Genomic DNA, 72,089 nt, shown 5'->3' on the forward strand with positions numbered 1-72,089 from the left:
TAAGGTCATTGCTAAGCGAGAAAAGGTTTTAAGGAACCATGCTGTGCAAGAATGCCTTATTAAATGGCATGGCCTATCAATGGAAGATTCTACTTGGAAACCATCCTCATACCTTAACTCTTTTCCATGGATCATGTAGGAAGATGATTGAATTCACTATGCAAAACAACTTGATGTATTAAAATTCCATAGTGAATTAAAATAAAATGCCTCCATCAAGATCATATATTTATGCTTTTGGAAGATGTTTAATGATGTCTACTTTACAAGAACACTTCAATTCTAAATTTGGAGCTATCCATGAAAAGTTATGGGCATTTTAGTACAACCAAGCCCATTCCTTACTATTCATAGGAAATTCATAGTTTGGCCTTTTAATTGTGCTATTTTCTTGACTATCTTGATTACACATCTATGGATGCTTCTTTGACAAGGACCTACAAGTTGTGGGACTTTTATTGAATTGCCATGACTTGCACATTGAATTGAGATATGGTTATGGTCTCTTGAGCATTTCTTGTACTTTCTTAAATTGATGAATAAATTTCTTTCAATTACAAATCCTCCATTTCAATTGGTATGACCACCTTTTTTTGTGAAAACAACACTTGCATTATATGCTTCAAAGCATTGGCCACAAATGGTAGGTATGGTCATATGAGCACCAAGTATAGCTTTTTTATTTCAATCCTCTAACTCATATGAGAAGATTATAGCATACATCCAATTCCAATAACACAACTAATCAAGGATGCATGCTAGGTTAATGGGTAAGGTTCATATTTAGTGAGACACTTAAAATGGATATAAGGTCAAGGGTCTACTTATGGCTATCATGGACATGGAATGGCCCAAAACAAGTTTCTTGCCAAGTGCCCATTGCCACTAAGAAGACATGTTGCCACATTGTGTGTTTCTTTTGGGGTGTCACTAACCCCCCTTTCTCACTTCTAATGATTTCTTAGAAATCAACCCATTTGACCTTAATCAGCACCCAACTTCAATAAATCATCATTTTTCCCAAAGTCCTAGGATAAATGTGCACATTATCAATCATTAACAATTAGCAAAAGGGCCCCTCCAAATATTCTAAATCAAAATTTTAATATTATTCTTTGGCCTTGTTAATTTCCAACCTACACTCTGAACTTGAGCATTAACTAGATAATCTATGACATATGTAAGAAAAATAGTAAGCATGCTACTTAAGGTGATCTAATTGGTAGTATATCATGTTTGAGCATGACTTAAGTCTGATTCTAACATATTAGATGTATTAATGGAAATGGTGGGATGGCAATCACATAATTCAATATGCTTTTGAATTTTCAAACAAAGTTTGAATTGCACAATGATGTCATTTTATTGAGGCATACGAAGTTATTAATTGTTACAATTGTTAATGTTGGAAAAATGAAAAGAATTGCTCACCTTGCTTAGTCTAAATGGCAAGTCCAAAAATAATTGCTACTAAAATTGTTCAAATTCTTGTATGTGAACATAAGCTATATATTCTAGATTTCGTGAAAGATATGAGGAATTTTTACTCAAAGATGCATTTATATGTTTGAGGCTAAATACATTAATGAGTATATTGTGGCCAAACTCTAAAAATTAACACACTATTTATTTGAAATATCTAATGGTTCAAAATGAAATAGGTCCCTAAATTGCATGTCATTAGTGATAATAAGCATAAAGGTTTGCTCAAAACTTGATTAACCTTATATGAGCTCTATTATAATGATCTTTCAATTTCAAGATACTAGGCCTCCTTGCCTCCTTTATAGAGGAACATTACAAGTTGGGTACCTATCAAAATCGAGACTTGTATGTGATTAAATTTTGACAATCTTAAAGTGAGCTTCTTTCATTCTATATCCGTAAGGTAGTTAAAGGTATGAGAAAGCACAAATGAGTAGGTGTACAAAGAGGATCAATATGTGAAATAAAGAAATCAATACTTTATGCTAGAGGTCAACTCAATGTGCCCTTTGTGGATACTTGGTGGTGTGCACCATTTTGATGAACAAGAGGTACATGAATTGATTACATAGAATCTTCTTGTTGGTGTCCATTGAGTTTGTATGTCTAGATCTAAAAGGAAAAGCAGAATAAGCTATTTTTGTAAAGAAAGCAAAATAAGAAACTTGAGTGGGCTTAGTACCTGGAGGTACAATATAAAGCCTTTTGTGGATGGGCCACAAAATGTAGCATCCTTTTTGTTTGGATTGGTGAGTAGGATGTAGATTTTGATGTTTCATACTATAACAAAGACTAATATAACGTTGCTGTCAAGAAATTCTGATTTCTAACTACAAGTGAATCACAACTTTTTCTTTTATAGGAGTTATCATATGCTTACTTTGAGGTGAGCTCAAAGTAAGTAGGTTCTAAGTATGAGTTAATGAAGTTTTTAGGATTTTTTGTTTTGAGTTCAAATGCATGTTCCAAGGTAGAATAAAAGGATAGCCTAACTATCTTGTGAGTTCACAACAAAGAAAGGGATTTACCAATGTACTTGATTTCAAAAACATTTGAATGCCTATCCTTTTCATGCAACACTAGCTTAAGCTTATATGAGGCACAAGGATTGAATGACTCAGTTCAGAAAGATTTATGATGCACACATGTCATACTTTCTTATACAAAATGGTAGGGAGTCCATTACTCAACAAAAGAACAACATCCACTATTTCCTTCTCTTCGACATTGTACACTAACTCTTGAAAGAAGTGGACTTTTCCTGTATGTTTATACTTCTCTAGTTGCAAACATTTTTGTTACTTTCCAAACAAGTAAACCAACTTAGTAGAAATTTTAACAACTTGTGCTATGTTGTTTATTGAAAACTAGACAAGTTGCAGACAAGTGTTTGTAAACCTAATTGCCCCCTTAGACTTCATTGAAGTTGCCCCATCACTATTATTATGATATCCAATTTATTATGACTTCATGTAAGTTGAAGCTTTATGGAATCCAATTTGGTGTTAGGCATGTCCTTCTCTAACCTCTCGCACCATGTACAACTTGTCTATTATTGCAACTGTCCTCAAGTTTGTTTGGTCTACAACAATTTTTTTACAAATGTTCTGCCTTTCCAAGTATTATAGTAACAAACTTGTGGAAAGAGGAGAAAGGCTTATATATATATACATATATATATATATATATATATATATATATATATATATATCGAGACTAGCTAGCTTGGTAGGGATTGCAAGACATACTACCTACAATTTGCACAACTTTGTGAAGCTTATGAGGTTGCATCTTGCTTTCTTCATGCTTTCGTGAGCAAGCATAAGCCACACAAAGATTACAAGGGTAAGGGCAAGTATTTCAAGTTATACTGAACATATATTTATTGGAGATTGATTATGCCGCACATGTTCTCTTTTCATGACTTACAAATAACAAGGAATTAGAAGCTATTTAGCATATGGTCACTTTGAGTTTTATATATTAGCGATTTGAGGATGTTATTATTGTCTAACATTTGTCTTCTAGGTGACAAATTTTTGGAAAATAAGACTTGGGGAGAGAAAGTAATCATCTTCAAAAAACTTGGAGGGAAAGTTGTTTATTCTCAACTTAGAAAATTGTATCAAATTAGTAGGCTTATTATGCCAAAATTCTATTGTAGCCATTTTCAATGTAATATGCTAATAGTCCCCAAACTATACTCAAATGCTAGTTGTATGCTGCCAAAATACCCACTAGATTTGGAACTAATAACGTTTGACATTCAAGTAAGACTTCAAACACCCAATGCCATTTTAACCTCAACATGTGAAAAGCACATTCTGCTACTTTGTGTACAATAGGTCAAAGGATGACATGTAAATGATAAAAGGGTGAAAGTTGTATTTGACTTTAACCTCTTCTATGGTGGTATCTCTGACCATACTAAAATTTGATTTCACTAATCTAGTGACACACAAGTCCAAGGATACTCATACTATCAAGATATCACTCAAGAATACTACCATGTGTGATTGTGTAAACAAATTTGTGGTGTTTCATAAGTGTAAATGCTCACCTACCAACTGGCAAGGTTTTAGTTATAACAACCGAGACTTAACAAAGTGACTAATCATCTTGAAATTACTCAAAAACTGGAAATAATAGGCCTAACCTTCTTGGGAGACGTCTTCAAAAATGACAATTTGACTTATAACTTTTTGAATTTTTTCTAGAAGATTTGAAAAGTAAAATTACATAACCTTCAATTTTCTTTGCTAGCCCATATCTTCCATTTTCAACTAGTTCTTGATCTTCATTTAGATATCCCTAGCAAAGGGATATTCTTGGAATACACTAAAGTTTACCAAACCATTTAGTCTATCTCTAGTGGCAAACATGCATTGAAGTGTATATCAAAGCTAAATATGAAATTTGCATGTGAGTTTCTTTCAAATAACATCAATTTCTTTCATTTAGGAGTAAACATCCCCTATTACCAAGTTATGACCCCCCTTATGTTGCATACTTTGCTATTTTCCTAAAAGAGTTTGATTTTTGGACATTTACCACTTTCTTTAAGCAAGCACAGTTTCTCCTATTCATCCCATACCTTTTTGGATGCTTTTGATGGTGGGTAAGCCAGTGTCATAATCTCTAAATGCATCATTTGCAACTAAATGGAGAGACAAAGAACCATCATGTATGACACTTCCTTTGCATTTAACATGCTCCATGAAACGTTTCATAGAGGTAACCAATGGATAAACATCCTTTGTGCATTCAACGATCTTTATCTTTGGAGTTCTTGCCTTTTACAATGCACAATAGTGGCTAATCCAATGCCTCATGTGGCAACAAGGTGTTGAGTCTTCCAACTTGAAAGCATGTAAGCTACAAATCACTAGCATTTTGTTAAGCAAAGCTAATATCTAGTCATTCTTAGTATATACTAGAAAAAAGTTATTGCCACCACAAAGGCTTTTTAGTAATGCAATAAAAACAATCTATAAGCAACTTCTCACATTTTCATTGGCACCCCAAAGTCTCATCCTTGTGCAACAACTCATTGTCTAATTCAAGGTTGATTCTGAGTGCCAAGTCTTCGGCCATAAGCTTGTAAGAAACATTTAACATAGTCAACGGGCACCATTAGAATAACTTTAGCATGTTAGTTGACTTGGGAATCAACTTGATCAATCTAAGATTGATTTATGAGGGTATATAACCCATTTGAAATAGAACTTAAGAAAATTGTAGCCATCATCATCACATAGTTGCTCATGTATCTCCCCTCTATGTGTTTTGCAAAAGGAAAGAGGAAACAATCAAGCATGTTTTTTGGGATTGCCAGGATGTACAAGCCTTGTGGTAGCTAGTTAGAAGGAGCCTAGAGAAGATCAACCTGCATCACACTATTGATTGGAAATAGGTTTTGTTGGGTGAATGAGGCAACCTCAACGAAGTCTCAAAAAAGTTATGGGGGGTGATTTGTGGGGTTGCCCTATTTAATATCTGGAAGCATAGGAATGCCCTAGCCTTTGGCCATTTAAAGTCCCAATATGTCTCTGTTGTCTCCCTTAGCTATGTAATTTTTGTTGAAGCTACCTATATGTTTAAGAAGTTAGCCAATAAGCATGCTCCTTTCAAGCCTACATTTAGGCTTTTTTAGTACCTTGATGTAGCTATTTTACCCATTGTGGTGATGTAAACACTCTTACTTTCTAATACAAGTCGCACATTATTAAAAAAAAAAACTTAGTCCCAATAGATAGAGAGAAGGATTTGCTATAGACTTTTAAAGGTGATGACAAAGAGAATAGGAAGATCCTAATGGATCTTTAGACTTTTTGCAAAGACACTGGCTTTTGCTTGATGCGCTGGTAAATAGCACTTGTAAGTATTTTACTTTTTGATAATACATATATCTCCACATCAAATTCAAAAGGCAAGAAGTAGGCATTGCTTACCTTTGCATATCTGTGGTTAAATGTTAACTGTGTTTTAGATTTAAATATAAACTTTGGTAAAATGTTTAAATATAAAGTGTGTTTTAAAGACTTACATAAACTCGTTAGTCGTTACCCTCTTTTACTCAACCTGCAGATCTGGTTGTTACATCTTGCCTTCTTAAAAAGAGAGCGTCAATGAGATAATAAACACTCTCTCCTCCCTTTGACTCGAGCTGGTCGTCTCCCTTTTTAATCTTTTCCTTCTTGGAAGTTGGCATTGTCCATTCACTTTTTAAGCTCTTCCCGTGCGTGTCAACGTCTCTTTCTCTCTCTTTTAACAGACAAATAAAGCAGCACCTCCAGCTAGGCGCTCTCTCTCTCTCTTTCTCTCTCTCTCCCCCCGCCCCCCAAGCATATGCTCGCTTCTCAGAGAACAAGGCAGGTATGTCCACCTACCTACACTGTCTGTGCTGCCATCATTGTGCTAGCTGGTACTCCGCTCCTGCGTAATCTGTTGCTCGTAGGTTTGTTAACAGACACATTGTTAATCGGCTCCTACACAGATTATCTTTCTCTTGCTATACCTCTCAAATTGCTGTGGTGCTAGCTTCTCTTCAATCGCACGCAGAATTCTTGCGATACATCGATCTTTCGGACTCTCAATACTCAGCATTCAGTTGTCAAGGTACTTTTACTGTCTATAGTTTCTTGCATACACCTCGTATTCTCCATTCCTGCTTCCTTGCGCAAGCGTTTTCAGTTTCCGTAATGGACATACGGTCAAGATTGGCTCCAACTGTGACTAAGACTGACTAGCTCGCAATTGTGAGAATCAAAGAGAATGAAGGTTCTGGCCTGTGCGGCTTCCAGAAAGACACTAATGCTTTCAATTGAATGGATATATAGTTTGATGCTTCCTTCTATTCTTATGTGGATTGTAAGGATAGTGAACCACCATTTGGCATTCAAGAGCTCACAAGGCTCTTCCAAGCCTCGCTTCCATGATTGATGCCCCCATTCTGAAATAGTTATTTGATTGTTACAGATATCAACGCTCATTATTCATGTCAAAGTCAGTATAATGTAGCAAAGTTTTGATGACATTATTTGATGAGTATAGTCAATAATTGCCATATGCTTCCTAAGTTTACCTGTTAATTCTCAATTAGTTTTCAGAATCATTTAATGATGTGCAACTGGAGCTACCTTTTATCTGAATGACCCCCTTCATTGCCTGATTTTCTTGGTGCTCAATACTAGACAACCTCAATACTCATAGAGACTGCAGTACTGTCCATCCTACCACGAGTACTCTTGTTGACATTATTTATTCAAGAATCTGTGCTTCTTCCTTTGGATGAAGGACGACAGCTACAATGTTCTGCCACTAATTGCAGCTATACACCCACAGCTCTAATGAGCAGGTGCTTGGTTCTCCAAATATGTAAAGTGGAATGACTCTCCTCATTGCCTGATTTGCTTGTGGTTCTTAACACCGGCAACCAAAACTGCAGTATTGTCCATTCTAGCACCAGTAATTATGTGGATGTGTTCAAGGAGATTTTGCTTCTTTCCTTGGATTAGGGGTGGGCTGCAACAGTGCACCACTACAATGCAGCTGTACTGCCACAGTTCCAGTGAGTAGCACTTCGAGTTCTTCAAATCTGGAAGGCTTTGAGAGTTGAACCTTGCTTTCTCACTGTGTTAGTGGGTCTTTTGCTTCATCTTTAAAACATCCTGTCAGGTGATAATAGAGGTCTCTTGCCAACGTATTCTTGCTCAATTGTTTAGTTCATTGAGGAACATGATGTAAGATCTATTAGCTATTCAGTGGTATCCACTTCTTGCAGTTTTATAAACCAATAGCACTCACTTGTTGAAGTTTTCTATCCCAGTAGCATCTAGTTTGTAGAAGGTATAGAGTAGATTCTAACTGCCTTTTATGATAACTTGGTCCTGTCAGGCTATCCATGGATCTGTAGTCCCAAAAGTCTAAAGCAGTGGTTCTTGTATAATACTCCTCGTTTTGTCCTTGTGCCTTGGTTGGGCTTTGCTTCTTTGAAAGATTAGAATCATAGTTTTAAGTAAAAATGTTTGATGCTTTATACAAGGAAGGAATTGATTGACAGTTTGTTGCTAGATTTCATTGTAAATAAGATGGCCATACTATAAATTCTGCTCTTCAATCTTTCTGAAACAGTTGGATCATGTGCAAACTTTTGTTGCAGCTTGTGTCCTTAGTGGTGCCTTTGTTAATGCTACATGCTTATGCAAATTTAAGTAAGTTCTGTTTTATGACTATACAGACTTCTCTGTTTTGTCATGGAAAGTCTTATTACTCTAGGGATGTCACAGATTGTCATGAATGAATAATGAAGTATATATTTTCTTTGAGGATCCACTGCTGTTTCCAGAATTATTGCACTAAAATTATATTGAAAGGGAGATATAAAGGCCTGCACGATGTTTAAATATCAAGACATTACAAGAAAGTGTTAATGTGCATTGTGAACCTTCATGTTGTTCACATATGATTTGTTTCTTTAGCCAATTCAACTACATATTGGTGTCCAAGTTTTGTGCAACTTCAACTTTCGTAACCAAGGATAATTGTGAAATTGTAAGTAGGGCAATCATTAATTGAGTTGTGCAGTCTTTGTCCCTGCACCAAGCTATGCATATGGACCAATGCATGAGGTCCAAAAGGGGAATACTACATAGCATTAGAGATATGCAGTGTTATATCTATATTAAACTTAATTATGATACACAAAAACTTCATTATGATGTGATGCAAAATCAATGTGAAGTTTGCATCCTAGCTGCTCTAGCTTTGTCACTCTTAATTTACTTGGAGTGTCTAGAATCTCCTCTTTGTTTAGGACTCCTGGAATTGTGATCTTTCTCCAAACAAATGAAGCAAAGTGTTTCTTTCTGAACTCCAACAAAGTATTAGTTCTATGATGTCTTGTTTGGGGTTCTACAAACCAAGAGTACTTGATAACAATGCAACTTTACGTTGCAAGAGTTAGCAGACAAAGAGGCAAGATATGCGTCACGTCTTGTGATTTGTCCATGATCTTTTTGCTTGCTAGGTTGTTGGGCCTCACAACTTAGAAGAAGGTTTTCATTGGGATTCATGGCTTTTTGGAAGATTTCTTGCTTTCTTGACATAGAGATGATATTTAACTCCTCTTTGCCTAGACTATAATCTAGACCATTTGGACAGCAAGGAAACATGCTCTCTTTGCCAACTCTATCTCTCAACTTCCATTGATTTTGCTACACTTTCTTTGTAGTTGTACTTTCCTCGAGGACATGGATCCCTCAATTGTCTTTGTGTTGTCCCAATGTCTTTGATACACTCTTCTTGAGGGTAAGATAATTGCGCTATAAAAAAAGGGACCATCAAGCTATAGATGAAAAGGCTAAACGAGTAATAGGGACTTGCCAATATGCCTAAAGAATAAGGAGGGGTTCTAAATGGTAGCATCCCATATAAAGGATCAGGGTGAGGAGCCACATTGGTGGCTTGCATAACCACTTAATCTCACCTCTTCTATCTCGAAGGCTCCAAAACTCTCAAAAAGGTCTCTCATCATCACCTTATCTATTTTGAAAATCCCTAGGTTTTTTCCGAGTAGCCTCTCAAGAAATAATATCAAGCCAAATGTCTATGATTCTCTTTCTCTAAGAATTCCTTTGCTACTAAATCCTTATCTGTGTATAGCCTTCCCTCTATGTCACACCAATATGTTGATGATGGTCTCCCATCTTTGATGTGCTTGCCTTATGAGAGAAGTTGATTTGCTAATGAGAAAGTGTCTCCATAAATATGGATGATTGCCTTTTTCATACATGAGTGACTTAATGGATATTGGTTTCAATTAGAGCACAAAGTGTGTGTCCAAAAAGCACACTTTGAACCATTGCTCTTTATATATCAATTTTACAATATTCTTGAAGGCAAGGAGTCCAACTAAATTGAAAGAAGAAAAAAAGTGTTTCAATGCATTTGTAAAATTACATAAATATCACCAGCATAGCAGCCATCTAATGGTTAGGAGATGGCTTCATTGACTGATTGTGAGAGTGACCAAGGCGGACGAAGTGGGTGATGACCGAGGTAAAGGCAAAGGTTATGAGGTAACAAATAATATGATAGCATGCAACAAGGGGAGAGAAGAAAAGGGGAGGGAAAGCGAAGGTGGTGATGATAACGACAATGATAGGCTTGTGACAAGTGCTGAGCAACCAAAATTAAGGCTAGCATTAATATTAATTTACATGCATTAGTCCCTAATTAGTGCTTCTTAAGTCATGCCCCAAAGAGCTTCTTTATGATTATTAGACTTTTATTTGCACAATAGGAAAAATGCACTAAAATCCCCTACAAAAGGTCATGTTGTGGGCATCCCATGGTCTCTAAGACCACTGCCATTCATCCTAGAGTTATCGTCATTTTAGATTGGCTGCCAGCTAGCAGCTGCTTGTCATTGGTGACTTGGAGGCCACTTGCATTTTTGGTGCTACAGGTCCTTCCATCAGTAGAAAATTCCATTTTTGCTGCTGCTACCCTTGGATATCTTCCCAGAGGCTTTTACCAGCCAACAGACATTTGCAGACAAATTCGTTTTTGTGGCTGTTGTTGCTGCCCCTCAAGATCATCCCCATCATCACTCATAGCTATAGAGGATTGTGTTGTGCTCCCTTCACTTCTATCCAGCTTTATTTGGTGTCTTCTTAGACAACCTCCTTCTCAGATATCACCCCCTTCTTGGAGGACCACGTTTCGCTCCCTCCAAAGCGCAACCTTATTACAAATGTGCCATGTGATCAACCAAGGCAATGCAATCATCTTGGGTCACTCCATCAATGCAGACTTTGTGACTCATGCCTCAATCTTGGTCCTAGAGACATAGGGGCCAAGGGCCTCCCCATTGTATCATTATATATTTGATTCACTTTCATTCTATGTTTCTAGTTTATTCACTATTAATTGTTATTCTATAATTTGTTGCCTACACTGCAAATGGTACGATTTCTTTACATTGTGTCAGAGCAATCATATGGGTTTTGTTGTGCTTTCTTTCTATGGTATTAGAGTAGAGGTGCCCCAAGAGTTAAAGATCAATGCAATCATCTTGGGTCACTCCATCAATGCAGACTTTGTGACTCATGCCTCAATCTTGGTCCTAGAGACATAGGGGCCAAGGGCCTCCCCATTGTATCATTATATATTTGATTCACTTTCATTCTATGTTTCTAGTTTATTCACTATTAATTGTTATTCTATAATTTGTTGCCTCCACTGTAAATGGTACGATTTCTTTACATTGTGTCAGAGCAATCATATGGGTTTTGTTGTGCTTTCTTTCTATGGTATTAGAGTAGAGGTGCCCCAAGAGTTAAAGATCCTTGTCATTCCCTTGGTCTTTTGTTGGGGCATTGAGTTGGAATGTGTTTTTCTCCCTCTCAGCCTTGCATTATAGGTTTGATACACTAGTAAACTAGCAGAGTAAACAAGGTAAATCAAGCATTTATACCTTCATTGTCTTTCCAAATACCGATTGGTGGTTGCTTTTATTTCTAATTTCTTGTTATATATAATTAGGTGCGAGTACATCTTCAAGAGCCACTAACTGAGGTGCATTTTTTTCCAAATGTGACCTTAGAAAAGCAAAGGGAGCTTTGTGTTTTTGTGGCACTATAAGCTTATCTTGCATCTAGACCATGGGTTGTTGTAGTTGACCTTGCAACTTTTGTGATACCACTTGTATATGAGGTGTCTAGAGCGTGATTAATTTTAGGAAGTACAATTGACACATTACTTGGGGTCTTTGCCACAACCATTCCATCAGCAATACCTAGTGATGCACACAATTAAGAGTACACTTGATGCTAGTTGGGATCCAAAGAAGAAGAAAAGGGTGGATGCATAAGTAGCTCATTTTTTCTCTAATGATCACATTTAGTTTTGTGTTGAAGTTGACCTCCAAAAATAATGTAGAGGGTAGTGGACATAAACTAACTTGTAAACATGGAATAAATTAGCAAATAAACAAAGGACTCACTAAACAGGAGAGCTAGAATGCTCTCGCACATTAGAAGACACATGATAGGCCCCAAAGGTGGTTACGATATTTCTTTATCATTATTCAAAGCTTTGCATGAAAGGGATTTGCTATCACAAGCCAACACTCTCTCAATGCAAGTGATTCTCATTAACCTTGCTCTTGAATTAACTTGAATCAGTGTAGACTTGTGTCTAGCGTGGTGCCTCAATTGGTCTCACCAACCTTGACCAAATGTGCGATAAGTTTGTCCATTCACAATCTAACGAGTGTAATGCATATGGATGCATGCTGTTCTTGGTCTAGTTGACTTGCAAAAGTGACATCAAGCTCACTCTTGAATCAGCCTACACTTGTGTCTTGTGTGGTTGTTCGAGATTTGGTCATCCCCAAGGCAAGGCAGACATGTGCTATGTGGCAGCCTGACAGTGATTGCTGCATTTCTAATTTAAAAAATAATTTATTCATTTTGCTGCAGTCAGCCAGTTTTCGCTTGGCCGACTTGCTGTATTTGATTATTTTATTCTTGGCTATTTATATACCCAAGTCTGTCTGGGGTCACACATACATTCATACTTAAGTTTTTCTGCAGATGAGAGAGAGCAAAGGGGTGGTGATACTCTAATGGTCTGTTGTACATATCCTCCTTAAGGATTCAGCATTCATACTCTGCAGTCTTCAGTGTTACACACACACACACACACACACACACATACTCTCACTTACTCTCTCTCTCTCTCTCTCTCTCTCTCTCCATGTCGACTTCTTTCTTTCAGCCCCTGCAAAGAAATGCTCTCCCATAGAAAACTCAAAAACAATCGTACGACAACACGTAGACTGATATAGAACACAGTTAGGGTTAGGGTAACTCAGAGACAATGAACATAGTGAATAATGAAGAAAGAATAATGAATAGAATACAATGCTCAACGTAGCAAACACACTATGTAGTGAAGAATACTGGCCTTGAACTCTCGTGTCTGGAGGAATAGGCAGAGAGTATGAGCTGAAGAGTTTGTCGTACTGTGACGGATCGTGAAATGCAGCAAGGCAGCCTCCATGAGTGTCTTGCAGCAGTAAACACATCAGTGGATGACGATCATTGAGCAGATGGACAGAGGACAGCCCAAAATGATGATGTTTCAGCTGGTGAAGGCTGCAAACAGCAAAAGCAGCAATGGGGAGCTCTGAAATGGGGAGATGGCAGCAGAAAGGATCAAATGCAGCACCAGGATGACATCTAGTGGTTGGGCTGTAGCAATATGTGCAAATCGTAGATGTCTAGGCTGTTGCTAGTAGTGGGACTGTGGGTGGCTGCTGTAGATCAGGCAGAAATGCAACATATTTGGCGATAAACAAGCAGCAAACGCAATGATCTAATGGAGATAGTAGAGGTGCTTGGTCGGCCAGTAGGGTGGAAATAGTCCAGATTTGTGATGGATGGCTGATAAGTATGTGCTTGATGGTAGAAGACAGTGGTGGATAGCTTCAACTAAGATATCCTCCGCATATGGTGTGTGGACAACAAAGCTCTAGCACTTGCAAAAATGAGATTGAGGCTGAGTGGGGGCTGTTGTCTACACGAGCCTTCTTACATCGAGGACCCAAGAGACTCTTCTATGGGAGGAACTGGCATAGCTTGTTGTGGAGCATAACGAGTGTCTTAGAGAGGTAGGAGCCAATGGATCTAGCTCCATGAAGGCTTTCACAACAGGTATAGGAGGGGGGTAAAAGATGGAGAATTCTATGTGCAAATCGTAGATGTCTAGGCTGTTGCTAGTAGTGGGACTGTGGGTGGCTGCTGTAGATCAGGCAGAAATGCAACATATTTGGCGATAAACAAGCTGCAAACGCAATGATCTAATGGAGATAGTAGAGGTGCTTGGTCGATCAGTAGCGTGGAAATAGTCCAGATTTGTGATGGATGGCTGATAAGCATGTGCTTGATGGTAGAAGACAGTGGTGGGTAGCTTCAACTAAGATATGCTCCGCATACGGTGTGTGGACAGCAAAGCTCTAGCACTTGCAAAAATGAGATTGAGGCTGAGTGCAGGATGTCGTCTACACGAGCCTTCTTACATCAAGGACCCAAGAGACTCTTCTATGGGAGGAACTGGTATAGCTTGTTTTGGAGCATAACGAGTGTCTTAGAGAGGTAGGAGCCAATGGATCTAGCTCCATGAAGGCTTTCACAACAGGTATAGGAGGGGGGTAAAAGATGGAGAATTCTAAGGCCAAGCATAAGAAGGAGAAACAAGAGAGTTTTTAGGCTCTGACTCAGATTCAGAGAAGCCTAGATATCCACATTATGAGAAGAGGATGCATCTCGAGGAGAAATATTGAGAGAAGTACCCTGATCTTTTTGTGGAAGTGATTGTGTGAGAGAGAAGAAAATTTCTTGTGTGTCTTACTTACCTCCCAACCAAATATACCCTCTTTCCACCTTCTAATTGGGTCTCTAGGGCTTGTTTTCATGGTGCACCCGACCGGTGTTCCCAAATAGACAAGTCCTGCCCAATTAAGCAAGAAATCTGAGGGTATCCCTCGAGCTTCGGACCTTGGTACTTCTTGCCCTTGTCCGGGACACTAATTAATGGCCTTCTTGGGCTATTTGCCCAGCCGAAGGTTATTATGTTTGACATTCTCTTCCCCTTTCAAAAAATCATTGTTCTTAATGATTAGTGATGGGAAGTGTCGTCGAATTAGAGCTTCTGATTCCCATGTAGCATCAGTAACTGGTAGACCCTTCTAGGCAACTAGATACTCGTGGAGAGTACAATTATACAACCGTTTCTCTCTCCGATCTAGTATCTTGTGTGGTCCATGGTCAACAACTGAATCTTGTTCTTGCAAAGGTACCATACCATCAATTAGATTATCATCCCGTGAGATATACTTTCTTAATTTGCTAACATGAAACACTGGATGAATACGGCATCCAGGAGGAAGTTCCAATTGGTAAGCTATATCACTTAGCTTTCGAATAATTTTCCAGGGTCCACAATATCTTGGAGATAACTTTGAACATTTGCCAGTCGATAAACTAGACGACTTGGGTGGTACTTGGAGAAAAACTTTTTCTTCTAATTCAAAGATCCTACTTGACCTTTTCTTATCTGCAAAATGCTTAGCCCTATCAGCAGCTTGCTGTAACGTGGCTTGCACAATTTTAATATTAGTCTGTATGTCAGTAAGAAATTCTGCCGCAGCTGGGTATTTCTCATTTGACCTTATTGTCCTAGAAAAACTTGGATTTATTCCATAATTTATTTCAAAAGAAGACAAACCTGTCGCCTTATGAGGTCTGTTGTTATACGTTGTCGTGATGCTATGCTGACACAATGTGAAAAAGCATGAAATGCATGATCATCCGACTTCTTTATTGATCTAGAGAGTCAAATGTGATTTGAGTCATTAGTACTAGTGTGAGTTGCATCATCATCTGACTTCTTTATTGATCTAGAGAGTCAATGTAATCTAAGTCATTGGATAATTTTAGCATATTTTTGATATTATTTATTATAAAAATCCGAAAAAGTTAAAAAAGCTTCTAGATTAGAATGGCATGTAAAAAGCAAGTTACTTTTTCAGCTAGTTATTGGATTTTTCATAAAAAAAGACAGATTGGCGAAATCGCGTACATTGCAAATGTTGTTGACAGGCTGAAAACTGCAGTTTGAACTGGAAGCTTTTTCAGCTAGTTATTGGATTTTTCATAAAAAAAGACAGATTGGCGAAATCGTGCGCGTTGCAGTCGGTGTTGACAGGTTGAAAACTGCAGTTTGAACTGGAAGAGGAAGAATAAGTGATCTGGGAGATCCATGATCAAGCGTCCTAAAGTTTTACTCCCCTTTCGGAGCCAACAGAGCCATTAGATTTGGGTTTCAAGCAGCAGAGAAGGAGCTGTTATTTTTGATCCACGTTTTTGTTTTACGAAGGAAGCTCCAGGAGATCTAATGTCTGGAGAGTGCTTCTGAGTAGTGCCAGACAGGATTTCAGGTTCTGTCAATACATATTGATTTGATTCATTGTGCTTTGTCATTATTGTGTTTACCTCGTGTATTCTTTATCTTCTCTTCCATCTCCTATCTCTACTTCCTTCTACCTCTGATCCCCGGTGGATTCGACCTTTCGACAAAAACCCCTCCGACATTGGTGAACCCGACGTGAAAGGTCGTCAAAAGAAGGAAAGACAAGATGGGAGAACCTTTGAACACAATCTTCAGTGATGTTTTGCAGCAGTTGATGCAAAATATGAATATGCTTATGCAAGTACAATAACAATAACAGGTGATGCAAGCTTCTGCTCAAATAGAAAGTGTTGTGATGAATGCTTTGCAAGTAGTTGAGCGCGAGGTGAAGTTATTCAATGAGAGGAATGTATCTATATATGTACATACCTATGCTCAGAAGATAAAATTCTTTGGGGTGGCTCAACCTGCATGGAGCTAGTATTTTGTACGTGTTACTGTACATGAACTGAAAGCACGGATTACTGAATTATACTTGTAGGATGCTGACTGGGTAGCTTTCAAGAAGACTCTCAGGGAAGAATTTTACATTGAGGATACCAGTTTGATTACGCGCAAGACTTTTTAGGAGTGGGTTTTGCAACCCAATAAGGGTCTTGTGACTACAGAATTGTTAAGAGAATTTGAAAAACAACAATGACAATGCAAAAGGCAGTCTTAAGAGAAGAAACATATGTTTTACTTCAAAATGTAAACTTTGCCTCCAATGTCACATTGAGCTTACTGCAGTAGAGGATGGGGTAATATGTATCTTTTTGAGCCTTGACGCAGTCAAATTCATAGTATTTTAAAAATTACTGTAGTTCAGGCACAAGTACAAATCTTTGGAGGCTTTACAGTTTTGAAACATTTTTGTTGGGTGTGACTTTGTCTGTCTTTGAGCATGTGGCTCAGAATCATGTGTGTGAAAGTGCTGACCAGTATAACGTCCACTTCAGAAATTTATCAGTAGAAGAAGCAGATATCCCTCCATAGTCTTGTGGAGGTACAACTACTAATGTGTCAGTTAAGTCAACTTGGACTTCATAATGTCAGACTGGGGATTAGGAACACAATACTGTGGGGGTCATTTTTTGAATGTTTAGGTCTTGTCTTATGATAACTTACATTGTTTATTCTTTCCTTTGTTGTGAGATGAAAGCACAATTCTCTAGTCATTGTATAAGGTTTCTTTCTGCATCGATATGGTTTTACTGAGGCTTGTATCAAGGGGTTGAAAAACAGGTTCTTTGGACTAATGCTCATGGATATAACTCTCATTTGTTTCCTCTTTCATGTGCGTGGGATCAAGACACAGCTATGTTGTCTGTTTACAAGGTTTCTTTCTGCATAGATACGGTTTTATTGAGCCTGATCTCAAGGGGTTGAAAAACAGGTTCCACAGTCTAATGATCATGGATATTAATGCAGGGTTGATGGGAATCTCTTTTGCTCACTGGCCAGTATAGAGGTTTATCTTCATGCACTCAGACATCATCTTTTGTTCCAAAAGAGGCCAAGTTTGGGTAACATCAATTGAGGATCCATGGGGTAATCATGAACAATCCTGGATCAGAGCCCCCTCTAATTGTGTTGAGTCCTAACACACAAAGGGCTACCAGTTCACCTAAATCGACATCTCGTACAGCAGCAATTGCTGGAGGTATAGCAGGCGCTGTTCTGTTGGTTTTGATTACTCTGACACTGGTTTGCTTGTCTCTTCTACGAGCAAGGAGAGCATCAAGTCGGCAGTCTGATACGTCATCATCAGAACCCTCTATTGAAGGTTGAAGCCTGATTCATGAACCTTTTGTCTCAAGTTCATAGTTTGGTGAAAATTATTTTACATATGATATCTATATGATGTGTTCTCAAATTTGCTTCTGCATTCTTGCAGTGGTTTGGGCAAAACGTCCTGGTAGCCCTTTGGGTGCATTTGGTCCTGCTGTATCTGAAGCTCAGAGTGCCAGATATTTCTCCCTTGCAGAATTGGAACATGCATCAAAGCAATGGGACCCAAATAACATGATTGGGGTGGGTGGATTTGGTTTGGTGTTCAAGGGTTTGCTCGAGGATGGTACAATTGTTGCTATAAAGAAAAGGCCAGGCACCACCAGTCAACAATTTGCAGCTGAGGTGGATAATGCATGCTCATGAATTTTTAAAGGAATACTTGAGTAAGCTATAGTTGATGCTGCAAATACCATTTGATGATGGTCAGTTAGTACTGAAACAAAAAGACCAGCACTGCCAGTCAACAATGTGTAGCTCAGATGTCTCTTGTTTGTATTAATCTTTGGTATCTGCAATAGTTGGAAAAGTCTGTTCTACAAATTTGTCATTGCAAGGATGACAAATTGTGTAACACCTGTCTTGAATTTTCTTACATTGAAAATACATCTTAATCACATTCTATCTACTTATTACATTCATGGTACACAAACCAATGAACATCAAACTTACTAGATCTATTTTATTTCCCGACAATCACATTTTACATTTTCTTTATTTGTTCATTCCATCTGAGCTTTCCTTAGATTTTTTGTGCCATTTTGCCCACCATTCATGCTATGACATCTTTATTGTTTTATTTTGCCATTTGTGCACTTCCATCTTTTAAAGTGACTTGTGAGTAGAGTAGTCCTAAACTTTAAAGACTCAAAATTTTCCTATGGTACCACAATGTGATCAACTTCCAAGTGACTTTTTGATGTGTTTTTGTTGGCTGAAAAATCAGCTCTTGCACTTTCATCTGCATCTTCATTTTGACTTCATTTTTTTGAATGTAGGTCAAGGACCTTTCCCGTGTACGCCACAAGCATGTTGTTATCTTGATTGGATACTGCCAAGAAGATGATCAGCAGATTCTTGTCTATGACTATCTCCCAAATGGAAGTGTCAACACTCATCTATATGGTAAGCTTCATTTTTAAATTTATGTCATGACTTTGTAAGTATTTATTTACATCAATAAATCTGCACTGCATGTGGGCTTACAGATTCTGATGGCCATAGCCTGGGGAAACTTGATTTCAAACAGCGAATATCCATTGCCCTGGGTGCAGCAAAAGGTAGAACTGTACTACACTTATTTATTGATTTAAGCATATTTCTTTCCAGTCTCAATGAAAGAAATAGTGAGAATTGGCCTGCAAATAATTGCAGAAAATGTCATGCTATCCATTGGAGATAAGCTCCTAGATGGTAGTGAAAGTTGTGATTAGTCAGCTACTTCAGGAAAATAACTCTCAGTTAGTGAATTGAGTACCTGGGGGTTTTGGCTTGCAAAAGGGTGGGTTGCAATGCCCCGAGTGATATTCCACTGTGTATTGCACTTCCAACAATTTCTTCAGTCCATAATAGCCAGGGCACAGACATGGTGAGACATGGTACCATCCAGCATTTAGAGGGGACTAGGCCACTGAGGGGAAGTAAATGTCCTCCTCTTAACTAGCAATTGGGCATTTTGGGATCCACAGTTTCACCCTTCAGTGTCTTTGACTACGTTAAACAAAAACATATTTGCCATTGTCATAAGTATACATTTGGCATCTTGGAATGTCAAGGACCAACTAGTTGTAGCCAAGTGGAGGGGGGGAGTGTGTATATCCATTAGTGTGAGTTTTCTTCCTTGTGTCAGAGAGTGTGACAGTGGTGCAGGATAGGCACTCTAGGTCAGGATTCATATTGGTGTTCATCAATCTTCTAGGAGTACTCTGTCAGCAAATCTTCTTTTGTTTTTTAGTCTTGCTGTCTTTAGCTTCTCAATAGCTGCTTGAACATCTTCAAGCCTTCTTTCTAGTTGCCATATACGCAAAGTCAGCAACTCTTCTTTACTGATATCTTTCTCCCAAGGTAGAAGACTCCATGTGAGAATAGATTCTTCAATTGGCATAATTGGTTGTTGTCCGTGCATAAGTTCAGCTGGCATATAGCAAGTCACTGTATTGTGAGTAGTCCAGTCAGCCCATAATTGGTTGTTGTCCATGCATAAGTTCAGTTGGCATATAGGTAGTCATTGTACTGTGAGTAGTCTGATCAGCCCATAATGCAAAAGGCAGCATTTTAGGCCATTCTTGATCTTTCCTCTACAAGACTTTGCTAGAGCTTTGAGAATAGGCTGGTGCTCTCTCTCACTTTTCCCATTGCCTTTAGGATTGTAGGCTGATGTTAAAGCCAACTTAATACCCAATTGAGCAAAGAAGTTGCGTGCCTCATCAGCATCTAACTCTCTATCTGCAGTTACTTTACCCACACAACCTTATCTACAAAACACTTCTTCAAGCAAAAAACAACAAACAACTTGAGTGGTCTTGGTTGTTAAGGCTTTACCTTCAACTTGATTGGTTAGATACTCTCTTGCAAACACTAAATACCGCATATTCCATATCCCTGTAGACATGGTTACAAGATCAGTAACCCATCTATAATGTATAGACAAAGGATAATTTTGTTGTAACTTATCTCAATGCTTGACTATAGAATGCATCTGACACACATAACATGTTTCAACAAAATATGCTATGCCCCAATACATGTTTTGCCACCAATATTTTTCTTTGACTTTACTAAAGGTTGCCCATATGCCTCTATGGCTAGCCCACAGGCTTTCATGAAATTCCTTCGTTACTTGTTGTTGCAATCTTTTGTTATCTAAAACTCGGACAGACGCTCCTTTCTTTTTCTTTGCGTGCTTCCATAGATGCCCTTCTTCAAGAAAAAAGCCATAAGCTTTCCTCTTATATATGCTTGAACTCTTCATCAGTCCAAGATTCCTTCTTCACTGTGCTCAAATATTGGCTGATCTTCAGCTAATCTTCTTCATAATCTTCTTCAAGGAAATGAACTAGAACTTGAGCAATGCAATGAGTATGCTGGCTTCTAGTTGATCATTCTTTTTCCATAGATAAATCTTTGATCTTTATTACTGTATAGTGATTTACAGCAGTACCTTTTCCTGTTCTTACTGTACTTAATGCTATATCATTAAAAAGATCAGCTTCACTTGCAAGATTCAGCTTTGGGTTTGTATATGCAGCAATTGAAAAGGTACTTTCAGCAGCCATGGAACGAAATTCAGCAAGCATAGATTCTTCAGCTTCATCTTCTTCCATAAGCTCTTCTTCATTGTCATATCTTGCACGTGATAGCATGTCAGCAATTGGATTCGTCTTTTTTGCAATATGCTTTAATTCAGGGTTGAGAGATTTACTATATGCAATCCATCTTAGCATAGCAATGTCAGGTGTAGAGCAGTTGGCAATCATGCCCAAGAGTGGAAGACAATCAGTTTCTACCACTATGGAAGCACTTATAAAGTATTCATGATCATACTTTAACGCTGTTACAAGTCCCCACAATTCCCTTTTTACTTGTGCATACTTTCTTTGACGTTCATTGAGAACCTTTGCTCCAAAACGAATTGTATACCTGTTGCCTTCAAGGTCTTCTTGGCTAATAGCCCATCCTATCCCAATGGGACTTGTATCCACAGTAAGGATGATGGGTTGACCATTTGAATAATCAGTCCTTTTGAGAGTGGGGGCTGAAATTAACAACTTTTTTAGTTTGCATATAGTGAGAGTATGCTCTTTTTTCCAAGAGAATCTTTGGCATTTTCTTAATAATTGATAGAGATTTTCGGCTACATGAGCAAAATGTGGTATTCATATGAGATAGAATACACATGCGCCAAGAAATCTTCTCACCTCAGAAATATTTGCATATTTTTCTTGCATTCTGTTGATGGCATCTATCTTGATTGGTGAAGGTTTACGTCCGTAGGGACATCTGTCGGACTTATTCTACTCCAAAAATCGACTTAGCTCTAGAAAGGATAAGATGTACCTTTTCTAGCCTTGTCAAAATCCTGTCACAATCATGAATATGGTTAAATACAAATGTCCTGCAATCATCTTCGTCAAGCTCCTCATTCTTTTCATTGACTTCACATCCCTTGATAGGTACATCATCAAGAAATGGAAGAGTAAGTTGTGGAATAAAGTCCCTTAAGACTTTCTGCATAGCATTCATCATATGGGCTACGGAGTTTGTTGTACCTTGTGGTAGAGTGCACATGCAGACCAATCCAAGAGGTGTCTTCATTGTGGTAATGTCTCGGGTTTCTAATGAAAGCTGAAATTTGTCATATCTTGAATATAGGTCGCCCATAGAATAAATTGCTCTACCTGTAAAAGCTTCAGCAAACTCGTTAACAATTGGATCCGAACCAACATTTTGGATTGTGACACGATTAACAGGCTGTAGATCTTGGATGAATCGTAAAGATCCATTTTTCTTAGGTGCGGTAAACCATCGATTTGAGTAAGGTGCTGAAGAAGGTTTTAAAATCTTCATTCTGATCCTCTCATTCAGAAGTTCCAATAATTTGGGCAAATGTGCCCTTGGAACGGGAATGGGTTTGAGGTTCCAAGGCGCAAGTGGGACTGTAAAAATGACCATAGGAGCCACAATATTTAGATCCACACAGCCTATTTCACTTGGTTGAAATGCAAAAGCTTTTTCATGTTTCATTAGCATTTGCATAATAGAGTGTTTTTCAGCTGGTGAAAGAAAATAATTTTCATCTATTTTTAGCTCTTTTATACTTTCAGATGTGAACTTGTGACTAATGTTGGAAGGATCACGAAGACTTTGACTGATTTGCTGCCCTATCAGCCAGCCCTTCACTTTTAGGAGGCAGTGGGACTGCCACAGGCTTGACTTTCTTATCCACTGTCTTGTATTTTGTCTCCACTTGCGCTTCAGCCTTGTTGAGTAAATCGATATCTTCTTGCTCAATAAATTCTTGAATTGTTTGATAAAAATCCAATGTATATACTTCTATGGACTGGTTTTCAGCCTGATTTTCTGTATGAGCAGCTGCATATATTTCAGCCAATGTGTCAGTAGTAACCAAACAAAAAAAAAAGCTCGAAATATCTTCATTTTCAGCCATCATGTCATAAGTTTTCAAATCCCTTTTACATAACATAAATATTCTCTTTCAGCTTTAGTCATGGTTGGAAGAGACTTATAATAGCCCATACTATTGATACATACATACATATTTCCTAGAGAGAGTTTTTGTAGTATAAGGAGGTTCAATATTTTTACATAATGCACTGCCATAACCTTCTTTTATAGCACTGCAGCCCGAAAACCCCTGAATTCTCGGGCATTAGGAGGCACAGGATAATCACGCAGTCGATCTCTGTTTCGATGATGGTTAACACTTACAGTAAGAAATTATACAGCTCGTTCATCATCCTTGCTTCGGATTCGAGCATAGGAAGAATCATCATCAAAAGCTTTTGTTTCCAAGCGGGCTTCAGAAATGTAAGGTTGCCCAAGAATGATAGAATAACTACAAGAGTCTTGAACAAAAAAGTGAAAATTGTCTTTTATGTCTCTAATAGTTACCTGCACATTAGGACATGCAGCATATAACTCTCCAGAAGAGTTGTTTGCAACTCTCATTTGCCAACCTGGATCAACATCTATGGGCCATCCGCCACTTTCATAGAGACTCCTTGCCATGATGTTTATCTCCGACCCATGGTCTAAGAGTACAATACATGGTGTTTCTTTTTCTCCAATTTTGACGACTGTCTCCTTTGTTGCTCTTGCCCAATGCGTACGGGAGTAGTGACTGCTTGGAATGAATCGAGCCTCTTCCTCATGCATGTGCTGTAGACAACATTCTTTTTGAGAGGTGGGCTGTCCAACTAGTTTGGACCAGTCGACCATTACATTTTCAGCTTTCACTTCTTTAATGTTTGGACCAGTCGACCATTACATTTTCAGCTTTCACTTCTTTAATGCTTTCTTTATCTTCAGCTTCAATTGCTGCAATTAATTTAACTGCTTCAAGATGAATTCCTTGTGAAGTCAGCTTCTTTTCATCCTGCATAAAAACTTGAAGAGCTTGCAAAAAAGCATACACTGTTTCTTCAGCTTCATTATCAACATATTGTCTTTTCCTTTTGATTACATTAATAATTACATTATGGAATTCACGTTTGGCAATTCCAAGAATTTCGCCTAAGGTGAATTCAATTTTGCTTCTCAGAATTCGTTCTTCTAGGACTCGTTTGAGATCGGTTGTAGATTCTGATTGCCTTTCTTCTTTCCTTCGGTTTTCTTTATTTGTGGCGCATCTTCCATTTCTTGATCTGGGGTTATATTTTCAACAAGCTTTGGTTATTCAGACGTTCTTCTAGTTACCTGTTTCGGAGGGCTAGAACAAGAAGGCCCTGGTTCATCTTTTCTTTTTCTCTTTTTTTCAATCAAAACTTCTTTATGATTGACGTTAGCCAAATGTGCAAAGGCGGAAAAAGAATCTACCAGTTCTTTCCAACCAGCTATTCCTTGAATGCACTAACTGGCGTTAGCCAAATCTTCTTTGGCTGCTTTACCACGTTCCATTTGATCTAGTGTCTGCATCTATACTTTAGATTGCACATTAGCTTTACATGCTTTCAAATTTGATTTAGTTGGCTCAATTTGCAGCCCATAGGTAGTTGCATTAATTGTTGCATAGGCATTTTTTACAACTAAATCTTCTAATCTTTTCTGTATTCCACCATTGCCAAAATTTGGCTTCAGTGGAAGACTAGTTTCAGCAGCATGAATTTTTTTGTCTTTCCAAAAGAAGAGCTTTTGTGCTTCAGCCTCACGGAATGCAGAATATTCCCTCTTGTCATGTTGTTGGCTGTCACACCAAATATAGCGCCTCTTAAAGCCTTCTCTCATGGGTCATTGAGTTGATGATCGTCCTTGTTCTTTAAATTTGATATCCAGCTTGTTTACCTTGGAACTAATTTTTGTAAGGTTCAGATGAAGGTCACGCATGCTTTTAATGAGTTCATCCATTACATTATTTTTAGAAGGAATATAAGAAGAAAGAGTTGGTTGATTAGTCAAAGGAATAGGGGATTTTGAAAGTGAAAAACGCTCCATCAATGGATTGAAGTTGAAGTAGCGCCTAATCTTAGTCGCATCCGCTCTCTTCGAGCAATCATGTTAACTGCATCAGTAACATCTGTCCAAGCAGTCTTGACTCCTGATTCGGAGGTAGCATCTTCTAGGCGATCAGCAAGCTTCTCTTGCAGAATGGGATGTGCAGCCTTAAGGAATAATTCAATCTTCTGACCTTCCATACTTTGTTGGTCTTCAGTATCAAGTTGCCTAAATTTACTTTCAAACTCATGATATAAAGTTGTTGCAGCTAAATCTTTGTTGGGTTTCTCAACCCAATTAGTGAAACTTTTCTTCGTCATTAGGCCAGAGTCTTCTAAGAAAAATTCTTCGCGTAGGACTTTTTTTAATGTAGCCCAATCCGCATCTTGCTGAAAAAGACCATGGATTTTTTCTTGAAGATCGTGCTTGGCTAGTCTTCTAAGAAAAATTCTTCGCGTAGGGCTTTTTTTAATGTAGCCCAATCTGCATCTTGCTGAAAAAGACCATGGATTTTTTCTTGAAGATCGTGCTTGGCTAGTCTGGTAAAATAGCGACTCCATGCATGTTGCGGTGCACCAAAAAAGAGCATTTTCTCAATATACAAGCGAATGAAAATAGAGACATTTTGACCATTAAATTGTTTTAATTCCAGCCCAACTTTCTCTAGGGCTTTGATAGCTATGAAATCAATCTTCTCTTCGTCTTGCCTTTGTTGTTGTTGTTGAGTCTGCTGCAGTATGCGCACCAATTGTTGTAGAGTATCTCCTGAAGAATCTCCCATCTTGGAGTTCTCTTACATCGATCTTCACGTTGGGTTCACCAATATCGCAGCACGTAGGGTTGAATGTCATCATAGGGGTTTGATAAGAAAACTGGACAAGATAGATAGAGATGTGTCTTCAAGAGATAAGTAGATTACAGTGAATGGTACTTCATGGTCAATCATAGGGGTTTGAGAGAAAAGAATGTATGGGGATTCAAGAGTTTAGACTCCGGAGATGATAGAGATAAGAGAAGTGTTGAAGGTTTCAAGCCAAGTTCTTGAAGATGTTGATAGAGCTTTCAACTACATGTTCTTAGCAAAGATCACAAGAGTATTATCTCATAAGTTCGAACTCAAATCAAGCTTGTTTTCTTGACTGTAAGAGCAATCACAAATTATAAAATCAAGTACAATATGCTTTCATGTATCATAAACAACTCTGCATCCCATCATTCATACATGATGCCATAGCATGAATCAACTTTGCATGAGTACATTCAATGTAGACTTCAATGTAGACTATTAGGGACAAAAGCTTATGAGTCAATTACAAGGCTTGTAGGGCAAAGAGACTTGCTTCAAGAGAGCTTCAAATTGAGTTCCTGACAAGGCTAAGTTACCACAGCCAAGAAATAAGAGAAAACGCTTCTCTTAATTTAACTCAAAACATCTATGAATGATCTATAAACATTGCCCTGCCATAGGGGCGTATAATACTTATGTATTTTGACAAGATGTCTTCTGTAAGAAATGAATTAAAAGAACAATGCTGTAGCTAATTCTTTGAATATGGCTGAAGATATCAGCCCCAAATCAGCCCAAATATCTTCTGGAATTCATCTGTGATGATAACATAAACTTTCCCTAACATGGTGTCGGTGCGAGAGTCCGCCACGGGGATAAGAGACAGCAGAGTGAAGGTAGATTCAGGGAGAGGAGTAGATGGAAGAGAAGGGGTTCGAATAAATTGAAGACGTAGAAGAATACTTCAAAAAAGAATTAGAAAATGTAGGAAAATACTAACAGAGATGAAGCTTGTTAGTTTATTTCAGCATTATGACAAGATAAAACTCTAATAGACAAAAAAGTGTATAAAATAGTATTTTCCTCTATGTTGCTCAGATCACCAATTTGATGCTTCCGTTGGTTCCGAAAGGAGAGTAAAATACCAGGACACCTAGCCAAAATTCAGCCAGATCACTCCTTATTCATCTCTCACTTTGGAGTGCTATTTACTGCTTGAAAACAGCGATCGTGCGTCGCGCAATTTCGCTAATCTCTCTTTTTACATGAAATCCTCTCAAATTGGCTGAAATCTACATACTTTCTTTTACATGTCATCCTAATCTAGAAGTTTTCTATAGTTTTATGGATTTTTTTACAAGAGATAATATCTAAAATATTAAAAATTGACTAAAACTTGTCTAAAAATGTAATATTTTTGAACCATGGATACTAACACTAATGCCTAAAGTGGCATTGGCTCTCTAAGTCTAAAAGAAAGCCACACTCTAGATTTTTTACATGGTGTGCATGTAGTTGCACGCTTGCATGGTGGGGGGACTTGCTTGAGTTGCTACGCCAAACATACACCATATATAGAATAGGAAGCTCACTCAAGTATACAAGGAGAGAGATGGAGGTCAAAACGTTTTCTTGTTGCTTTTTTCTTTTTTTTCCACATACTATACAATGTACATAAAGTATAGATAAGATACAACATAAATGAAAGTGGCCTACTAAGTCAAATAATGCATAATTGACTATACTAATCGACTGACACTATAACTATGCCAGCTGTAGGTAGGTACAACAAACTAAATATAATAAGTGATAAGTCAGTGGCCATGTGAGGATCATAATGACCATCGACATCCATCATCAATGTTCGCACGTGTTGAGCTTGCCATCTCAATATTTTCCCTCAAGCTCAACTCTATATCTTTGCAACTCCAAGTAAGCTTCGAAACTTTCGAAGCTTCTCTGTACCCGCCTTTTTGAAAATATCAGCTATTTGATCTTGTGTGCTGACATATATCAAGTCAATCTCTCCTGCAAGTACCTTCTCTCTCAGAAAGTGGTAGTGCATCTCAATGTGTTTTGTCCTAGCATGGAACACTAGGTTTCTAGCTAGTTGTATGGTGCTTATGTTGTCATAGTTAATGACAATTGGACCGTCTCCCTGCACATCTAAATCACCCAATAACTTTTGTAGCCATACCACCTCGCACGCTGCCATAGCAGCACTTCTATACTCGGCCTTTATACTCGATAAAGAAAATGTAGGTTACTTTTTGTTGCTCCATGTAACTGCTACATTACCAAGGAAAAACCACCTCGTATGCTACCATAGTAGTGTTTTATACTCGCTTCTGTACTTGATAAAGCAACTATAGGTTCCTTTTTGCTGCTCCATGTAACTGCTGTACTACCAAGGGGAAGCATGAATCCATTGGTAGATCTTTTGTTTGACATGCTACCAGTATTTGTGTATCCAAAGTATTTGTACATCCTTACGTGCCTCATAAAAATGTCCATAATATAAAGTGTACTTTATATACCTAAAGATGCGTCTAACTGCATCTAAATGAGGCTTTCTAGGTATTTGCATAACTGATTGATAAGACCAACAACATAGCTCAAGTCTAGCCTTGTGATAGTCATGTAAATTAGACTTCCTACTATCCTCCTGAACATAGTAGGGTCTTCTATCTCATCCTCAATTTTAGAACTCAACTTTACATTTTGCTCCAATGGTACTGAAAGAAGGCTTACATGTTGTCATACCATACTTGGTATAACATATCCAAGCCATACTACCTTTGGGTCACATACCATCATCACATCTGATCAGCTCAATATCAAGAAAGTATCTCAGCTTACCCAAATTCTTTATCTCAAAATTTTTCTTCAAAAAGTTTTAAACTTTTGTAATCCCATTGTAACTGTCACCTATAATAATCAAGTCATTCACATAGATGACTATGATGAACAAATCTGCATTTTCCTTTCTCACATAAAGTGAGTGATTAGCATCAGAAATACAAAAGCCAATATTGACAAGATACTCTACGATCTTGTTAGACTATGCTCTAGGTGCTTGCTTCAGCCCATAGAGCGCATTCTTTAATCTGCACACATATGTGGGATGCTCTAAATCCGCATAACCTATTGGTTGCTCTATATACACGTCTTCTTGTAATTCACCATGCAAGAAGGCATTCTTAATATCCATTTGCTGTAAACTCCAATCTTTGGCTGTTGCCAAAGCAATCACGCATCTAATAGTTGCCATCCTAGCAACTGGACCGAATGTCTCTTCATAATCTATGCCATATGTTTGAGCATAGCCTTTCACAACTAGCCTCACCTTATACCTGCTAATCGAACCATCTACATTATGTTTGATTTTGTAAACCCACTTACAATCAGTAGCTTCTTGCCTACCTTAGCTAGCAATGATGCCAAATCCCAAGTCTTATTGGCTTCTAATGCAGCTAGCTCCTCATCCATTGCTGCATCCCAATGAGCATGACCAATAGCATCCTCAAAACAACCAGGCTCAACATTCTCAACTACCTTCACCATATAAGCATGATGGCGAGTTGCATAGCTTTCAAAACCAAATCTTTTAACAGGGTTTCTAACCCTACTAGACTTACATACCACTGGATCACTTAGTGGAGCTTTTACATTACTATATACTCTCTTTGTGCACCTTGTGTCGTGATTGAAGGAATACCAAGCTCATCATCCAAACTCTATGAACAACTAGAATCTCCATTAAATTCTAAATAAGTAGTAGCTAATCGAACCATCTACATTATGTTTGATTTTGTAAACCCACTTACAACCAGTAGCTTCTTGCCTACCTTAGGTAGCAATGATGTCAAATCCCAAGTCTTATTGGCTTCTAATGCAGCTAGCTTCTCATCCATTGTTGTATCCCAATGAGCATGACTAATAGCATCCTCAAAACAACTAGGCTCAACATCCTCAACTACTTTCACTATATAAGCATGATGGTGAGCTGCATAGCTTTCAAAACCAAATCTTTTAACAGAGTATCTAACCCTACTAGACTTCCGTACCACTGGATCACTTAGTGGAGCCTTTACATTACTATGTGCTCTCTTTGTGCACCTTGTGTCTTGATTGAAGGAATACCAAGCTCATAATCCAAACTCTATGAACCACTAGAATCTCCATTAAATCCCAAATAAGTAGTAGATGCATCATTACTATCCAACACTTTCTTATTTTCTGTCTTTACTTGCAACACTAGTAGATCCACTTGAAGATGTGGGGCTACTCCTTAGTCTTCTAGTCCAAGGGCTAACTCTAGGTGTAGTACTAGATGATGTTTTTGGTCTACTAAGGCTCTGTGATTCTTGCTTTTTTTTTTTTGCACATAGCTATCATGATCATTATCATCATCTAATACATTACCAATAGATGCATACCAACTGCTCGTCTCATAAAAAATAACGTCCCTGCTCACTCTGAACTCACCTTTGAAAGGGTTGCAACAATGATACTCTTTTTGCTCTAAAGAGTATCTAATAAAAATACATTTTTTGGCCTTTGTATTAAGCTGCGAATCGCAGCTCATTTGGTAAATGAACATATGCAATACAACCAAACACTTTTAAGTGTGACACATTGGGCTTCTTGCTTGTAAAGCATTCTTTGGGGGTCATCCCATGAACTGCAGGTGTAGGAGTTTTGTTTATAATATAGATAACAATATAAATAGCTTTAGACAAAAAATATTTTGGCATATTCTTTTCAGTCATCAATTCCCATGCAACTTCTGCAATATGCCTATTTTTTCTTTTTGCAACTCCATTTTGTTATGGGGTATACATGAGGTATTCACCTCCTTCATTTGATCTCAAGTACTTAACTTTGAAGCCTATTTCTGTTTCAACAGTTGCCTTGAAAGATTTAAAGTGCTCAAATACATCACTCTTTTCCTTTATAAAGTATATCCATAGCTTCCTTGAATAATCATCAATAGACGTGACAAAGTATTTGCTATCACCAAGAGATACATTCTGTGTAGGTTCCCAAACATCTGTATGTACAACATCAAGTATATTTTTGCTCACATCCTTATCATGCGAAAAGGGTTGTTTTGCCTGCTTATCAAATGGCATGCTTTACACAATTTATGTAAATCTGTAACTCTAAAAGCAGGTAACCCTGCAACTAATCCTTTGGACTGCATTAATTTCAGCCTTTATACATTTGCATGTCCAATACGTTTATGTCATATTTCAATGTCTACAACCACTCCTTTTTCCTTAGCATACATAGCAGCATTTATAGTAAGAATTTCATAATCTAAAGTGAACATGCGGCCAACTCTACTTCCTTTTGCAACCAACCTGCACTGATCATTAAAGTCTTCTATAAAATAATATTTTGTATTAAATTGAACCTGCAACCCTTGCTCTATCATTTGGCCAACAAATACTAAATTCTTTGTGATTGATGGCATATGTAATATATCTGACAGACTCTTTGTCTAGCCATTATGCAAGGATAAGGGAACCTTTCCAATGTGCGAAATTGGGTGGCATGAATTATGACCCGTTTGTACATAACCTTGATTTTATAAGGCTTGCATCTCTCCAAACTATTCAACATGATTGGTCATATGATAAGAAGCACATGAATCGACATAGCATACATCGTTATGTGTTGCCTTTCATATAACAACATTCATCATATGTTGCATAACAAATAGTTGCTTATTTTTGTCTTCATTCTGTCGTGAAGACGATGCATAGTTTCCTTGTTGCAATCTACCATTGCGGATATCATCATTCTTAGCATAAAAATGGGCTACAATATGACTTGTTTTACTACAATAATGACAAACAATAGCAGAATTTCCAGAATCTTTGTTTTGCCATTCACCTCTTCTTCTAGAGCTCCCTTTGTCTCTAAAGTTTCCACGGCCTCATGAAACCTGCAATTTACTAAATTGCTAATTTAATTTGTTTTGTTAGTTATCACCAACACGTCCCATACCATGACGTCTCAAAGAGGATCTGCCCGTCCCTTCTTGAACTTGAGGAAAATGCTTGGACGTGTTCTCTATTTCTTTTAGATGAGTTACCATGCATATTGATCTTTTCGGTAATTATGAGAGAGATTAACTCATCAAAATTTGGAAATAGCTTCCGTTTATATATAGAAGTGACAAATGATTTCCAAGCCTTGGGCTGTGTGCAGGGACTGTTAGCATGAGTGGTAGCTTGCCTCCTCAATCTCAATTGCAATTCTTCTCTTGCGGTCAAGAGCTGACACACTTGCACTAATGCAAAAGCCGATTCGAGCTCCACAAGAATATGAATTTGGGTTGAGGAGGATGTTGTGATAATGTGCAGTGGAAAGGAAAGAATAAGAAAGGATACCGAGGACTGAGGACTGACAAAAGGCTAAATGATACAAAGGCTGCAACAGTCAGCCCAAAATGCAGCTAGGAGTGTCAGTGCGGACGTCAGATGGGGGCAGGGAGATGGAGCAGAATGACGAGGGCTGGCTGAATGAACAGTGAATAATGGATCAGGCTGCCTATCAATAGGCAAACTGAAGCCACAATTGGTACACTAGCTGGCCAGGCCTGAAATACGGGTTCCTAGGTTTGACACACCAAGAATTGGAACCCTGGAGTATGGGCTCAAAACAGACTGAAGCAATTCAGTTGCTTTCCAATTCATTGATTGAATATCTTATCTTCCCATATCCACATAATAAATCCAACCTATCTGAATATTGCATTTTAGACTCAAGTGTGGCTTTTGACTCTTGAGTGTTCAGTATATGGTCAAAACTATGGTTATACTCAATAAGGTGCCATGTGCCATGATCATGAAAGTTTGTTTATTATGCATATGTAGGCTGAAAGTTCAAAATGTGTATGTCCTGACCCCCGCATAGAAGTTTCTGAATGAGCTTCTAGTACTGTTTCTGTGTTGTGCTACTATGAAAGAGCTTGCTTTCAATATCCATGCTGGGATATTTGGGGGGGTGCTTTGAATTCAAGCAAGTCCCTAAATCTTAGGAGCCTCGGAATTAGCCTAGAAATGCTGACACTAAAAAATGGTTACTTTGTGTCTGACAGGTTTAATGTAGGTTGTTTCATGAAGGAAAGCATTAAAGAGGAAAGTGTCAAGTTTCTTACCCCTCTTCATCATCAAATACCTGAACCTTTCTGTCTGTTGAAATCATGCCCTCCATGCATTTCCATTCCTCTCCTTCCAGTTGGTGTGAAGGAAGCTACATTGATTTACAGCTGAACAATCATGAGGAGAGGCTGATTTGTGATGAATCACTTGGTTTGTTGCAATGTGTGTATAGGCAGGGGATTTGTCCATCTCCATCTTGATGTGTCCATGGCTACCCTCTAGTTTTTATTATCAGAAAGTTGTAATAATGCATTTTTGAACCTTGTCTTACTTCAGGGAGCTCATTATCACAAGGTTTCTTAATGAAATCCTATTTCTCTTCCTCATATCTAATCAGCCATGACCCGTTAGTTCCCAAGAGCTTTGAAGGGGAAAGAAAAGCCAGCTCTAATAAGTCGAAGAGAGTAATGAAGAAGCTTATAGAGGGGCAAAGCTAATCACACTTTAAGAGGAACAGCAATGCCATTCCAGAAGAAATTCTTACTTGTTTGTACGGAATTAAGAAACAAGATATAGTATTGGCACATTTTGTAGTATTATGGGATTAGTGTTCATTCTGATGTGTGATGTAAATGATGGATAGCTTGGTGTCCACATTGTGACTTTCTCAGAGTTGTTTTGGTGCCTTCATAACGATCATTGATGCACGTGTTAGACATGATGAAATGCAGGGATTGAACATGAGAAGGGAGGGGTGATTCGCCATAATTGCTTACAGGTGCACGATTTGTTAAGTGCAGGTCTAAACCATCTGCATTCCTTGGTGCCACCTCTTATACATGGAGACTTCAAGACAAGCAATGTCCTTGTGGATGAAAATTTTGTACCAAAAGTGACAGACTATGGCATGTCCAGACTAATGGTTGGAATACAAAACTATGCATCCTCAAGTACTGCTCCTGCAATTGCTATTTCCTATCAAGACCCAGAGTACGTTGCTATTCCCTGTAAGGACGGTTGTTATGTAAAAAGGTCCTGAAAGAGAGCCATGTTTGAGTAGAAGCTGTATATGGGACTATGCAGATGTTTGAGTTCACAAGTGTTCAACCAGAAGAGTGACGTATATAGCTTTGGAGTTTTCCTGTTGGAACTGATAAGTGGTCGAGAGGTCATCAGTACAAACAAGCCACACCCAGAGTGGAGCTTGGTGGACTGGGTAAACTCTATCTGCTCCTTGTCTTTTTCTCAGTTTGTTCTTCCGTCGGTGAAATACCCTCCTGATCGAAAACATGATTTAGATTATTAATCAGTGTTCAGGCCAGGAATTTAGCTTGCTTCTTATGTTGTGTAATGGCAGGCCCGGTATCTACTAGAACGCAGAGATTTAGGTGCTTTAGTAGATAGCACGTTGGGTGGCAATTTTACCGAGGCAGGAATCAAGTCTCTGTTGCAGATGTGCTTCCAATGTATAGAGCCCACGGGTGACAAGCGACCTGATATCAAGGAAGTCATGAACGAACTCGAGGACATACTGCAAAAGGAGAGCGGATTTACGTCTTGGGTTGAGGGGTCGGCCTCTGTAGTCCTAGGTAGCGAGCTATTCCTAAGGAAAGCTTGAATTTTTTCGAGCCGTGTTTGTTAGTATCTTCTTATTCCATTGTAATTCTTTCATTCGGGTTTGCTGTGTGCATATAAAAGTGTACCATACGCATTCAGATATATCGTGAATAAAAAAATAGGGCTAGGAGAGAGAGTCCATTTGATCTCGTGCCAAAGGTTCAAGATCCAAATAACATGAGCTACGCAGATTCTGATGTACAGTCTACAAGTTTTGCCCAGTCTACATGTAATGCAATGTGTTGCCCACCTCTTAAAAGATTCTTTTACTGCCCCTTTTCGGGACAAAGCATCTATGATCTTGTTTTTAGTGGAGGGGCAGAGGGCTTTTGTCGCTTCTTGCATCGAGTTAACGCAGCCCAACTTGCTATATAGAGGTTGCAGACGGAAATAAGTTATATCATAATTTAAACAGTAACCCATAGCAATGCAAACTTCAATTTTTAAGTCAAATGGGGTGTGGGAGGTTATCATGCTTCAAAGATTCAATCGCATAATGCTTCAAATGAAAAGTAAAACGCTTCAAAGCTCAATCAAACCCTTAGACTAACCAATTAGAACCATAATACAAGTGAAATAAACCCTACTTTTAGAAGAACTAGGCTATTATGCATTATTCGTCTTCTTGTCTAGACCAACCTTGCTTGGAGAGTTTTTGGGTGATCTCTATGGTTAGTCTCCCAGTCTTTTAGGTTCCTTTTTTGTAAATGGGGTGTTGACACAATTTTGGACATGATAGCTATTCTCATCGTACGACAAGGAAGTTTATATGAAACACTCCCCCTTACCCCCTTGTTCCGGACCTTCACAGGACATTAAGTCATAGCTTGTTATGAGGCACAAAAAAGGACCAGTGGGATGGCACACAAGATATATCAATAAGGAATCTTTGTATTCATGATATTGAAAGATACAACATTGAGGCACATCTCAGGACTACACCCTCTTGATGTTGCATATGCGAGGGTTCACCCCATTGAGTATAGGGAATCACACATAGAGTGGAAACCAAGCTGAGTTCAGAGTCACTACTGCTCCCTATATAGGTGTTTATGGCTCCAATACCATGGTATAGCTACAAAACAAAGCCCACATACCCTACCCCCTCGACCCAAGCTTTGAAAACTTATCAATATTGCTTCTAAAGATGCAACCTTGATCGAGGATTCAAATCGAGCCAAGTAGCTTCAATAATAGTGGTTTATAGCTCTAACTCAATACTATCGCCTTAGGTGTTGTGTAATTGGCCTTATATATCATTTTATGAGGTGTGCTAATTCAGATGATTCCACTTCATTCCTATTATATTGAATGCCCCCTCGTAGACAATGTTTTAACGAGAACTATCACATTTTTATGGCATTACATGATGCATGTTTATGAGCCACATTAGATATGTCTTCTCTAAGTAGTGGAAGTAGTATAATCATTGCATCCAACCCATCGTTTTTACGTGATTCGGCCTACATGGGACGCATGCTTGATAGCAATCCTTTCATCCATAATTGGCCATTCACTCATATATTGTTTGTTAGACCTTCACAAGCTGTTCTTTGGACCATGATCTTCTTGAACATCCTCTTAATCTACCTCTAGATAGCACATGAACAATAATCCCCATGAATAGCAGATTAGATTATAAGTAATAAAAATTTGAGGCCTTTTTTGGCTAAGTCAAAAAAAAGTATTAGATCAAAATTGATTTGATAGGAAGTATCGATGGATATGACCCTAACCGTGTGGAACTGTCCAGCCTTTTTATCAGTGAAGCATTTTTAGTGAAATTCGTGGGATTCCCTTTCTTCCAAATCTCTGCTTTCTTCTAAGCATCAAGCATGCTTATGCCTTGACAACCTTATTGAACGATAATGGTTCTAGGCATAAGCATCAAGCATGCTTATGCCTTGACAACCTTATTGAACGATAATGGTTCTAGGATTAATAGTATTGGTAAAGGTGATAGCTATCAATAGCGAGATTGGCATATGTCAAAATTGTATCTTGATACACAATTAAGCTATTATACATGTACTTGTTTATTTTAGTGTTGGAAAGTGGGTTTGCAGCTCCATATGCATCAATTGGAATCTTCATTTGGCTGAGGTTTTAGATGCTCGTGCTCTTTTTATGGTCAAGGTACACATTTCAACTTTAGTCTCTTTTCCCCCTTTTAGATTTTGAAGATGATGGGGGTGGGGGAGATACCTCTATGTGGACATTCATTTACATTGAAGGGTACAAAAAAATGCAATAGATAAAAGTTGCCTGAAAGATATAAGTCTGAAAGTCTTTTACTATGTATTTGCTTTTCAAATGTAGTTTGGTTCAATGATTTAGTTTACACTATAAGTTTATATACATATTCTCAAGGCTTCATACAAACATAATATGTAGCATAATTGGATTGGGTAGTAGAGATCGAAGAACCGAAAGACAAGGTAGGCGATCTAGTGAGCCAATAGTCAAATAGATGTATACATGTAACTAGATGAAGTGAAGGAAAATCCAGATGTTGACCACCCCAAGATTGAGGAGATTTCATTGGCTTGGCTAGGATGGTTGTATGTGGTTCCAAATTTTAGCAAAGTCAAGAAACTTATCATTCTTGATCTAAATGGGTTGTTAATCAAAATAACATTTTTCAAAAAAATGAAGAAATAGGACCAATTACAAATCTAGAACTTCTCGTCGCAAAGTGCATTTAGTTTACAAGACTGACAAGGTGGTTGTGGGTTTATTAGAGGTAGGATATTTAGTAGTTTTTGTGGGATCTGAGAAAAATTGTAGATATAATGATTTGGAGCTCATGCTCTTTGCACAACATTGAATTCATCATGAAGTCATGCTAGCCTTATGTTTTCAATGATATGGTTTATTACTTTTTGGATATTTTCTTGGAGTGCTAGTGTGAAATGTCGAGGTTTTTTGAGGCGATTCTCGATGCTCTGAAGGAGATTGGAGATAAACCAATGTTTTTAAAGCCTCTTTCTCATGCATGGAACAAGTTCCCTAAAAATGATGGCAACCATACAATATTGGTTGATGTGACTATAGGTACAAAAACCTCCACAATGAATGGGCCAACTGTATCACCTCTCCCAATGTTTTTAAAGCCTCTCTCGTGCATGGAACAAGTTCACTCAATATGGTGCCAACCACACAATATTGGTTGATGTGACTATAGGTACAAAAACCTCCACAATCAATGGGCCAACTGTATCACCTCTCCCACATTTGATCTCATGGACGAGGAGCAAGACTCATAATACCTCACCTGCATACTCTTGCTGTGGTTGTGCCGATGGGTATAGCACCCCCAAATTCTCTACAATATACAAGGAGCAGCCCCCTCAACCACCCTATTATTGGTTTTCTTTGGTTTATAACCACTTTGTACTATCACAAGAAAGTGAATGACTGTCAAATTACTATCGAGATTTTCTTTGAGATCATGAGTACTTTCAACTACCTACTTTTAAGTGCCAAAAAGCAATGTCTTGGATATGACTTTCTAGGCCAACTTTACATGCTTTCATCCATTATTGATAGCTCAACCACACATAGATCCAATAACTTGCCCATCTAGTGATTCTCCTCCACATCTTGTTAAATAAAAATTTGACAAGGAACATACAAATGATTATTGGCACATGATGAAGATGATAACACAATCCTCATGAACTATTGCTCAATTCCAATCATCTCCCTACGGGAAATTGTTGAGTATTGGAGTTTCACCAACCAGTGCACATGTCAAATAAGTGCCTAAAAAAAGAAGAGCCTTTATAAAGAAATCAAGTAGACCTGAGATATAATGCGTGTCATATTGCTCATATGTATTTTGAATGTCATAAACACCAATTGTCCACTAGCAACCAAACAACATTGGTAGAATACAACAAATCAATTTGAATGGTCAAGGCCATACAAATTGACCCCAAAGTTGAACTACCATTTGCATGCCCTACGGTCAAATATATTGCAAGGAAGGTGTACATCATCGATGCTCTCATTAATAAAGGAGGAGACTTTAATATCTTGAGATATAAATACTGATTGAAATTGGAAAATTGAAGATTGTGCTCACAAATGCAACAATCATCTTGTATAGTGGATCCCCATATTCCCTCCTAGAAAAATGTAAAATGTTCATGGCTATTGAAATTGAAAGCATACTCGTGATCTTTTATGTGTTGCCCAATCACAAAGATATAGGAAAATAAGTTCCACTTGGAAGACCTTTCAAGTATGTGACAAAATGTGATGTTGATTGTATGGCTAGACAAATACACTTCACACGACCAAATGTCAAGATAATTACAACCTTTAGTGTGGGTTATCTTGTGTATTCCCAAGGAAAGAGCAAGAGACCAACCTCCAATTCCCATATGAATCCTAGCAAGGAAATTAAGAAAGTACTCAAGGAGTTTCTTGAAGCACAAAGAGGAGCAAAACCAATCAAGAAGACTCCTAAAATAGATAAGATAGATAATACTACCATGAGCACAAAAGAAACCTTTAGTATTGTCATGACCAAACATAAAAAATCTCTAACTAAATGGAGGTGGAAACCTAGAGCGCATAATCATAAATGATGATGGTGAGCTAGCATACATCAGTGAAGGGTCTCCAAGGCCCTACTACGTGCTTAAGGATACTATGTGGGAAATCGATGGTTATGTTGCCTAAACCATCTCTAGGATCACCTTCATTGTGCTAAGGTTCCAACTCCCTCATGGAGAAAGAGACCAAAACCTTAATGTAAACCTTGGTTAAAAGCTAGGCTAACATTGGAATCAAGATCACCCAAGAAATAAAGGAAAACTAGGTTCTCGTCTAGCAAAGAGGGATCCCATAGCTTATGATGATGGGATCTTTTTGCTAACCCTAAAAAGGCTCTTGTATATTATGTATAGTATGTTTCCCACTAGAAATAGTGTGCACAGGTATCCATGAACACAATGATGAGTCTGAACACTTGAAAAGAACTCTAGTACTTGATGTTGATGTCAAGTGTACTTGTTTATGTTATGGATCTAGATTATCATGTGGAGCTCCAATTACAAGAAATGATGATGCATGAGCACCTAGCCCATTGGGTTAAATTGGCACACTAAAAGACTCCAAGAACTTCGTAAGCAATGCACGTATGAGAAAAAAGGAGGACAATGCTTAACAATAACCAGAGAAGGCATACAATTGGATATATTACCATGACAAGCATGTGAACAAGGGTTGGGAAGGGGGTAAATTTTGAATCATTAAACCCTTAAATAAGAGGATAATTACTCCTATTCAACATTGATTGATTATGCAACAATGTGATGAATCATAAGAGGATCATAACATTGAATAAATAAATCTCACGAAGATATTCTTGTTTGCAATGGCTACTTTGAAGATAGCAAGATGATGGGAGCTCATGATAGGGCTTGTGGAAAAGACCCTACTAACTTCCCTCTTTTGCTTGTAATACACAGAAGTTGCCCCTATACTAAGGTGCATTTTCAAGAAAGCAATAAATTCACTAGCACAAATCAAGTGGATATTATTATTATTATTTAGTTGCTCATGAGTTACAGTCCTTTTCATGATAGTCCCCATTATGTTCTTCCTTCCCATATCTTGAGCAAAAAATATTCAAAGTCATTTCTATAGTAGTAAGACCCCAATATCTAGCAACAAAGTAAAATGATCACTTTGCTTTGAATTGTGAAGTTGCACTATTTTACCAAACCCGGTGTTTTGTAAAGCTGAGACCTTGATCTCTCAGCCATTGGGCATGTGAGAGAAAAGTATGTTGCACAAACAAGGTGTCATATTGTTCATCATTTGAGACAAAAAAGTGCATGGTCTTCTTTATTACAGTCGATGTGATGCAAAAATAAGTTAACATGACCAAAATAGTAATTTGCATAGTGTACTAATGCATTGATAGGATCTCGAGTAGGAATTGATGGACCACAATGTGCAACGGATAAGGTCCCCCTTGAACCCACTAAACCACATATTTTTCATCCTTAAAGGAGTAGTGCTCTACAAAGTCTATGAATGAGACCATTGCCTCATTTGGAAATAAAGAAATGTAGTTCTTGAATTGTTGTGCTTACCTCTTGAATAAAAAATTGTGAATGATATACTTCTTCAAGTAGTCCCAGTACACTTGCAGAAGTTTTGAAGGCAATGTTTTCTTTTGTAAAATGTCTTTCAGAGTTCTCTTACTACTAAAATTTTTTGATCTGCTTGTACTTACTATATTTTGATAGACCTTGAGAGGCATTTGCTTACTTTGTTCGATATCTTCTATTGGACAAAGCCAAATTTTACTTAGAAAAAGGGAGGGGTGAGTGGTAGGTGGAATATATGTTGTTATTGTTCTTCTTAAAGGGGCTTCTTCTAAACTAGAGAGTGACCAATTGCTTTAGGATTGGAAGCTTAAATTGAGAAAATGATAACTATGGAGGAGGCCAAGAGTGGATAGTAGCAACACCATCAGTTTTTAAAGATGAGTGCATGAGCTTGGGACTAATTACAATTAGCTTGAAGTGAAGGCAAACGCTCCAAGATCAATGAGAGAGAGAGAGAGAGAGAGAGAGATAGAGAGAGAGAGAGAGAGAGAGAGAGAGAGAGAGAGAGAGAGAGAGAGAGAGAGAGAGAGAGAGAGAGAGAGAGAGAGAGAGAGAGAGAGAGAGAGAGAGAGAGAGAGAGAGAGAGAGAGAGAGAGAGAGAGAGAGAGAGAGAGAGAGTACAATGTCCATGCTCAACAATATTCAACAAGCAATGAACTAAAGAACATGCTAAATATCATTAACCCTTTTATGACTAAAGTGGGTTGCTAGGATGAGAAGAAGGTGCTAAAAAAGGAGATGGAGTATTTAGCCATGAAGGTAACCACTTGTTGATTTTTTGTTTGGAGAATGTCCTTGTTGTTACGAAAGAAGTCTAGGCTATTGATTTGGATCTTTTGTTTTGTGAAACAAGAAGATAAGGGTCTTATATGTAATCAATATCGTATATGAACACTTCATTGTAATCAAAATATTATAACCACTTAGTTCCTAAATGCCTACCCCATGAAATTACTGACGTAATACAATGTTAAGGATAGGTGCATGAATGCTACATTGAATCACTTGATACAACTATAACACGTGCTTTACTACATTTTTTCTATCTATAAATAGACCATTTTGTAGGAGTGCCACATGTTTACTTCTACATCCATGCAAGATGTGTGAGTGCTACCTTTTTTCTATCTATAAATAGAACATTTTGTAGGAGTGCCACATATTTGCTCCTACATCCCTGCAAGATGTTTGAGTGCAAGCATGGTTCTTGGTCATCCTCACCCACTAGACCTTGTGCATAGGGGCCACTCATTGTGATATATGCCCCTTGTTGTGCTCTCTCAGGACTCTCTTTCTCTTTCTTGAATGGTAGACATTGGGTTGTCCCACTCTACTCACTCTCTAGAACCATAGACCATCAAGATTTGAGTCTCCATCCCTCTCTTTATCTCTCTCATGCTATATGCACATCCTTTATATATGCTATTTCAAGATGAACTTTGCACTTTTCATTCCCATGATGGTCCTCACACGCGCGTGCGTGTGTGTGTCCATGTCTCTATTTACCATGTGCATAGGAGGTGTGAAAGATATGTGATGCTCAATTGGTACCCATACACACATACATATGCATGTGCACACACACATATTCTCTCTTCCTCTCCCTCCCTCCCTTTCTCTGTGTGTGTGTGTGTGTGTGTGTGTGTGTGTGTGTGTGTGTGTGTGCATGTGCATGTGCACTGAATCTCTTTGTCCCCCTACACCTTGGGGGGGCTACCCATAAATATATAAGCACATAATGGGGATTCAACCCAACAAAATTTTCAAATACTAGTTTTACACTTATTTTACATACAAAAGGATACCATATAAATGGGTTATTTGGAGATTGAATAGGAAAGGGGTGTATTTACTTAAGAAAACTTAATGGATAAGGGCATTTGTGAATTGCCCTTGAATGCATGTGATATAGAGTGTATGCATAGTGAACCCCTTGAGCCCCAAACTCTCTCTCTCTTTCTACCTTTCTCTTGAACCACAACTGTCTCCCCCTCTCCATTTGTGACCCTCTCTCTCGCCATCTCTTTCCTTCTTAGTCATTATCATCTTCTCCCTAGGTGTAGGCATTGACATATTCTTCTTCTTCTTTCCTCTAAGCATAGGCAGCGATGACATGATAATCTTCCTTATGATCATTAGTATCTTTTCTTCTCCCTGTGTGCAGGCATAATCATCATCATCATCTTCTCCTTTTTGCACAAGTAGCACTGGTGATTTGTGAAGTAGGATCATTGCAAGCAAGTGGCCGAGGCTAGTGGTTGTCATGAATTATACACACAAGAGGAAGCTTGCTCAAGAATATAAGAAGAGAGATGGAGGCCAAAATGTTTTCTTGTTGGTTTGTTTTTCTTCTTCCACACGCAATACAATGTACACAAGTATAGCCAAGACACGATATAAAGGAAAGTGGCTTCCTAAGTCAAACATTGCATAACCGACTACACTAATCGACTATCACTATAATTATGCCAGTTGTAGGTAGGTGCAATAAACCAAATATAATAAGTGATAAGTCAATGGACATGTGAGGATCATAATGACCATCAACGTGCCAAGTATAGACGTACATAACCATCTAGCTAGGCAATCTATCTTCAATGTCTACATGTGTTGAGCTTGTTGTCTCAATACTCCCCCTCAAGCTCAACTGTATCTTTGCAACTCCAAGTAAGCTTTGAAACTGGAGCCCCGAGAGGAACACCAAGGAAAAGGGAATTCTCTTGCAAGAAAATCTATCTTGTAACATCAACAAGCTTGTTTTTCATATTTCATATGATCACAATGAAGAAAAGAACACCAGGCACAACAAATCTTCATGCAGCATCATGTAAATCTCCCACGGTTTTTAATAGAATCAACCATATTCTTCAATATCTTCACAAAATCCATCAATTGAACAAAGAAAACAAAGGAATACACCATCTTTGAATGGAAATACATCACATAGTATTCATCTTCAATATCTTCATAGTCTTCTCTCTCAATCTCTCATATACAATCACTCTGTTTGAGTAGAATTGGCTATCTCTGACTCTCTCTCTCACACTCCATCAATAATACATCATATCCTCACTACAATCTCTCAAAAATTACTCTCAATAATCACTCTTAGGTCGTGGATACCCCTCCCAAGAGGTATGTCTGATATGAAGGGTCACCAGAGCTACTATAGTGTCTCTTCACAGCTCACTACTGTCACTTCACTCTAGTCTTCTCTTGAGTCTTTAGCAGCTACTTCTTCCACTTCTTTCAGCTCTTTTGCACTTGTATTCACCTCTTTCCAAGGCTAGAAAACTTTCCCAAAGTCACACATACATTCCACAGAACACTTACAGAAGCATACAGAACAGTCTACAGAACAGTACCAGAACAGAGACAGTACAGAACAGAACAGAAACAGAACAGTCTACAGAAGCTCTACAGAAGACCTACAGAAGGTTACAGAAGGTTATCAAAACTACATAACTCATTCTCAACCCATTCCAAACTCTCACAAAACATTCAATAAGCTTTCACAATATCTCATTCTTCATCAATCAATACTCCATCCCTCCTTACAGAAGACAATCAGAACAAAACAGACCAAAACAGAGCAAAACAGAAGGTATACAGAACCTATCAGAACCTATCAGAACATCACAGAACCATCAACAAACATCATGATCTTCCAAAACACAATCATTATCATCCAAAACACTCTCAAACCACTTCCAAATCAACCAATCATCCCATAAAATCAACCATTCAGCTCTCAAAAACAACAAAAATCAGCAAAAAAACAAGTCATTTCAACACTCAACATATCCCCACACTTAATAAGGAAGCGTCCTCGCGACCCAGGAAAAAGGGAATACAAGTTTAAGGAAAAGCTCAACTTTGATCTTCAATATCTTTTCAAAAAGAATCCATCCATCACGACCCCAACTTATAACCTGTTTCTGATATAAAAATACAAAGAAAGGAAAACTCTTTTGAAATTAACACCTCTTATCAAACTAAAAATCACCATAATTTTGTAAAGGATATAAGAGTTTGCTTCTTCTTCATCAGCATCAGCTTCAACTCTCTAACCACGACCCCATCTCTACAAATCTCCAAAACATAGCTTGTACACGAAATCCAATAGGAAACCACCACGTTCGTTTGACATAAAGGAACTCACAACACAAACACTAATACACAACACAACCATCTGAATGACTTCTTCAAAAAGAGAGTTTGGCATTAAAAGCTTCCAGTATACATGGGAAAGGTATCAATGAAGATGATCCCTCTTAAAAGATTGATGTTGTCGGAATCGATCCATAGATAAGGATTCATCTACAAAGTTTTTAGGAGGATTTTGGAAAAATTGGAGACAGCACATCCTTTCCAACAGGACCAGGTATCTGCTAGGCAAACAGAGGGCATGAAAATACAGTATCTCCAGTTGTTGGGAATCAATGCTAACATTGACATTCATGCACAACTTTGGAATAGGCTTTGAATCAGTATGAGAGTGCCTATGCATATACGCCAGGTACCAAGCAAAGTGAGCAGTTAATCTCACTGAGGGATCTGCAGACTGTGAATATTGTTGGGCAAAATGAACATAGTTTTGATAAGCTTGACTTGAAGCTGTCCATTCTCCTGGAATTACTGGCCAATTAATCTGCGGTCCTGTAAGGCAATCATCCGAACTCCATCCCCTTCTTCTGGAAATCTGATTATCAAAACCGTCACAGTCACTAACCAACTGAGGTGGTTGAGATATGGAAGTGTTAGGAGAGGGTAATGGAATAAGGGAAAGTGGATGTAGGGAAGGATAGGAAAAATCATAAAAGGAAGAAAAGGTTAAAGAAGGAGTGGCAGAAATTTGGAAGGAATCACTAAGGAACGGTGTTAACTGATAAATAGGAAATGTAGAGGGTACATTAATGAGGGGTGAAGGACAGGGTGGAGAAGGGGAAAATACCCTATCCTCAATAAAGGAACAGTAAGTGAAAATGGGAATTTGAGGGAAAGATGAAGGTTGGAAAAGAAGTGGTAAAATTACTGTGGAATTAGTTTGACAAAGGGAAAAATATATAGCATAGCGGTGAGCCAATTGTTGGTAATAAAGGAGGGTAGGAACAGAAGGTCCTAAAAGAGATCGTCTATGATAGGCATCAAAGAAGGTAGCATCAAATGGATTATGTTTTGAAAGATAGGTTAAGAGATCTATCCTCAGTTGGTTAGTACTCTGGGCAAAGGTAGGAGCTGTGTTTTGTCTTTGATTTAGGACCACCGAATCAATCATGGAATGCCACGAATTATCCTGACAATCAGCTACTTTGGAGGAATAACTTTGAAACATATCAGCTATGCGCAACTCCAAATGATTGACATATAGAACAGCCTGTAAGACCACATCCCCCACATACCATGCCATATCTACCTCATCTGGAATTAACAAATCTCCTCGGAGATACATGTATGACATCAACATGGTGTCTGGCGTGACAGAATTTTCAAAGACCATTCTGACTACCTCTGTCAACAACTCAGCAGACCAAGCCCCACTCCAGCCATCCTCTGGAAAAGGTAAATCCATCGTGGAAAGCTTCATATAGAAGACCAACTTCTGTAAGTGGTAGTGGACAAAGAAAGAATGGTCTGGTAAGACATATTCCTGAAACTGCTCAAAGGTAGACCATAACAAGTCCATTCTGGACTGCAATCTTTCCACTTTGTCTTGGAATAGAGGGCACAAAGTAGCCTGTCTCTGTAGGGCAGCCAAGTCCTGCTGTGAAAGAGAAGGAATTAATGAAACAGGAGGGGTTGGAGGAACAGAGCGGGACTTTGCAAGATGATATTGCAACTGCTGGATTTGGGAGGCTTGGTTGGCCACTGTGTCATTAGCCATCTGTAAAGCTAAAAGCTTGTCATCTAAGAGAACTTGGAATTCTTTCGCTTCGCTGGACATCCTCTCCTTCTCTGCTAAAAGGCTAGTAACCTGTGACTGAGCCTCGAATAACTGGGTCTTCAATGAAGAAATCTCATCGCTTTGAGTGGCAACCAGTTGGGTTTGCTGTTCCATTTGCTTAAATAAATCTGCTAGGGTATCCTTAGCAGATGCTAACTCAGATGTTGCCTTATGCAACTGGTCTTTGGACTGCATGAGCTCCTCATAGAAAGATGCGTACAGCTGTTGAACACAGGCTGTCACTGACAACTCAATGGAACTTTGAATATCCTTGCAGAGGAAAGGAATGGCATCTCCTGAGACGAGACTGTTCAGGGAGGGAACTGAGATCTCCAAGGATCCTTCTCGATGTGCTCTGAATAGGTTATTGAAAGTGAGATACCCAGGGAGGTCACTGCTAGAAGTAGCAGGGATAGGCACTGAGGGAAGTACAGCAGGGGCTTTGTCCGCTACCCTCTTCAAGCGTTTGCGCTGTATGACCAGGGGAGGCGGAGAATCATCATCCTCAATGTCAATAGGTGCTGACTCGTCTGAAGGTGGAGGAGGAGGCACTGGATCTGATGGAGGAGGTGGAGGTACAGTCTTCTGTAAACCTGAATAGGTCAAGAAGGTAGACAAATATGATTCGTAGGTAACATTGGTAACATTACCCCTCGTGACTTTAACAAAATGCTGATCCATTTTAGTAAGGAGGTATGTGCTCCAATCAATAGCAACTCCTTTTAGCACCATCCTAGAAGCTGTGAAAAGCTCTTCGGACAAATAGTGGGATGGCGTTTTGGCAGGCATGAACCTGTCCTGAAGGAACTGACACGTCGTCTTCCATACGGGATCAGTAATCATAGAAAAAGAAACTCCTGAAGAGTTTATCACTTTCTTAACATCAAGGACTTCCCTTGTTTGCTTCTGCAACAGCTTGAGAATCTCTTCATTAGAGAAGAGCTGACGAGTGGTCACAAAAGGTTCTCCTTTGAAGGGTAAAGACAGAGCCTTCCCTAAGCCTCGAGATGTCAATGTCATAGACATGCCTTGGACTACGCCTGTCTTCTTGCTGTAAGAGGCCAGGAACTCATCACATACGGACGGATCCTCTGGAAGTAATGGAAAAGGAGTGGCCACAAAAGCAGCAAGTCCCGCCTTCGTGAGGGGCTCAAAAGTAAGTAGGGACGAGTAATCCCTACTAACTAGTGGGACGTACTGGATAGGGGGAGGAGCATGAGAAGGCGCCATTGAGATGGTTACACACACACCACAAACACAGACAATCAAAGAGAATGCCTGCAAACCAACAGACAAAAAACCAAGTATAAGAGAATTACCAATAAAACGTGACCCGACCTACTAACCCCAAGCAAACCACATCCTAGAAAAAATTTGACATGACCTTGAGACAAATGCGACCGAAAGCTTCATGGGATGCATCAGATAAACACCCAGAACCCCGTATCAGGCAACAAAAGAAAAAAACTGCATACCGTACCCGTAACCGTAACTAAGACAGGAAACCAAAACCATACCATATCCGACACATATCAATACGACATCTATGATAGAACCAAGACTGGACCATGGAAAAGAACACTAATGACTGCGTATACCCATCCCACGAAACGCTTCATTAAAAAGGGAATTAAGTGCAGTGAGGGGGGAATTAATTTAATGAAGGGTTGATTTTAATAAATTATTAGGAATGGGTGAATTTTTATTAGGTGATAAACCTTAACAAGAAAACGGCGGTTCCTTATTATAAATTAAATTACCAATTATTAGGTTAAACGGTGCAGTTATGCGATTCCCGGACTTCGATTCCCGACTGGGTCTCTAAATGCAATTCGTTGATTACAATTTAAGGTGATGTGGAGCGCTTTTTTGCCAGCGCGTGCTCATGTGACGACTGGTTTATTTTAATTTAAAATTTAAAGTGCCTCTTTAGCGCACGTAGCGCGTGCTAAGTGAACGGCTGGTTGATTTTAATTTAAAAAAATGTGTGTTTAGCGCGAATGCGCGTGGAAACTGTGGGTGAATTAAAGAATTCATTTTAACAATTAATGGTGATTAAGGGGGAAAATAAAAATAAAGCACATAAAATAAATACCTGGAAGGGGTGTGTATGTAATGCAGAAATGCGCACGGAAGAGTTCCAGTAAAGGAAAAGTAAAGAACACTGGTGAAACAACAATGACAACACCTTAGCAGATGTGTTAAGTTGGTTTGTGTTTTTTTTATTTTTATTTATTTTTTTATTTTTGGTTGTGATTATTTATGTTTGAATAAATGGAAAATGAGCAAGGGAGGTGAGGGGAATTTTTTAGAATGTTTTTAGAATTTTTGAGGATTTTTTACAATTTTTTAAATGAATTTTCTATATTTATTGGCAATTTTAGGGGTAAATTTAGGAAATATGGAATTTTCAGAAATTATAGGGTAGGCAATTTCCAGCATACAAATTTCCAAAAATTGACCAAAGGGAAAAGGAAATTTTAGAAAATTTTTTGAATTTTTTTTTAAATGGAAAATTAATGTAGTGATTAATTAAGTCACCTAAATCACATTAATCAAATAAGTCAATTAAACATAAGTCAATTAAGTCAGGTTAGTGGGATAAGTCAAGTTAGTCTACCTAAGTCTAGTCAAGTTAATCAAGGTTGATTAGGTTAGTCTGGGTTAGTCTAGGGCGGACTAAGTCAATTAGGTTAGTCTGGGGTCAGTCTAGGTTAGTTAAGTTAGTCTAGGTAAGTTCTAACTAACCTAGGTGAGACTAACTAACCTAGGGTTAGTTAGTGGGGGGAGAGACTAACCTGAGGTAGGTTAGTTGACTTACTACAGTTAGGTTAGGGTTAACCTAACCCTAGTTAAGTTAGTTGTTAACCTAAGTCTAGTTAAGTTAACTTTTAACCTAAGGCTAGTTAAGTTAACTTAAGCTAGGTTAGTAATTAATCACAGTGAGGTTAGTGTTCACTAATCTAAGGTTAGTTGCTAACCTGGCAGGTGAGAGGGTGGGAGGAGGTGGCAGAGGGAGAGGAGGCGGTGGAGGAGGTGGTAGAGGGGGAGGAGGCGGTGGAGGAGGTAGCCGCGGGCGAGAGGGTGGAGGAGAGGGTCGCGGGCGAGGCGGAAATGGCGGCGGGCGGGGGCGGTGGAGGAGGAGGGCGCTGGGAGCTGAGGCGACGAAGGAAGAGGAGCTGTGGGGCTGGGGAGGAGAAGTGGCGCGGGGGGTGGTAGGCGGGGGAGGAGGAGGAGGGAGGTCGAGCGCTGGGGGAAGGAGGCGAGGGAGGAGACGGCGGACTGGGGGGAGGAGAAGAAGGAGAGGGCGCAGGGAGGAGGGCGCTGGGAGGAGGAGAAGGAGTGGGGGGAGGAGAAGGCGCTGGGAGGAGGAGAAGGAGTGGGGGGAGGAGAAGAAGGAGAGGGCGCATGGAGGCGGGCGCTGGGAGGAGGACGCTGGGAGGAGGAGAAGGAGTGGGGGGAGGAGAAGGAGGAGGAGGATGACGAGGAGGGAGGGTGGAGATGGCAGGGAGGTAGAGGACGCAGGAGGAGAGAGAGAAAGAAAGGGAGAGAGAACGAGAGAGGGAAGGGCGGTTGGGGGGAAGGGATGGGCAGTTGGGGGGGGCCATGGGGTGGGCAGGTGGGGGAAGGGTAGGGACAAGGGTAGGGTAGGGGGTGGGCAGGGTGGGGGCAAGGGTAGGTACCCCCGTCCCGCGCACATGCGCGGGGCGGGGTAAAAGAATTTGCCGTGACGGGATTGAAATGGCGCGAGGAAGACGGTACGGGTTACGTGGACACGACCGAGGCGCGTGGAGATTCGTAAAATCAAAAAAAGGCGCGTTCACGCGCAAAACGGGCGCGAGGAAAAACGTAAAAAGAAAGAAAAATTAATAACTCCCAATCCGGATGTCAAAACGAAATAGCGGAAAAACAAAAACTGGGCAGGACGACAGGGGGAAAACAAGAAAAATATATGACGGAGGTTCCGGGAGGGTAAAGGGCGGTCACGTGCAAAAAACACAAAAAACGAACCAAAAACGCAATTTAAAAATTAATATTGAAAGATCCGTGCATCGGAATGAGGTACAGAAAAAAGGAAAACTATGCAGAAAGATGTGCCCGACAATCCTATCACATCAAAACATAATCTCGACTGAGATAAGACGCGTTCACATGGGAAAAACCCAAAAAACAAACCCGAAAATGGGATCGGAAATTAATATCGAACAAACCATTCACCGGAATGACATGCAGTAAGAAGGAAAAATGTCCGCAGGAAGGAGTGGCATAGGATTATCATGTTAAACCGCAGTTCCGGCGGAAATAGGAGGGGTTCACATGTGAAAAACTCCAAAAATACTCCCGAAAAGTCATTAAAAAATTAATAAGTAAAAATCCAGAAGTCGAAAAAGGGTGGAGGAAAAAGGAAAAAGGTAGGGGAAGGCACAGGAGACACGGCTGTCAAATCAAATTGGAATTCCGATGCAAATAGGGCAGGTTCACATGGAAAAATGTCAAAAATACGCATAAAAAAGTCGTGAAAACCCGGAAAATTAATAACGGACAAACCGTGTATCGGAATGATGCCGAATAAAAAGGAAAAATGTCAGGGGAAAAGTGGTGGTCAGGGCTATGACATCAGATCACGGTTCCGAAGCAAGAAAAGCGCGTTCACATGGAAAACCGGCTAAATTGCATAAAATGCTTCAAAAATTAATAACTCAAAAAACCGTGCACCGGAACAGGGGTAGGTAAAAAGGAAAAATGATCAGTTCAAAGAGAGGAACAGGGTATAAGGTTGGATTGGGACTTTGGTGAACGTAGGATGCATTCACAGGACAGGACCGCAAAATCAGGGAATGAAGGAAAACTGCAAGGGAATAGCCCCAAGGGTGGGTGGAACATAAACGGGTGGGTGGAAAGGGATCCCATTAGGGTAAAAGCAAGTCATGGCATACATGCATGAGCAGGGTAAGGCATATGCAAAAGGGTATGCAATGTAGACGCGCAGGGACGCGTCCCCACACTTAAGACCTTAACGGATAGGGTTAACCGAACAACAGGGACCTAGGACCACGCCACAGACCATCCACTAACTTCCCCACACTTAAAACATGACCGGCACAAAAAAACCAAAGTGTAGGGTTAGAAGAACTTGGCCCATTTCGTCAAGAATCAAGGTTGAGTGTCGATGGCACGTCCAGTGTTGTTGTCGGCCCTGGGGGACCAAGGCATCTTCTCGGCACACGTCCGTCATGGCAGGGACCACGCGGCAGCACCCAGGGAGGTAGCTGATGGAAGGAATCGCAGGAAATTCGTCGATGATGAGGGATATTGCACTCAACTCACAGTCACTCAAATGAAATGAAAGAACAGTCACTCGCCCCATGACTAATATCACTCAAGGAAGAATAATGGAACCCCATATCTCATACCCGGTTGAGGAATCAACAAGGGGGAATGGTGCAGAAGGAGTATGCCAGGGTGCACAGTTGATGGTGCATTAGTGCATCCAACCCATCTGGCATAAGTGCAAGGAGGAAGGCAAGGGAGCCTTACAGTGCAGTGTACAGAACAGGGTGATGTGTTTTGTGTTAACGGTAAAGACCCATCCCGTGGGTGCATAGGGAAACGGGAACATACCTAACTCCAAGTGTCGTAACGTCCCTCAATCTCACCTCTCGGTAATTGATTGAAGAAACTCCAGTCACACTCAACCCACCCGCTGTCTCACGCTCTGTTGATAGATACAGAAGGGCAGTCTTTTCCTAAAACCCATTGATGTAATCCTCACAGTCACTTGTGCAAAGGTTGTATGCCTTGTGCGCATTTGATGGTGCAACTGTGCATCCCGCCCTGTGCCGGCATACGGTGCGAGAATGAAGGCCAGGGAGCCTTAAGGTGCAGTGCATAGAAACAAATTGTGCTTTGTGCATGGAGAGGCCCATCCCGTGCGTGCAACACTTCATTCACACTTCTCACCTCTCATTCGATTTGAAGAGAAAAGACTGGTCTCTCGCCCCCACCCTCTATCTCACTCTCTGTTGATAGATACAGAGGGCAACCCATACTCACTTCCCCATCCGATTAGGATGAAAGCTCACATCACTCAATTGGTTGTCGATGAAGATCCCGTCATCAGTTGTTGAAGAGGCGTACCCAGGGAGGTAGCCATCAAATCGAATGTTGTGTTGGATAGGAACATGTCGTCTGCTAGAGGACAGGTAGTCACTTTGCAAAGAGACCCAGGACATAGCGTACCAAGGGAGGTAGCATCGGAATTGGATCCTAGGGATATCAATTAATGAATCCACTTTCTGGACTGCTGGGTGTTACCACCTTTTCCACAGCCAGCTTCCCGCCCAAGGGTGTTTACCACCTTTTCTTGGAACGAGGCCCGCGATGACAGGGAATTGCTTCCTTTTCTCTCATGACAAATTTGTTTTTCTTGTTTGTTTTTTTTTTCTTTTTTTTTTCTTGTTTTCCCCTATTCCCGAGGGTGTTTCCACCTTTTCTCGAAGAATAGGTCGGCATGACAGGGACCTAAGTCCTTTTCTCCCATGACCGATATGTTTTGTTTTTTTTTTTCTTTTTTTTTTCTGCAAATTGAGCAAGGGAATGGTAGAAAAACCATGTGTCAAGACCAACCTCGCCACTGTCGCTGGTGGAAAATAGAGGATAAGAGATCAAGACTGGAAGGGGGTTTGGAGGGGACAGAGGGTTGCACCCTCTTCATCAGAAGTGATTGAAGAACGGCTATCAGAAGTAGCATCATAAGAAGTACAGTGCCGTGCCAACGAGGGAAAGGATCAAGTGTCCGTAATTGTCAAGATCCCCAAGGAGGGAAGTACTTCTTCAGGCGATATCCATTGATCAGAAAGGGATCATCAGAGGCATCAACGGTCTGCACTTGGACAGAACCATTAGGGTTGACTGCAAGTACCTTATAGGAGCCCATCCACCGCTGCTGGAGCTTGCCAGGAAACTTGCCAAATCGTGAATCATAGGCTAGGACCAAATCACCTGCTTTGAACTCCTTGTGCTTGATGAAACTGTCATGGTAAGCCTTACGTTGGGCTTGCGTGGCTTCCATGCACTGTAGAGCCATCCGACGAATTTCGTCCAAACATTCCAAATGCAGGAGACGGCGTTGCAGTGAATCATCGTCCCCCAAACGCTCTTTGATCGCCACTCTCAAAGAGGGTAGTTCCAGTTCAACAGGAAAAACAGCTTCTGTACCATACACCAACTGGAAAGGTGTCTGTCCCGTTGCTGCTTTATGGGAGGTTCTGTACGCCCAGAGGGCCTCTGTAAGTCGATCGTCCCAATCACGACGATGTGCGGCAATTGTTCTTGTCAGAATCGAGCAGAGGATGCGATTGGTGACTTCGACTTGGCCATTGGCTCTGGGGTAATAAGGAGTGGACTTGCGATGGCGGATCTTATACAACTCTGTCAACTCTTCCATGACTTTGTTAAGGAAATGAGTGCCTCTATCACTTACCAGCTCTAAGGGACTGCCAAAACGGGTGATGATATTCTCGTACATGAACAGGGCCACAATGTTACCATCGTCCCGCTTTAGGGCTTTAGCTTCACACCACTTTGTAATATAATCCGTACATACGAGGATGTATCTGTTCTGTTTCCTTCTGGTAGGAGGATCGATTGGACCTACAAAGTCAATGCCCCACTTCTCAAATGGCTTTAAGGGAAGGATAGGTTGCAGTGGCATGGCATTTGTCTTCGTGGGTTTCCCCATTCTTTGACAAGCATCACATCTTTTACAGTAATCATAGGCATCCTTGTGAATGGTAGGCCACCAATATCCTGCTAGTAGAGCCTTCCTGGCTGTAGCTTCTCCTGCAAAGTGACCTCCACATGGCTCGTCATGGCAAGCCTTCAGAACAATCCCAATCTCGTCTCCTGCAACACATCTTCTGAGCACTTCATCTTTGCCCTTCTTGTACAGTGCACTGCCGAGCAGGGTGTAGGGGGCTGATTCTAGCATGAGCTTCTTCCTTTCCCGACTAGAAATACCAGGAGGGTACTGTTGGGTTGCCAGCAGATTGGCAATGTCCGCATACCAGGGAGTGACAGTTTCTACCAAGAATAGGGAAGCATCAGGGAGGTCTGGATCATCCTTCTCCTCGTCTGCAGTTTGTGGGATACGCGACAGATGATCAGCCAGAACATGGGAACGACCAGGCTTAGTAATCACCTCAAAGTCGAACTCCTGGAATAAAAGGAGCCATCTCATCAATCGTCCTTTCACATCTGCTTTGTTCATCAAGAAGGACAGGGCCTCATGATCCACATAAAATTTAAAGTGGGTAGATAGGAGGTAATGGCGAAACTTCTCCAGGGCAAACACCATTGCCAAGCACTCCAGCTCGGTCACTGTATAGTTCCGTTCCCTATCACTGACTTTTCGGCTTGCATAATAGATCGGTTGATCCAACTTCGAGGAGCCCTTTTGGCAGAGGACAGCACCTAAGCCTTCAATTGATGCATCAGTGTGTACATGGAACTCTTTCGTCCAATCAGGAGGTTGTAGAATGGGTGCCTCTATCAGACACTGCTTCAGAGTGTGGAAGGCTTTGTCACATTCTTCTGTCCAAGTAAACTCTGCATCTTTCCTCAGGAGCTTGTGCAAGGAGGTTGCCTTTGTCGCAAAATGGGCTATGAACCTTCTGTAGTAACCCACATGGCCTAGGAATCCCCTCAACTGTTTGAGGTTGGTGGGTGCTGCCAGAGCTGCAATCTTTTCGATCTTTGCAGGGTCTGTTGATATCCCTTGTGCAGAGACAATGTGGCCCAACAGAACTCCATAAGAAACCCCAAAGATGCATTTGTCGGGGTTGAGGGAAATCCCATACTCCCGGCATCGGTCAAAGCATTGCTCTAGGTGCTCCCAATGTTCACGGATCAAACTATAGACACAGAAGTCATCCAAATATACCTCAATGAAGTCGTGCAGATGATTTTGAAATGCAGCCATCATGACTCGTTGGAAAGTAGCAGGGGCATTGCAGAGCCCAAATGGCATCACTCGGTAAGCGTAGGTCCCCCATTCTGTGGTGAAGGTTGTTTTGGATTGGTCTTCTTCTGCGATTTGGACTTGGTTGTATCCACTGAATCCATCCAGAAGGGAATAAAGCTCATGTCCTGCCACTGTGTCCAACAGTTGGTCTGTGAAAGGGATAGGAAAGTGATCCTTCTTTGTCTTGGAATTAAGCTTTCGAAAATCCACACATATTCGCAATTTGCCATTCTTCTTGGGTACAACCACGATGGGTGAAACCCATTCACTATTTGCCACTGGATAGATGAACTCGGCTTCTAGAAGCTTCAGCAGCTCCGCTTTCACCAATGTGGAATAATTCGGGTTCATTCGCCTCTGTCGTTGCCGTACTGGCTTGGCATCAGGCTCCAAGTCAATATGATGTTGACATATTGTGGGATCAATCCCCTTTAGGTCTTTATAAGACCACGCAAACACGTCCAAATTTTCTTTCAACAAGTTGTACAAGGTTGACAACTCCATTTCTGGGAGACTGCTACCCACCTTCAAGTGGCGTTCAGTGCCTTCTGCATCCACAAAGGTTAACTACCTTTCACCTTCTACTTCACGGATGAAGGTCCCGCGGACTGCTTCTGGATACAGATCCGACTCCTTCAAGGGAGTGATGTCTTCTTCTGATGTCACAATAGAACCAACTTCTTCTTTTGGTGGAGACTTAGGTTGCTCGTTAAGACGTTGGAATGGGATAAGAGCCGTTTCGAGTTTGGTTTCAAAATTAATTACCTCTTGACTTGAAGACTCCTCTTCTGAAGATGACACATCCAAGAACGTCACATAACAGGGACCCTCTGATTTCTGTTGGGTTTGTCGGACTGGTGCTTGTTGGCACGGTGCATCATCATCATCTTTCTTTGGCAAGGATGGGTTAGGACGGCAGGAGCCATACGTAAAAGATGGCTTGTTCTTCTTAATCCATTTCTTATAAAGGTTTTGCATATGAGAAGATCCATTTACCAAACCAAATGGTACCATTGCCATTCTGTCCCATAGCATGAGCTTATCGCCTTCTGATGCTTCTGGAACGTCTTCCTCAATTGTATCCTCTTCAGGTGGGATAGACCCCTCTGGCTCACTTTCATCATTCTCTTCGTCCATATCATATCCATCCCCTTCTGTCTCTGTCTCTGCTTCTGCTTCTGTCTCTGCTTCTGCTTCTGCTTCTGTAGGAGCTCTGTAACAGAAGAACAGATTCTCTGTTTCCTCTCCTGCCTCTGTCTCTGTCTCTGCGTCTGCTTCTGTCTCTGCTTCTGCTGTGACCATGTAACAGGGAGAGCAGTACATCCATGCTTCTATCTCACTGTCAGAAGTGATTTCCGAAGTCATTTCTGATTCAGGCTGGAAGTATTCACCCATTGATAATGGCTTTGCATCTTTTGGAAGTCGGCTTACAGTATCCACTGTTAAAGAATGTGCCACTGTTTTCTTGGGAAGGATCTGTTTGACAGCATCTTCGTCTGCTGACGTTCCATCTGTAGCCTCATTAGGGGAGTCAGAAGATAATTCCAAGGAGGTGGATCCATGTCCTTTTTGAGAACCATACAGTTTCAGCACCACTTTGTTGGGTCCTCTACCCAAGGTCAAAGTTCCTTTGAACCAATCCGTCCTTGCTCGGGCTTCAAAAAGCCATGGTCTGCCCAGTAACAGAGGATAGGATGTACCATAAGAGTTTGGCTTCACCACCAAATAGGTCAGCCAATAATCTTTTCTAGCCACTGTAGTCTTCACATATGGAAGAATGCCCAAAGGCTTGATTCTACTCTGATCCGCTAATCTGATGAGCCATTGGGTGGGTTGCACACCTTGTAGGCCTAGATCCTTCATTGTCACATCCGTCATAATGTTCACTGATGAACCACCATCAATCAGTGCATTTGAAATAAAGCAACCTTCTATCCATACGCCAGTCTCTGGAGTACCCGGATCTAGGAAAGCATTAGCCACATCCACTTCCTTTACAGGCTCTGGAGCCTTGTTGGACTTTGTCACTATTGAGGGAGCAATCCTTAAACCACGTCGTCTTGTCAGTATACTTTTGAATCTTTTCCGACAACTGGGGGACAACATCAATAATTGTCGGAATGTGAGATTTGGTCTAAAGGTATCTAGATCTCTGACCAGATCGTATTCCTTAATAGGATCCACTGGCTTCTCTAATCGGTTAGGGAATGGGGCAACACCCATTTTCATTTTTCCTCTTTCTTCCAACAAAGGCATCATGGGAACTTCTTTTGCCACTTGTGGCATGTCCTCCTCTTCTGTATCCTGGACCTCTGGTCCTGTCTCTGTAACTATCTCTGTAACTCTCTGTGGCACTGTAGTGCTCTGTACGGCACTGTTAGGCTCTGTGCTATTCTGTTCTTCTGGTGGAAGATTGAACTTTACTGTTCTGGCAGGAGGGTTATTTTCTTTCTGGATAGGTGGTTCCTTCTGCTTTGCATGCGTGATGGCAGCAACTTCCAATTCCACCAAATTGGAGGTAGGCTCTTGGGCCTTGGCCGGACTGTCAGTAGCACTGTTTTTCACTGGGGCTGGGCTTGGACAGTCTTTTGCAGTGTGGCCTTCTCCTTTGCATTGACTGCATAAGGGCTTGTAATCCACTGACCTTCGAGGATTTGGACAATTTGGTGAGATGTGGCCCTTTTCTCCGCATCTGTAACACTCCACTTCTGATCTCTGACCATCGCCAGACTGTCTTCCTCTGTAACTTTGAGAAGGAAATCTTCTGGGTCCGAAATTAGGACCAAACTCTCTAGGCTTGGGTCCAATATCTTGTGTTGCCATTTTAGATTCCAGCAAGTTGAATCTTGCGTCTTCTTCCTTTCTTCTCCTATCATGCATCTCCTTCAGAGAGCAAATGTCCTCTGTATGGTTCTTCGCAAACAGTAGGAACAGAAGGCCCCAGGAATGGTTGGTTTTCGTATACATTCAGTGGCTAAATGGCCTGCTTGATGACACTTACCATACCAAGTGTTTGACCGCATCACATCTCTTCCTGCTCCTGCAACATTGGATATGCTAGCGGTATTCACTTTCAACGTCTGTAGTTGTTCTGTAATCACATCCATCAACTCCTTCTTAATGTTTGCAACTAAGTTAGATAAATAATCCTTCAAGCTTTCTCCTCCTGAGGCACTGGCAGGAGGATTTTGAGGAGTCTCTGTAATCACTGCATAAACGGGTTGGGCTGGTACAGAGGGGTCTCTGTTTTGGTTCTGATTCAGTGCTCCTGTTTGAACTGTTGGCTGTTGGTTCCAGTTGGTAGGGTTCCACTGTTGCTGTTGATTTGGCATTGAGGAAATTGGTTGAGACCATGGTTGTTGTGGTGGAACCACCATTTGAGGCATGGATTGTGGCCACTGTGGATTTGGTGCACTGTACTGTGATACCGGGGGCATCTGTTGGTAAGGGTAGGGAACAGTCCCTGGAACTGCATTTGGTGGGTACATCATTCCTGGCACCAGAGGAGGTAGGACTCCTCTTCCTGTATTCATCGCTAATCTAGCTTCCACTTCATCGTACAGTCTGGCACCTTTTGTTGCAGCTTGCAAGGTGGCTGGTCTTTGTAGCTCCACAAACTTACGGACTTCTGGTTGTAATCCTCTGAGAAACACTCCCTTCTGAATGCCATCATCTAGATTATGGTTAGTCCATCTCTTCAGGATGGATTCCATTCTTGAGACATAAGCTTCTACTCTTTCTCCAGAGGACTGACTTAGGTTCATGAATTCCTCTCTCATCCGCTCTTCAAAACCTTCACGCCTGAATTTAGTGAGGAAGGCCAACTTCAGGTCGTCCCATGTGCCAAAAGTTCCTGCTGCTTGTCTCTCATACCACTGAAATGCTACGCCCTTGAAAGTTGCGGGGAATATTGCTAACCAATGCTCAGGGGTTCTGGCATTGTTAGCCACACACGCTACCATAAACTCTGCTATATGAAGATCGGGGTCTTCATTGTACTCTCCCTTAAAAACTGGCAATGGGACTACATTCACTGGTCTGTCATCAATATTTCCAGGACGGATCTGGCTTGGAAGTGGACCTCCAGCAGGAGGAGGAAGGGCTTAATGTGCCATTGGGACTTCTGTAAAGAGTTCCGCAAGGGCGTCAAAGGCGACTTCTGCTGCGAGCTCGCTCTCGGCTCTGATTCTTGCTTTCTCTCTTCTCACGTACCTCTGGACTCGTTCTAACGCTTGCCTCTTTATTGCGTCATTCATCAGGGGGTTGGCTCCACTATGTTGTTAGTGCTCCACAGAGGGTTAACAGAAGGCTTCAGTCTCTGGAGGACTCTCTTGCTAACATTTCTTCTACTTCTTTCTTTTCAACGTCCCTGAATTATGCTTTCATGCCACTACACAGAGGAAGGTATTCGGTTCTGAAGGTGTCAAAATGCATACGTCTGAGCATTGTGGTGGTGCCATCATCATAGTAATGCCAGCTTCTGATGGTTTCAACAGTGTATGTTGTGAAAAACACTCTGTCTACCAACTTCCAGTGGGTTGCTAATTGAACAAACAGAAGATTATCAGTACACCAAGCATCCCATGTATCTTGCTGTTGAGCATCCACGAACAAATTCCAACTCTTTTCCTTCTTATCTTTGTGAACCTCTACAGACTAAGACTCCTGAAGCTTCTTCACAATCTCCCACTTGATGTTGTCTGGAAACTTCTCAATGAATGCCAAATCTTCCATGGATGGTAATTCTCTCTGTTTCTGCTCTTCAGTTTGTTCCCAAACAGTTTGCCACCAAGATGCAAGTTTCTGCTGCTTCAATAGGAAGAGGAAACTGTCCATCACATAAAGCATGCATCATGATGGTGATGTGTTTCCGCCATTGTGGAATGAACTTCTTGTGGAAAGTGGCTTTGATTATGAGGAATTCCAACTCTTCAGTGGAAGAAGGAACTTTACAATCATCCATTGAATTCTTCTCTTCTTGGCAATGCCATTTCCTTCATTTTCAGACTCTTTTGGTGCTTGTTAATGGCAAGATTCCCCGGCTGCGCACCAAAAACATGGAGCCCCGAGAGGAACACCAAGGAAAAGTGAATTCTCTTGCAAGAAAATCTATCTTGTAACATCAACAAGCTTGTTTTTCATATTTCATATGATCACAATGAAGAAAAGAATACCAGGCACAACAAATCTTCATGCAGCATCATGTAAATCTCCCACGGTTTTTAATAGAATCAACCATATTCTTCAATATCTTCACAAAATCCATCAATTGAACAAAGAAAACAAAGGAATACACCATATTTGAATGGAAATACATCACATAGTATTCATCTTCAATATCTTCATAGTCTTCTCTCTCAATCTCTCATATACAATCACTCTGTTTGAGTAGAATTGGCTATCTCTGACTCTCTCTCTCTCACTCCATCAATAATACATCATATCCTCACTACAATCTCTCAAAAATTACTCTCAATAATCACTCTTAGGTCGTGGATACCCCTCCCAAGAGGTATGCCTGATATGAAGGGTCACCAGAGCCACTACAGTGTCTCTTCACAGCTCACTACTGTCACTTCACTCTAGTCTTCTCTTGAGTCTTTAGCAGCTACTTCTTCCACTTCTTTCAGCTCTTTTGCACTTATATTCACCTCTTTCCAAGGCTAGAAAACTTTCCCAAAGTCACACATACATTCCACAGAACACTTACAGAAGCATACAGAATAGTCTACAGAACAGTACCAGAACAGAGACAGTACAGAACAGAACAGAAACAGAACAGTCTACAGAAGCTCTACAGAAGACCTACAGAAGGTTACAGAAGGTTATCAAAACTACATAACTCATTCTCAACCCATTCCAAACTCTCACAAAACATTCAATAAGCTTTCACAATATCTCATTCTTCATCAATCAATACTCCATCCCTCCTTACAGAAGACAATCAGAACAAAATAGACCAAAACAGAGCAAAACAGAAGGTATACAGAACCTATCAGAACCTATCAGAACATCACAGAACCATCAACAAACATCATGATCTTCCAAAACACAATCATTATCATCCAAAACACTCTCAAACCACTTCCAAATCAACCAATCATCCCATAAAATCAACCATTCAGCTCTCAAAAACAACAAAAATCAGCCAAAAAACAAGTCATTTCAACACTCAACAGAAACTTTTGAAGCTTCTTTGCATCCAATGTCTTTATGAAAATATCAACTATCTGATCCTATGTGTTGACTAAGTCAATCTTTCATGTAGTACCTTCTCTCACAAAGTGATAATGCACCTCAATGTGTTTTATCCTAGCATGGAACATTGGGTTCTTAGGTAAACATTAATTCTGCTCATGTTGCCACAATGAATGACAACTGGAACATGTCCCTATACATCCAAATCGCCCAATAACTTCTATAGCCATACCACCTCACATGCTACCATAGCAGCACCTCTACACTCAGCCTTTATACTTGATAAGGCAATTGTAGGTTGCTTTTTGTTGCTCCATGTAATTGTTGCACTACCAAGGGAAAAAATGAATCCACTGGTAGATCTTTTGTCAAACATGCTACTAGCCCAACTTACATTTGTGTATCCAAACACTCGTATATCCTTACTCACCTCATAAAAAATTCCATAATGTAAAGAGAAATTCACATACCTCATCAATATTTGTCTAACTATATCCAAGTGAGGCTTTCTAGACATCTACATAAACTTCTTACTATTCTTCTGAACATAGTATAGTCTTCTATCTCATCTCCAACATTAGCACTCAACTTCACATTTTTCTCAATGTCACTGAAAGATGCTTACATGTTGTCATACCATACTTGGATAAGATATCCAAGCGATATTACCTTTGGAACAACCATATACCATCGTCACATTTGATCACCTCAATACTAAGAAAGTATCTTAGCTCACCCAAATCCTTCATCTCAAACTTCATTTTCAAAAAAATCCTTAACTTTAGCAATCCCACTATCATTGTCACTTGTCATAATCAAGTCATCCACATAGATGACTATGATGACCAAGGTTACATCTCCCCTTTTAACATAAAGTGAGTGGTCAACATCAGAAATATAAAAGCCAATGATGCTCTAAATCCTCATAATATAATGGATGCTCCATAGATACCTCTTCTTGCAATTCACTATGCAAGAAGGCATTCTTGACATCCATTTGCTACAAACTCCAATCTTTGGCTACCACCAAAGCAATCACACATCTAATAGTTGTCATTATAGCAATTGGACTAAAAGTCTTTTCATAATCTATGCCATCTGTTTAAGCATAAACTTTTGCAAAACCAACCTAGCCTTATACATGCTAACAGAACCATCTACATTATGATTAATTTTGTAAACCTACTTACAATCAATAGTTTTCTGCTCTTAGGAAATGGACTAGTGCATCCATCTCCTCATCCATTGCTGCATCCCAAGGAGCATGACCAACAAAATTCTTAAAGCAAGTGGGCTCAACATCCTCAACCACCTTTACCATATAAGCATAATGGTAAGCTATATAACCTTCAAAACCAAATCTTTTAATAGGGTAACAAACCCTATTAGATGTTCATACCATTGGATCACTTAGTGGAGCCTTTATATTACCATGAGCTCTCAGTACGCCTGGTGTCTTGATTGAAGAAATACCAAGCTCATCATCCAAACTCTTTGAAACATTAGAATCTCCATCAAATCCCAAATGATCAGTAGATGCATCATTATAATTCGACACGCACTTTATTCTTCCCTTTGTCTTTACTTGCAATACTTGTAGATGCACTTGAAGATGTGGTGCTACTCCTTAGTCTCCCATACGAAGGGCTAACTATAGATGTAGTACCATATGGTGTTTTTGGTCTCTTAGACGAAGGGCTAACTATCATGATCTTGATCATGATCATCATCTAATGCATCACCACTAGATATATACAAATTGCTCATCTAATAAAAAATAACATCCTTGCTTACTCTGAACTCACATTGATAGGGTTATAACAATGATAATCTTTTTGCTCTAAAATATATTCAATAAAAATACAAATTTTAACCTTTGGATCAAGCTTATTTTGCAGCTCATCTGACGGCACATGAACATTTGTAATACAACCAAACACTTTCAAGTGTGACACATCAGGCTTCTTGTGTGTAAAGCATTCTTCGGGGGTCATTCCATGAATTGCAGTTGTGGGAGTTCTATTTATAATATAGATAGCAATATGAACAACTTCAAATAAAAAATGTTTTGGTATATGCTTTTTAGTCAATCAATGCTTGTGAAACTTTTGTAATATACATTTTTTTTCATTTTGCAACCCCATTTTGTTGTGACATCCAAATCACCCAATAACTTTTAAAGCCATACCACATCGCATGCTTCCATAGCAGCACCCCTATACTTAGCCTCTGTATTCGAGAAAACAATTGTAGGTTCCTTTTTGTTGCTTTGTGTAACTACTACATTACCGAGGGAAAACATGAATCCACATGTAGATCTTTTGTTTGACATGCTACTAGCCCAATTTGCATCTGTGTATCCAAACACATGTATGTCCTTACCTGCCTCATAAAAAAGTTCATAATGTAAAGTAGACTTTACATACCTCAAAATGCATCTAATTGCATCCGAATGAGCCTTTCTAGGCATTTGTATTAATTGAGTGACAAGGCCAACAACATAGCTCAAGTGTAGCTTTTCTAATGCAGTCAGCTCCTCATCCATTGCTGCATCCCAATGAGCATGACCAATAGCATCCTCAAAACAACCAGGCTCAACATCCTCAACTACCTTCACCATATAAGCATGATGGTGAGTTGCATAGCGCTCAAAACCAAATCTTTTAACATGGTATCTAACCCTACTAGACTTGCGTACCATTGGATCACTCAGTGGAGCATTTACATTACTGTGTGTTCTCCATGTGCACCTTGTGTCTTGACTGAAGGAATACCAAGCTTATTATCCAAACTCTCTGAACCACTAGAATCTCCATCAAATACCAAATGAGGATTAGATGCATCATTACTATCCAACACTTTCTTCTTTTCTTTGTCTTTACTTGCAACACTTGTAGATCCACCTGAAGATGTGGGGCTACTCCTTAGGCTCCCAGTCCAAGGGCTAGCTGTAGATGTAGTACTAGATGATGTTTTTGGTCCATTAAGGCTCTGTGATTCTTGCTTTTCTTTCTGCACATAGCTATCATGATCATGATCATTATCTAATACATCACCAATAGATGCATACCAACTACTCATCTCATAAAAAATAACATCCTTGCTCACTTTGAACTCACCTATGATAGGGTTACAACAATGATACCCTTTCTACTCTAAAGAGTATCTAATAAAAATACATTTTTTAGTCTTCTGATCAAGCTTCTTTTGCAACTCATTTGGCAAGTCAACACATGCAATATAGCCAAACATGTTTAAGTGTAACACATTGTCCTTCCGCATGTAAAGCATTCTTTGGGGGTCATTCCATGAACTACAACTACATTCTGTGCAAGTCTCCAAACATCTGTATATACAACATCAAGTATATTTTTGCTCACATCTGTGTCATGCAAAAAGGGTTGTCTTGCCCATTTACCAAACTAGAATGCTTCACATACTTTATATAATTCTGCAGCTCTAAAAGCAGGAAACCCTGTAACCAATCCTTTAGACTGCATTAATTTCAGCCTTCTTTGCACATTTGCATGTCCAATACGTTTATGCCATATTTCAATGTCTACAACCACTCCTTTTCCTTTAACACACATAGTAGTATTCATTGTAGGAATTCTAGGATCTAAAGTGAACATGTGGCCAACTCTACTTCCTTTTGTGACCAACCCCAGTACTTATCATTAAAGTCTTCTATAAAACAACCTTTTGCATTAAATCAAACAACCCTTGCTCTACCATTTGGCCAATAGACACTTAATTCTTTGTGATTGATGGCATATGTAGTACATATGATAAACTCTTTGTCTAGCCATCATGCAAGGAAAAGGGAACATTTCCAATGTGTAAAATTGGGTGGCATGAATCATTACCCACTTGCACATAACTTGGATTTTGAAAGTCTTGCATCTCTCCAAACCATTCAACATGACTGGTCATATGATTAGATGCATATGAATCGACATACCATAAATCATCATGTGTCACCTTTTTTGTAACATCATTCATCATATGTTGTATAACAAATATACACTCATTTTTGTCTTCATTCTATCGTGAAGAAAATGCATAGTTTCCTTTGCTGCAATTTACCACTGTGGATATCATCCTTCTTAGCATAGCAAAGAGTTGTTTTGCCACAATAATGACAAGTAATACTAGAATTTCTAGAACCTCTATTTTGTCATCCACCTCTTTCTCTAGAGCTCTTCCCTTGCCTCTAAAGTTTCCACGGTCTCTTGAAACCTATATTTTATCAAATTGCTAATTTAACATGTTTTGCTTATTATCAACAACATGTCCCATACCACGACCTCTTGAAGAGAATCTGCCACATCCCCTTCCTGAACTTGAGTAAAAAAGCGTGGATCCGTTTACCACTTCTTTGATATGATTTACCTTGGATATTGATCTCTTCAGTGATCATGAGAGAGATTAACTCATCAAAATCTAGAAAATGGCTTTCATACATATATAGAAGTGACAAATGATTTCCAAGGCTCCTTGTCATTATTAAGGTCACCCAAAGTAGATAAAACTAGATCATCATTATCGGGCATTGCATCAATTACTGCCAAAGCATCTGCAATGCTCCTCACCTTCAAAACATACTCATTGATATACATTTTTCCTTTCTTCAAGGTATCCAACTCTTACTTGAGTTAAATCTTCTGTGTTTTATTTACTGAAAACATATTCTTAAAAAGTACCCAAGCTGCATGAGGAGTTTTTGTATTTTTTATATGCCCTAGCATAGTATTATGAGAGTATTATTAATGACTACAGATAGCCAATACATCATCTTTTTGTCCTTTGCATTTTATTCTTTCCACGCCTTTAATTGATCCGCATCAGTTATCGCAAGGTTACTCAGCGCTGGTTCCTTTTCTTTACTTTCCAATAAGGAAGTTCGTCACACAAAACTTCCATGATGTATGATTGTTCTCATCCAACTTCTTAATAATGGGGTTTTCATTATTTTGTGTCATTATCATAAATTTGATACAAAATAACAAGCAAGTCTTCTGCAACCTTTCACAACAAGTGTATAATAATATACTAAGCAATCTTTTTCATTGATTGCTCAATACTACATGTAATTTGCAACCTGTTTGTAAATAAAACTTGTGTTTTCTTCCTACAAACCTCAAAAATTACAAATTTTAAATCTGTAACTTGTACATCCACTTTTAGTTGGCACAACCGAAATCGTAGTATACCCCTAAAACTATTATTTGCAACCTTGCGGGTCTAAAATGAGGTCCGAAATGACCTTAGATGGCCAAAAAAGCAAGCAAAGGTAGTCTCAAAGAGCTAATTTGTAGAATATACGATGCTTTGCTTGCACACAAATCTCATAGCAATTTGAGATTTTCACTCTACCCCTTGCTTCTTCTCCTTCACTTTAACTTTCAAAACAAGCATCTCTTAGTGGCGCCACTTTGATACCATGTGATTAATCTCATGGTGGGAGAACTTGTTTGAGTTGCTACACCGAATACATACCATATATACAAGAGAAAGCTCACTTAAGAATACAAGAAGAGAGATGGAGGCCAAAATGTTTTCTTGCTGGTTTTTTCTTCTTCTTCCACACATACCACAATGTACACAAAGTATAGATAATATACAACATAAAGCAAAATGGTTTATTAAGTCAAACACTGCATAACTGATTATACTAATTGACTGTCACTATAACAATGCTAGCTATAGGTAGGTGCAACAAACTAAATATAATCAGTGATAAGTCAATAGCCATGTGAAGATCATAATGACCACTGATGTTATCAAGCATTTTTGCAAAAATTAAAAACTCCTAGAAAAACAATAGATAGGATAGAGTTTTGTTAGGTTAGTTGTTAGTGTGATTATTTGTTTTATTGTTTTGTAGTAGGATTTTTTGTGTCTGTCTAGTTTAGAATGATTTTTTTCGTTATTTTGGATTTTTTGAGTGTGGAAACTTGATAGCCTTGATTGAGATTGAAATTTACTAGATAGGTTGGAGTTGGAGCTTGCCAGTAGTTGAAACATGTATGATTTCTTACCAAGTCTCTTGCACATCATGAGGATTATGGGTTCACGAGCACTTCACATTACACTTGTAAGATAAAATTGCACTTAGGGCTTGTCTACTGATCTTATCAAATACTTCCATGCCATGGATTAGGTTGATGCACGTTTTGCATCATTATTGAGCACTAGCACGCCATGAGGCCCGCTGCAACTATATGTAGTAAATCTTAGTTACACGCATATTTGAGAGAGCACCTTCATTGAGCACGCACTTGGGATTTTCATCACCAAGATAGAAATATCTAGTTGAATGGGAAAGGAGGAGGTTGGGTGAGTTTGAGGATCATGAAGGATGTCACCAAAAATGATGGATCTGCTCCCATTGTCCAGCTGCAATTGTTGTGACCTGCCGCCTTGCAGTCACATTGTAGAAAAAGTGTCGCCTAATGCCACACCTATAGCTTCCGCTCATCGCCTACAGTTGTATTGTAGAAAAAAAGTGCCGCCTGATTCACACCTATAGCTCCCACCAGTCGCTTGCAATTGCATTGCAAAAAAAATGCTACCTAATTCATGCCTACTTGCCATGTCACGAAATGACATGTTGTCTGTCTAAAGATCATGACATTTTTGTCCTGCACCTGCACCCTGGAATTGTTGCTTAACAGAGACATGACGACTTGTTGACCTGCACGAACTCCAAAAAGTAGTTGTTTTCTTAGTCAACATCTCGAGGACCATTATTTTCTTGAGTGATTGTGAGAATTTGCGAGGGTGGAGTGAAGTATAACATTTTTCTTTACTAAGTGAGGAGAGATGAGGTTAAAGATCTAAAGTTATCAAGGAAATGTGTTTGCATCTTGCATGATGGATGGGCACATGTAGATAGGCTAGGCACTATATTTTCCAGTGCACACATTTTTACGAGTGTAGCATTAGTTGTTTGATTGCATAGCATGGATCCAATTTTGCATTTCTTCTCGATGTCATGAATGGTTGAGCATGTCATATATTTTCACAGCATATTTCTCCTAGGACACATTGCATGAAATCAAAGTAGGAAAACAAAATGAGATTGTCATCAATAGAGCAATTGTAGGTGCTATGATGGGAATAATAATTGGAGGATATATCAATGACAAGTTTGGAGTAAAGTGAGGTATTAGGAAGCATCAAAGTGCTTCGATACGAGTGTTACTAGAAAAACTAAGAAGACATATCAAAATGATGAGGAGAGGCCTTTATCTGGCAGAGTTATAGTAAATAATGATCTTCATGTTAAGAAGGAAGCCTATCAGAGATAATTACCTACATGCATGGGTTACACATCAATTGGACATGAGGTGGTATTGCAATCAGCATGGTGGTTGAAGAAATCCGAATCTGGAGCATACTTTGTAGCAGTTTTTCGGGGCACGCTATTGGTTTCTTTGTGTGGGTCTTGATTTTCAAAGGTGCAGCTATGAGATGGACTCAGGATTCATTGCTGTTAGTTGTGGGAGGCCACTTTACCAGACTAGGTTCGATGCCAGTACAATGTGGTGTACGGAAGCTTGCTGAATATCGTGTTAAGATGCCGTGGCGGCAGTTCATGGCAATCTGACTTACGAGGGTAAAGAAGCTTTAGATACAATTGCTCCAGGCGAGTCGAGAGCAAGATTTAGTGCGAAGAGGAGGAGGACGACATCCTGCGCCATAGATGATAGCAGCCGGTAATTGGGTCTGACTGATCTGTCTCATGATCATGAAGAGGTTTGAGTTTGTTGAGGCGCACGCCAAATCGAGGATGAGTTCCGAATTGTCCAAGCATTGAAGAGCACAAAGCTGTGTAGCTGCCTATAGCAACTTGTGCAGTCACCAAACCAGACATAGAGTAAGTTAGAAAGAGAGAGAGAGAGAGTGAGAGAGAGCTACAATATAGCAACACAGAGGACAGAGGGGTGGTCGGTCGATACTGCAGCGAGTGGTTCTCTGATTCGCTATTTTCTGCTCTGCAGCTTCGACAGGCCGAGGCGGATAATGAGAGAAGAAAGATGTGGAGGATGCATTTGAAAATGAGTTAAAAAAAAAAAAAAAAAAACGCTCGTAAAGCTACAAAATCTAGCGATCAAGTAAATGCTAATTCGTAGGCATGGGATATTGTGCCCTATAACTCCAGCAATTGCAATGCAGATGGAGGCCAAAAAAACGTTCACAGGACTTTTGAGCGAGGGCCCGAAATGCTTAAAGAATTCCGCGGTTAGTAGGCCATCGAACCCTGGAGCTTTCTTTTTCCCCATATTGCTAAGGGCTTTGAAAAGTTCTTCTTCAGTGAACTCTAGTGTTAGAGCATCATTGTCCTCCTTTGGAATGACCCTGTCCACATACTTCAACAAGGTATCTGCAACCTCTTGATCACAACATCCATCCTAACCATATAGGTCTTTAAAGTAGTGCCTACAATTGTCGGAAATCAGCCTTTGGTCAGTTAGCCAACCCCCATTGGGTTCTTTTAACACTACCAAACTTTCCTTGAGCTTCTTCCATTTCAGCCCCTTACTAAAGTTTGGAGAGATATAGTTGGGGTCCAGCACCAGCCTCTTATTAAAGAGGATTCTAATTTTCTCCACTTCCGTGATATAAGCCGCTTTCCTCACTTCCATTGCTCTTTGTATAAGCATGTTTTCAACTGTATTTAAAAGTTTGCCTTTTGCTACTGATGCTGCTGCTGAGCAAAGTACCTTCTTAGCCCAATTTAGCTCCAATCTTTCATGTTTACACAGCCAAACCCCCTTTAGCTTGATGCAATGCTAGATAACATTAACAAAATTGTTCCAAAGCTCCTTCCATATCTTGAAGCATCTTTTCTTTCAGACATGTGATAGCACCTTCTACAAGGTAATTAAATGCCTTCTGCCTGAAATGACGCTCATTTGCAACAAGGAGCTTCTATTGAATTTCTGCCCTGACTAAATCCACTAAACATAGTTGTATGATGACTAGTGAGTGATTCAGATAATAGGCTGCTAAAGTCAACATCAAGTGAGACCACAAGAGGAAGCCATTCCCTGTTCTGCCAAGAATACCATCTATCTAGACGGGCCCAATAGCCTGCATGGCTAAGGGAGTGGAAGGTAAGATGCGGATATGAAATTGCAAGATAATTGCACACATCAATAAGACCAAATTGCAGTGTACACCATTCCCAAGCATGAAGCTCAGCACCACACACCAAAGCTGACTTAGTTGCTGCATTAGTGTTGGAGGTGACCATGTTGAAATCCCGTCCTAAGAGGAATTTACCCAAATCTAGAGTACTAATCTCAGCCCATAATGTAGCTCTGTTTTCTGGCATCATTATAACCATAAATGTTTACCAAGTCTAAGCTTTCCCCATTCCAATCCAATGAGACGTGCAGAATCCTCCCACAATCCGAGTTGTATTTCAAAACAGGGTTCCAACGATTCTTGATTATTGTCAAGCATCCACTTTCATTGCTAGCTTGACCATCGAGGAAGCATGTATAATCCCTATATGTGAAAATTGAGCCACTACGGCCATGTACTTTATGTTCCTGTACAAGCACTACATCAAATTGATTAGCATAAATCCAATTCTAGAATAGAGATCTTTTAACATCTCCATTTATTCCTTTAACATTGAATGTAGCAAGTTTAAGTGGAGCCCTTATCATGCTGGCAACTATTATTGTTTGGTGGATTATCATCCTTGTGCTCATATCCCTGATCTGCCACTTCATTTCTGATGTGATCTTTGAGCCATGAGCACCATTGAAAGTCGGAGGCTTTTGAGGAGTCTTGAACATTAATTTGGGCAAAAAACCATCCACTCTGCCGTGCTCCATATATGGCATCGAGACCTAGGTATTCCTGTTCAAGCTGTTCCATACGGATCCTATTAAGATTAGTAAAAGCATTAGCTTTCCCATGATTGGCTTTAGGTATAGAAGCTTTATTCCAGAAGTTTCTGACCAATGGTGGTTTGGGAGGAATATTTTATGCCATCGTGCCTTGGCTTCTGCTTTTATTCTTAGCATTTTAACCTGCTGCAAACCATCCCCGCATGTGCCGTCTTTGTTAGCAATGACATCTTTGCCTGAGGCTTTGCCTACAACTTCTGCCCAGGTTGCCTGCGAATTCTAGGCTTGTGCAGCTTCATCTTCCCCTTTGTTGCCTATTTTGTTAGTAGGACAATCGTGGAAGAAATGCCTCCAATTACCATAGTGAAGCAGGTGCTGAAAAATTTGCTCCAAATGAGCTTGAGTTGCAAACTACCCACATATGGAATGTCCACCTCCAGTAGGTC

At 39.8% G+C, this 72,089-nt stretch overlaps 1 protein-coding gene across 4 annotated transcripts; it reads left to right on the plus strand.

The window, feature by feature from the left end:
- Nucleotides 1–6,227: 6,227 nt before the first annotated feature.
- Nucleotides 6,228–34,770, plus strand: LOC148024710 (Protein kinase superfamily protein). 4 transcript variants are annotated; one of them, XM_087694355.1, is made up of 10 exons: nucleotides 6,228–6,360; nucleotides 6,482–6,603; nucleotides 17,315–17,340; nucleotides 17,434–17,788; nucleotides 17,900–18,138; nucleotides 18,792–18,918; nucleotides 19,002–19,073; nucleotides 33,597–33,855; nucleotides 33,949–34,081; nucleotides 34,223–34,770. In XM_087694355.1, the coding sequence occupies exons 4-10, from the start codon at nucleotides 17,560–17,562 to the stop codon at nucleotides 34,481–34,483; spliced, it is 1,320 nt and encodes a 439-aa protein (XP_087550481.1). In that variant the 5' UTR covers nucleotides 6,228–6,360; nucleotides 6,482–6,603; nucleotides 17,315–17,340; nucleotides 17,434–17,559; the 3' UTR covers nucleotides 34,484–34,770. The 4 variants fall into 4 exon arrangements, with proteins under 4 accessions (XP_087550481.1, XP_087550479.1, XP_087550482.1 ...); XM_087694353.1 differs by lacking the exon at nucleotides 17,315–17,340; XM_087694356.1 differs by lacking the exon at nucleotides 17,315–17,340 and having other exon boundaries at nucleotides 33,666–33,855.
- The last annotated feature ends 37,319 nt before the right edge of the window (nucleotides 34,771–72,089 follow it).

This window comes from Lygodium microphyllum, chromosome 15 (assembly GCF_053477565.2).
Source record: "Lygodium microphyllum isolate KBCC chromosome 15, Lygodium_microphyllum_v1.1.10, whole genome shotgun sequence".
Classification (NCBI taxonomy): domain Eukaryota; kingdom Viridiplantae; phylum Streptophyta; class Polypodiopsida; order Schizaeales; family Lygodiaceae; genus Lygodium; species Lygodium microphyllum.

Coding starts and splice junctions, on each gene's coding strand:
- LOC148024710 (XM_087694355.1), top strand. CDS start 17,560: ATGAACAATCCTGGATCAGAGCCCCCTCTAATTGTGTTGAGTCCTAAC. Junction 19,074..33,596: donor TGCCCTGGGTGCAGCAAAAG/GTAGAACTGTAC, acceptor GATGAAATGCAG/GGATTGAACATGAGAAGGGA. Junction 33,856..33,948: donor ATTTCCTATCAAGACCCAGA/GTACGTTGCTAT, acceptor GGGACTATGCAG/ATGTTTGAGTTCACAAGTGT.